This window comes from Nicotiana attenuata, unplaced genomic scaffold (genome assembly GCF_001879085.1).
Source record: "Nicotiana attenuata strain UT unplaced genomic scaffold, NIATTr2, whole genome shotgun sequence".
Lineage (NCBI taxonomy): Eukaryota > Viridiplantae > Streptophyta > Magnoliopsida > Solanales > Solanaceae > Nicotiana > Nicotiana attenuata.
Genome location: NW_017670953.1, coordinates 5,310 through 77,398, shown reverse-complemented (window position 1 = coordinate 77,398; position 72,089 = coordinate 5,310). Strand labels below are relative to the sequence as shown.

At 36.0% G+C, this 72,089-nt stretch overlaps 6 protein-coding genes and 1 pseudogene across 6 annotated transcripts; 3 read left to right on the top strand and 4 right to left on the bottom strand.

Annotated features, from left to right (window-relative positions):
• Nucleotides 1-16,875: 16,875 nt before the first annotated feature.
• On the bottom strand, nt 16,876-17,739 carry LOC109244761. The gene has a single exon (XM_019411901.1). The coding sequence runs from the start codon at nt 17,541-17,543 to the stop codon at nt 17,034-17,036; it is 510 nt and encodes a 169-aa protein (XP_019267446.1). The 5' UTR covers nt 17,544-17,739; the 3' UTR covers nt 16,876-17,033.
• Nucleotides 17,740-20,939: 3,200 nt separating this feature from the next.
• On the top strand, nt 20,940-27,588 carry LOC109244760 (proline--tRNA ligase, cytoplasmic). The gene is made up of 13 exons (XM_019411900.1): nt 20,940-21,171; nt 21,704-21,788; nt 21,896-21,981; nt 22,362-22,454; nt 22,645-22,761; nt 23,220-23,407; nt 23,674-23,740; nt 25,118-25,240; nt 25,350-25,502; nt 25,595-25,879; nt 26,048-26,266; nt 27,065-27,158; nt 27,329-27,588. The coding sequence occupies exons 2-13, from the start codon at nt 21,767-21,769 to the stop codon at nt 27,391-27,393; spliced, it is 1,512 nt and encodes a 503-aa protein (XP_019267445.1). The 5' UTR covers nt 20,940-21,171; nt 21,704-21,766; the 3' UTR covers nt 27,394-27,588.
• Nucleotides 27,589-28,089: 501 nt separating this feature from the next.
• Nucleotides 28,090-29,124, bottom strand: LOC109244756. Its single transcript, XM_019411896.1, has one exon. The coding sequence runs from the start codon at nt 28,932-28,934 to the stop codon at nt 28,356-28,358; it is 579 nt and encodes a 192-aa protein (XP_019267441.1). The 5' UTR covers nt 28,935-29,124; the 3' UTR covers nt 28,090-28,355.
• A 3,809-nt stretch (nt 29,125-32,933) lies between these two features.
• LOC109244755 (prostatic spermine-binding protein-like) lies at nt 32,934-34,672 on the top strand. The gene is made up of 3 exons (XM_019411895.1): nt 32,934-33,192; nt 33,877-33,923; nt 34,025-34,672. Exons 1-3 carry the CDS (start codon nt 33,085-33,087, stop codon nt 34,353-34,355), a joined length of 486 nt encoding a protein of 161 aa, XP_019267440.1. The 5' UTR covers nt 32,934-33,084; the 3' UTR covers nt 34,356-34,672.
• Nucleotides 34,673-35,111: 439 nt separating this feature from the next.
• Nucleotides 35,112-36,645, bottom strand: LOC109244759 (triphosphate tunel metalloenzyme 3-like). Its single transcript, XM_019411899.1, has one exon. It carries the CDS (start codon nt 36,549-36,551, stop codon nt 35,838-35,840), a length of 714 nt encoding a protein of 237 aa, XP_019267444.1. The 5' UTR covers nt 36,552-36,645; the 3' UTR covers nt 35,112-35,837.
• Nucleotides 36,646-39,051: 2,406 nt separating this feature from the next.
• Nucleotides 39,052-42,138, top strand: LOC109244758 (DEAD-box ATP-dependent RNA helicase 35-like). Its single transcript, XM_019411898.1, has 3 exons — nt 39,052-39,261; nt 39,637-40,538; nt 41,080-42,138. The coding sequence occupies exons 1-3, from the start codon at nt 39,241-39,243 to the stop codon at nt 41,942-41,944; spliced, it is 1,788 nt and encodes a 595-aa protein (XP_019267443.1). The 5' UTR covers nt 39,052-39,240; the 3' UTR covers nt 41,945-42,138.
• Nucleotides 42,139-42,877: 739 nt separating this feature from the next.
• LOC109244751 lies at nt 42,878-45,689 on the bottom strand (annotated as a pseudogene).
• Between the last annotated feature and the right edge of the window lie 26,400 nt (nt 45,690-72,089).

Genomic DNA, 72,089 nt, shown 5'->3' with positions numbered 1-72,089 from the left:
CCGTCTGCCTGGTTTCACTTCTGGGCTCGACCTTGAGCCCAGTTTTCTTTTAAATAGTTTTGGGCTTAAGCTCAAGCCAGATCTTTCTTAAAAAAAAATGGGGGCTCAACATCTTACTTTAGTTATTTACAAATCAGCAGTTGTACGTTAAATTCCGGGCTTAGTTTCAAAAGATGAATATCCTAGTTTTGCTTTAGGCACGTTTAATATACCATCGTGGTTGTGTACACTTTCGCGTGAGATAATTACGATCTTAAAAACAAAATCGGAGTATGCATTCGCACAACTTCGACTAAACTTTCTTAATATTAATAACAAGCATTATTAATTGCGGACACGTTTGCGTGACATGATTTTTGACGCGCCAAAGAAATGGGTACACGTACGCGTGACTCGTTTCAAGATAATTTCTTAATTAAAAAAGGAAAACACACATAGGTTCTAAAATAAGTAATCAGACAATTGATTAAGCCAAGTATGATCAAAGCGGCCGTGCTAAACCCACAGAACCCGGGAATGCCTAAAACCTTCTCCCGGGTTAACAGAATTCCTTATCCGGATTTCTGTGTTCGCCGACCATAAATTAAGAGTCAATTTCCTCGATTCGGGATTCTAAACCGGTGACTTGGACACCCTAAACTATCCCAAGTGGCAACTCTGAATTTAATATAAATAATTCCGTTTCGATTGTCACTTAAATTGGAAAAACTCCCTTATCCCCTTTCGGGGTAGAAAAAGGAGGTGTGACAACCACAAACGACCCTTTGCCTCTCGACTCGGCCTCAACTCGCGTTGAATCTATCCAAAATCAGAATCATAACATTAGAATATGCTAAGGAAACGAAGCCCATGCAAAAATAATCAAATTACATCAAGAAACCCGAAATTGACAAAACTCGGCCCCCGGACCCACGTCTCGGATTCCGATAAAATCACATCACTAAAATCCTTATCCTCCCACGAGTCTATACATATCAAATGCACCAAAATCCGACCACAAACGACCCCCCAAATCCCAAATCAAAGTCTCCAAATTTCAAGTCCTAAACCCCCAATTTTAGGCTTCAAATCCCACTAATTTCATGTTTAAACAAGCGATAATCAACATAGAATCGAGTTTTAGGTCCAAGAAACTCACCTCAATGAAAACCCCCATGATTCCCTCTTCAAAGTCGCCCACAAGCTCCAATCTCGGATATAAAAATGGTGAAGAACAACTCCAATTTCGTGAAGGCCATTATTTATATGATCTACCCAGCGATACTGCACCTGCAGCTTCTATCCTCGCATCTGCGGACCCGCACCTGCGGTCCCAGGTGCGCACCTAGGATTTCTCATTAACTTCTCCTTTTCCGCACCTGCGTCCAATTAGCTGCACATGCAGGCTCGCAGGTGCGGTAGCCCTTCCACATCTGCGAAGAACCTCAACCAGCCCAAACTTCGCACCTGCGACGGCCATTCGCTCCTGCGGTGACCGCACCTGCGGCCACCTGTCCGCATCTGCAGAAATCACAGAGCAGTAGCACACCAACATTCTCTATGTGCCAAAATCAATCTGTCAACCATCCAAACTCACCCGAGGCCCTCGGGACCTTGACCAAATACGCCAACAAGTCACATAACACTATTCAAACTTGTACCAACCCTCGGAACACTTAAAACAACATCAAATCATAAAAACAACCTCGGATTCAAGCCAACGATTTCCAAAACTTCCGAATTCTGCTTTTGATCAAAAGGTATATCAAACCTCGTCCGAATGACCTGGAGCAAACACATCCCAAATGACACAACAGACCTACTCCAATTTCCCTAATTCCATTTCGACCCCTATATTAAAATCTTTACTACCAACCGAGAAACCCCAAAAATTTCAATTTCGCCAATTCAAGCCAAAATCTACCACGGACCTCTAAAATACATTCCAACTACGCTCCTAAGTCACAAATCACATCACAAAGCTATCTGAATCATAAAAAACAAATTCCGAGATCGTTTACTCACAAGTCAACTCCTGGTTGACTTTTCCAACTAAATGGTCAACTTAAGAGACTAAGTGTCTCATTCTTCCACAAAACCACTCCAAACTCGAACCAACAAACCCCATACCACATAATGCAGCTGAACAAGACAAAAAGAAGCAGAAATGGGGAAACGAGGCTGAAATTCGTAAAACGACCGACCGGGTCGTTACACCAGGTTTCGCAGATGCGACTCCCTTTCCGCAGAAGCGGGACCGCAGGAGAGGGAGCCCGTCCGCAGAAGCAACCCCCAACCGGCCCAGTCAACTCCGCAGAAGCGGACCCACGTCCGCAGAAGCATGACCGCAGGTAAAAAATTGCTGGGCCAGTGCACTTCATTTAATATAAGACTTTGGCAGTTTTGACTCATTTCACTCCATTGTTGAGCGATTTTTGGAGCTTCTTGAGAGGGATTTTCATCTAGCTTTTGGAGGTAAGTAATTTCTACCATATGTGAGTTAAGTACTTAGATTATGGGTAGATTAACATGTATAAAATTGTGAAAATCATGGGTTTAGAGGAAAACCTAGGGGTTTGATAAAAATGAGATTCTACCACGAAAATAATTATGGAACTTAGTGAAAATCATATATTATGTTCCTTAGGTCATGGGTAACAACTTCCTTCATAAATTTCCGGAATCTGGGCACGTGAGCCAGGGGGTGAATTTTAGGAATCTTGCCTTTAGGGTTGGGTAATCACTTTAATAGTTAGAATATGAACTTTTTAACTTATAATGATTGGTTTTTACACTATTTGAATAGTTTTGGATTGTTCGGCTCCGATTTGAGGGTTTGAGCGCATTCTAGAGTTTGGAAGTAGGCTTTGAGGTGAGGTAAGTCTCTTTTGTAACCTTGTAATAGGGAAATTTTCGCATAGGTTAACTTAATTAATATGTGATTATTTGTGGGGGCGACGTACGCACGAAGTGACAGAGTCAGTACGTAGCTACTATTTCTGCGATGCCCGGGTAGTTTTAGGTTTACACCATGCTCTGTGGACACCATTATTTGATTATACGTGCTAATTGTAGCAAAAGGAATTAAGTTGGGGATTTCTAAGGATTTAAAGGCTTTAAGTTGAATTGTTTTCATTTTTAAAAGAATCAAGAAATGGTTATGATTTTAATGATAAAATTATACTTGACCGCGTCGCATGCATGATCCGCAAGCGGGGTAATTCCTTAAATTTATATTTGACCGTGTCGAATGTATGATTCGCGAGCGGGATGAATAGATGCATCTATAGTTCGTGCCGTTCGATCCTTGGCAGTGCAAAATTTACATTTATGTTGGATCGGGCCGAACATCCTCGGTGGTATTTGTGTGTGATAATAGAACTGGAGCTCTTTATAGTTTGTATAATTTGCTGGTTGAAAGGTCACTTGTTTGAAATGAAGAAAGTGCCTTGAATTCTTAAATATGATGGAAGGATTTTCCAGTTATTATTCTTGTTCTGAGCTTATTGTTATCTACATACATTATGATATAAATTTGGAACTTCATATTATTATATTGTTGGCCCTAGTAAGTGTCGGAGTCGGCCCCTCGTCACTACTTCTTCGAGGTTAGATGAGATACTTACTGGGTACATATTTTTATGTACTCACGCTACACTTCTGTACTTGATTGTACAGGATTTGAGGTATGTGTATCTGGTCACCAGTCCGGCGCATATATTGATTCCCCATCTTGAGACTTCCCGGTAAGCTGCCCTTTTGAGCCATCCTGTAGTAGCTGGAGCCTCTCATATGCTTTATTTTCTGTCTATTTCCTTTCAGATAGTAGGCTAGCATTTGTTTCTTTTTGTATATCCTACTAGATTGCCCACATACTTGTGACAGCAGGTCTTGGCACACACATTAGTAGACTTATGGTTTTGCTTTTGTTCACATGATTACGATTCTACTGATTGCTTCTATTTATTTATGTTAAAGCTTCAAACTCCTAAATCTTTTTTTAAATAAGGAAAAAGCTATTGTTTACAAATTTATCGAAAACGGAAAATCACTAGTTGATCAGTGTTGGCTTGCCTAAATGTGATGACCCAAAAGGTCATCTTTTGTTTTAGAATCCGTTTTCGTATTATGAGGCCTTGTATACCTCCTTTTACCTCTCCTCGATTTGCGTGCACAGCCCGGACGTGTTTCCGGAAAGACTTTATGTGAAATTTAAGAAAAATAGTGAATTTTGCCTTTAAAATTGATTAAAGTTGACTTCGGTCAACATTTTTGGTAAACTTTCTCGGACCCGTGATTTGACGGTCCCGTAGGGTCCGTAGTAAAATATGGGACTTGGGCGTATGCGCGGAATCGAATTCTGAGGTCCCTAGCCCGAGAAATGAATTTTTGAAGAAAATTGATAACTAAAAAATATGATGGTTTTTGTAAATTGAATAATGTATGATATTGTTGGCATCGGGACCGTATTTTGGTTCAGGAGTCCGGTACATGTCCGTTATAATATTTAAGCCTTATCTGTGATATTTGGTGAAAATCAAAAGTGATTTGACGTAATTTGGACCATCGATTGAGAAATTAGAAAGTTTGAACTATCTTGAAAATTTCATGAGTTTTGGTGTTGAATTCATAGTTCTAGGTGTTATTTGGGCAATTTGATCGCACGAGCAGGTTCATATGATGTTTTAATACTTGTGTGCATGTTTGGTTTGGAGCCCCGAGGGCTCGGGTGACTTTTGGATAGGCTACGGAGTGATTTTTGAACTTAGGGAATTGCTGGTATGCTTCAGCTGAGTTGCAGGCCTTTGATCTCGCAATTGCGAGATCAGGCTTCACATTTGCGAGGTTCACAGGCTTGTCAATTGCGAGACTTCAATCGCAAATGTGAAGGAAGTTGGGCCTGGGCATGTTCGCAATTGCGAACTATTATTCGCATTTGCGAAGAAATCGGGGTAGGGGAACTTCGCATTTGCGATTGCAACAGAAATGCGGAAGGTTCGCATTTGCGAGCTTCGCAAATGCGAAGCTCCAGTCGCAATTGCGACATCCGCAACAGTTAAGTTGGGACTTAGATGGAATTTTCACCCATTTTTCAATTCTCTTGAACCCTAAACCCCTATAGGCGATTTTCCAAAGACCCAAACTTCTCCAAATCATACGTAAGTGATTTCTAACTCATTTCTTTCAATCTATTTCATCTTTTGCATGATTTCATCTCAAAATCTAGGGTGTTTCATGGGAAATTGGATGTTCTTGGGTAGAATTTAGGAATTTCGAAATTTGGGGATTTGGACCTCAATTTGAGGTCAGATTCTGAAACCAATTGTATATCCGGGTTCGGAGGTGAATGGGCGATCGGGTTTTGGTCCGAACTTCGAGTTTTGACCAAGTAGGCCCGCGGTCGATTTTTTACTTTTTGGGAAAAATATTGGAAAATATTTGATTATGCATTGGAATTGGTTTCTTTAGCGTTTATTGATGTTATTAATTTAATTATGGCTAGATACGAGTGAATTGGTAGTTACTTGTAAAGCCTGTTTTCTTTCCTATTTCCCTATATCTTGCTTTCCTACCTTAATTGCTACTTGCTTATCGATGCTTCCATGTCTAATTGTTTTATGTTAACAGTTAATTTTCCTATTGAAGTATTATTTGTCTCATAGCTTCATTTTATTATCTTTTTGGATTATGTTGGTTATTGGTGCTTCACGGTACTCCTATGTTGGTCTCGGTGTATAGTTAAACTGGTGAAGTTTTACAGTTGTTGTGATATTCCATTGTGTTGGTTCAAGGAATGGGTGTTGTGGAGGATTTGAGTTGATTTGTAACACTTGTCTTTATCTTGTGATCGGTGCTGTTATGTATATGTGTGTGCGTATATATATATATATATATATCGGGCTGCACCCCGCAACAGGAGAAATAAGGGTGAATGTGATTGTCTGGTGGGATCGGGTTGCACGCAACAACAAGGAGTAATAAGGGTGGACAGGTGGGATCGGGTTGTGCACCGCAACAGGAGGAATAAGGGTGATATATTGAGGAGTAATAAGGGTGGACTGGTGGGATCAGGTTGCATGCCGCAACAAGGAGTAATAAGGGTGAATATTGATACTGTTATTGTTTATATGGTGGGATCGGGATGCACCCCGCATCAGTTATTGTTTTAAGTATTCATTTCTGCTGAAATTCATTACTGAGATGTTGAAACTCCCTAAGGATTGGTTATAGCTGATTATTGGTAGAACGACTTGTTTCCGTATTCATTAATGCTAGTTTCCGTTATATTACATTTTGTATTTCCTTTCTGTTTAGTATAAACCGTTGCAGGTTGTATATGTTGTATGCCCCGCCGTAGCCTCGTCACCACTTCATCGAGGTTAGGCTCGGCACTTACCAGTATATGGGGTTGGTTGTACTTATACTGCACTCTGCACTTTCTGTGCAAATTTTGGAGCTAGTGGCTGATCCTGAGATTGGTTGCTATCACTGCTTCCCGGAGACCCAGGGTAGTCCTGCAGGGATCCGTAGGCCCTGGCGTCCCCTTCTATCTTATTTTATTTCTGTTTTATCTACTTCCGAGACAGATGTAAACTTTTCGTTCAGACCATTATTTGTAGTATTCGTAGACTGCTCGTGAGTTGTGACACCAATATTGGGTGGAATTTATTACGGTTTTTGTTGTTAGTATAAAGATAATCTTTTAAAATATGTTTTTTCGCATTTATTTCCACTGATTTGTTTTTGTTAAGTTTTAATTATTAAATGATAAAATAAAAAGGTGAGATATTCTGTAACGTTGGCTTGCCTAGCGAGTACAATGTTAGGCGCTATCACGGTCCTGACAGTGGAAAATTCGGGTCGTGACACTAAAAACAGTGTTGGGCGCCATCACGGCCTATAATGGAATTGGGTCGTGACATATTCTATCACCTGAAGCTTCCCCATCACCTTCTAGTTTGTTCCCAGCATTGGCTACAACTAATTCCCGTTTTCCATCCTCTTGCACAGTAACACTTTGCTGAGTTTCACCAGCTTGCAGTTGTAATAACTTCTGCTGCCCAATGCTTTGATCTTGTACTGAAGCTTCTACCACTTGTTGGCCATCTCTCTTTGCATTTAAAAAAACCTTAGCATCCCCTTCTAATTGTTCTACACTAGCCATCTCGATAACAGGCAACAATTCTTGCACTGCCCCTTTTTCTTTCTTACTGCGATCACTTTCCTTAGCCTTAGCCATCATCAAACGACATGCAATTTCTTCATGTCCTTGATGTTTACAGTAGGTTCAGTTCTTTGGAAGATTGTCATACACCACCTCCTGATAATGCTCCACGAATTTCCCAGTACCTTTATCAACAATATGCAACTTGATTTTCTTAGGGTGTTTGTCTAAGAGATCAAGTAACACCTTCACCCTAGCAACACTTGGTCTTGTTCGATCCTGTGTAGCTTTATCTACTGCAAGAGGCTTTCCACATGCTGAGGCAATTGACAATAACAATTTTTTAGCAAAAAAGTTTATTGGCAGTTCGTGAAACGAAATCCACACGACTGCTTTTGACGTTTCTTCTCTAAGATTGAACCCCAGTGTCCATGGGGAGGTTCTAAAAAAATATTCATTCACCCTTAAACTTTACATAACCAGTAGACCTTGATATAACCCGAACTAAGTCTTCATAGAGATCGAACCTAACCAAAATATGGCGAAATTTAAGTTGTCCAATATTATGTCGACCTTTAACTTCTAACTTGACTGGGAGAATCCTCTGTAGCTCTTGTAACTCAGGTTTTCCATAGGAAAATTTCATAATCACAGCTTGATGCAAGCCTTCTTCCTTGGTGAATTCATTCACCTCCTCCATAGTAAATTCTACTGTTGGTTCTCCATGGACGAACTTCACTGGAACCAAATATATTTTGATAAAACACGGCTATTTTTGTGGATTGAAAACGAGCGGGATATGTTTTTGGAGTAGTAGGGTTAGGGTTTGGATTATTAGGGTTTTGATGTTGCTCTCCCACAGCCAAAGGCTTGGGAGAGATCGTGGCAGCCATGGCTGTGCTACTTCTCCATAAAATTACCCAAGGGATAGTAGAGAGGGGAGAGCGTTCAGTTTATAAAAAAACATAATATTAATATTTACACTGGTAAGAAAATTCAAGTTAATAAGATGTTAGCCACGTATTTACAATTCGTTACCTTGGATCTTATTGTAAAAAAACGTTATTTATCAATATGAATATTTGAGTATCTTAATTCAAAGTTCTAATATATTTCTATTGTTAAAAAATAGATAGTCTTTATTTCCACAACTAAAAATATTTTTGGGGCCCCAAAATTTAGGGGGCCTAAAGCAAAGGCTTAACTAGTCTCCCTCTTGAACCACCCAGCCCACAACGGTAGTCTGTGATGATTGGAACGTTTTTGTACCTGTCGCTGTAATGGGTCGTGAGTTTGTCCAGATTATCACACTGTTTATTATGGCAGTCTCATTGACAGGAGAAGGGCGGAATTACTCCGCGATCCCCTGACTCGTGAGCATATCAAGTGTACAATATGCGACGAACAGTCTGGACAAATTGATGACCCATTACCGCGATAGGCACAAAACATTCCAACCATCACAATCTATTGTTGTAGGGGATATGTGGAAACTATGAAACTAGCGCAGCCGATTTACAAACTCACAAAGCTTTCTTTGATCATGGCTATTAATGATAACGGATTTCGATTCGTTTGCATGTCTTTTTTTCTTTTGGTTGATTTTGGCTATATATGTAGATGTTTAAATTAGTCTTTTTGATTTTGCTTGTTGCGTCATTTTCTGTAATGTCCTTTGGTATTTTTTGCCCTAATTTTTTTTGCTCATTTTGAATTCGGTGTCTACTAATTTTCTTACGTTTTGCTTTTATCCCATCCGATTTTGTGGAGCTTGTTCACACTACTGTCATTTTCTATAAGTATTTTTATATTCTTGCCCTATATTTTTCAATATTGGCGTCGGCTAATTTTTCTTTTCTTTTGATTTTGGTTGATTTTATCGGTGAAGTAGGTCTTGCTTTCATCCAGTTAGTTGTTGTAGCTGTTTTCTCATATGAAATTGTTATGGAGTTTGATGTCGTTTTCTGTAAGGATTTTGACATTTCTTGACCTATATCTTTTTTCCCGAGTTTTGAATTTGGTGTCTGCTAATTTTTGTTTTTTGTTTTCTTTTGGTACCAGTAGGCAAAAACGTCTTAATAAAACTTGTGGGATAAAGCCAAATTTTAATAAGGGGCCTTAATTTTATTTTATTTTGTCTATAGTATAGTTATCTTGCAAAATATAGTATCAATATTACATTGATTCCTTTCTTTCTTTGTTTCTTTTTGTCTATAGTGTAGTTATCTTATAAAAATTAATTTTAATATTAATATTCACATTTGTAGGAAATCAAGTTAATAAGATGTTAGCCACGTATTTACAATTCGTTAACTTGGATCTTATTATAAAAAATGTTATTTATCAATATGAAGATTTGAGTATCTTAATTCAAATTTCTAAATTTTTTCTATTATTAAAAAATAGATAGTCTTTCTTTCCATGTTTATAAGGATTTAGTTTTTTTTTCTTTTTTCTATAAACTTTAATATAGTTTAAGAGAAAATAGGATAGTAAATTCACAACTTAAAATATTATTGAGGCCCCAAAATTTAGGGGGCTAAAGCAAAGGCTTTACTAGCCTCCCCCTTGAGCCACCCCTGTAGTACGATTTTTGTTGCTGAATATCCTTTTAGGGCTGTTTGAAAGAGTGACTCGTGCTGTTGCTGCTCTTCCGGACGCTATTGTGTTTCAACGACTTGAGGTTGTTTTTGATGTTCTAGTCATTTCTCTGTTACAAGGAGCGTGTCGTGCTTATTCTTCATTGGTATATTTTATAGCCTATATTTACGAATCATTTTTGTGTGATTTTTTATGCTTCTGCAAGCTTTATTTTGCTATAATTTCTTTCTACGAGCAAATTAGATTTAACATCATGAAGAAGAGCCTAATATATGAAACAAGAAATAGAAAATGTCAGTTTACTCCCAAACACTTTAATGTTTATACTGATAATTAGCTTAGGTTTATGAATAAAGAATTGCGTGATTAAGAGAACGTGTGTTTCTAGAGAACTTATGGTGGCTTTAAAAGATAAATTATGTGTAAGCAAAGTAGAATCTGGTAGACTATTGCAAGCAGAATTTGCTATGGTACAAAAGTATTGAGTAGTCTCAAGTTAATCTTCATAGCTAGTAGATGACTTTATCTGCCCCATCATCTTAATCTGGGAGTTGCAAAACGGGGAAGAAGCTAGAAGTCAATCCATCTTTGACCATCTAAAATAAACACTCTTTTGCTTAAGGGGCTGGATTTGATTTGTTTATATGGTAATGATTTTGCTGTAGTTTTGACGTGCCTCATGCATGATGCTTCTCCACCTTAGTTTCTCTCATGATATTTTCCCTATTAGTCATTTGCGCTCAAACCAGTTGTAATAAATAGACTAAAACGTTTAATGGATGATGTAGAATTTGAGAATAGCTCTTGCTTGGTCATTGTTCATTAAACTTGATCTATTGTTGCTTGATGAACCCTTCTGTATTATTTCTCTTTGAGGATGTACATATACATTTATTCATTCACACAAATTATGTAGTCTTTTGGGTAAAATATGGTCCACGTGAGTATTTTGGTCTAATATAAATATATTTTATTAAATTAATATTTGGATAAAATTAGGGGAAATTAATTATGGTCATAACTCCCCACTAACTCACTTTGATGGAAAGTGGGGGAAGTTAATTATGGTTATAACTCCCACTAACCTACTTTGATGGAAAGTGAGAATTAACTGATGGTCCCTCTCTCTGCCTATTAAAAGGAAGAATAACGTACTCCATCTATTCTATTCAGAAAAGAACATAGAAAAGGGAAAGAGAGAGAAATACTGATTTTCTCAAGAACAGCAACTCTGAAGAAGACTTCCGCTCAATTTAATTAAGAAAACATATCATGGATTCAGGTAAGTTTTCTTAATTGAAGTTATTGTATCTCTATTTTATGTGAAAATCATATAGTTCCACGGTTCTGAATAATTGAAAGGATTTATATAGATTGTTTATAAATCACAATCTAGAATTGAGAAAATCCTAACATGTGGTATCAAGAGCACAAGTTTAGGAACTAATGATTTTCCGCTAAAATTAACGTTTCCTTAATTTTGTGAATCCTAATTGTGTATTCAAGGAACTTCACAATTACTGTCAATAGTAATAGCGAAGCAGATATAAATTGATTTTTATGTGTTGATGACCAATAGTATATTTGATTATCATTTGATTTCATGATCCTGTTCGCTTTGTGGATTCGACAAGTAAAAGATTTGCTTCAAATACTTGACTTCATAATTAGTAAGTAAACGTGAAATTGTGAAAATAATATTGATCACGCTAGTTAGACACAGTAGAATACTTATGAATTTATTGGATTCGCCGATGTGGATTCAATGATAAAATCCAAACTTAAGAATTATATTTGGAAGAATACCGTTTCAAAATTTCATTGGAATTATAAACATGAGGTTCGTTAATCACCAAAGTGATCGAATCATTATGAATAATTAATTCCAAAATAATAATTTGTTATACCCAATTACCCATAAGTTTTGATGTTTATAAACGAAATGATGGATATTTTTTGTGGGTAAATTGAAGTTCTTGATTATAAGACATTTATGGATCGCCCAAAGGTTGACTGTTTGTTCTTATAATTACTGAACATTAAATCGATAATTTAAATGTATCGTTAGTTTTATTTATTTATCCAAAGATGGTAAATACTACTAACTTGTACGTTAAAATTATCGAATTATGTAAAATTTATTTTAAGCATCATTATGTTAAAAAAAATGTATTTTGCGTTACGCCCAAAGGTGGACATCAATATACATTTAAGAGTAAAACATAAACCATTCTAAATTTAATAATATATTTAATTTTAACTCAAAGCATTAATGAATGGGCATATTTTATTTGTAGCACTTGCTCTTCATTCGCACTCCGCTTCTGTTACGACCTTTAACGGACTCAACTTCTCAGATTGGCGCAAACAGATAAAATTCCATCTTGGAGTTTTAGATCTTGATATTGCACTTTATACTGAGAGACCAACAGCTATTACTGAAACTAGTAGTACTGAAGAAAGGTCCTACTTTAAGCACTGGGACAGGTCTAACAGATTAAGCCTAATGTTTATACGAATGAATATTGCGGGCAACACTAAGACTACTCTTCCCAAAACTGAAAGCGCGAAAGAACTTCTGAAACTTGTGGAAGAATGCTCTCAAACTGCTAATAAGTCTCTTGCTGGGACACTAATGGGTACTTTAACCACCATAAAATTTGATGGTTCGCGTACCATGCATGAGCATGTCATTGAAATGACAAATATAGCAGCAAGACTTAAGACTTTGGGAATGGAAGTGGATGAGAATCTCCTTGTTCAATTCATTATTAACTCATTACCATCTGAGTATGGCCCTTTCCAAATGAACTACAACACCATGAAAGACAAATGGAACGTGCATGAACTGCACTGTATGCTGGTTCATGAGGAAACAAGGTTGAAGAATCAAGGAACCCACTCCATTAATCTTGTAGGCCATCAAGGAGCTAGAAAGAAAGGAAAGAAACATGGAAAAGTTAAGCAGAGGCAACATAATGTCAATGAGTCCTCTTCTCAAGTACGTAAGAAGGAACACAAGAATGATAAGTGTCGTTTCTGTGGAAAACCTGGACACTTTCAGAAAGATTGCCTGAAATGTAATGCATGGTTCGAGAAGAAAGGTAAGCCTTGTGCTTTTACGTGTCTCGAATCAAATTTAACTGAAGTTCCTTATAATACTTGGTGGATTGACTCTGGTTCTACTGTTCATGTTTCTCATACGATGCAGGGATTCCTTACAACCCAGACCATAAATCGGAATGAATGATTTGTGTACATGGGGAATAGAGTGAAGGCTCCAGTTGAAGCTGTCGGGACTTATCGTTTAATCCTAGATACTGGGCGTCACTTAGACTTATTTGAAACTTTTTATGTACCTTCTCTTTCAAGAAATTTAATTTTCTTGTCTATGTTAGATAAAGCTGGATATTTTTTAAATTTTGGCAATGGATGTTTCAGTTTGTTTAAGCATAATCTATACAAATTGAACCTTGATAATCTGTATGCCGAAACCCTCCTAACTCTGCATCATAATGTTGGAACCAAACGTAGTTTGGTGAATGAACATTCAGCTTACTTGTGGCATAAACGTTTAGGTCACATATCTAAAGAAAGACTGGAAAGGCTAGTGAAGAATGAAATCCTTCCACATTTAGATTTTACGAACCTTAATATTTTTGTGGTTTGTATTAAAGGAAAACAAACAAAACACACAAAGAAAAGAGCCACAAGAAGCACTCAGCTTCTTGAAATTATACACACCGATATATGTGGTCCTTTTGATGTCACTTCTTTCAGTAAGGAAAGATATTTTATCACCTTTATTGATGACTTTTCACATTATGGATATGTCTATTTGTTGCATGAAAAATCTCAAGCAGTGAATGCCTTAGAGGTATTTATTAATGAGGTTGAAAGACAACTAGACAGAAAGGTGAAAATAATCAGGTCAGACGGAAGTGGTGAGTATTATGGAAGATATGACGAAACTGGACAACACCCTGGTCCATTTGCTAAATTCCTTGAAAAACGTGGTATATGTGCTCAATACTCAATGCCTGGCACTCCACAACAAAATGGTGTGGCTGAAAGGCGTAATCGTACATTAATGGACATGGTTAGGAGTATGTTGAGTCCGTGACGAGATAAAGTTTGGGACCTTGTTGAATTACCGGAAGGTTGCAAAAGAGTCGGGTGTAAATGGGTCTTTAAGACCAAACGCGACTCGAATGGCAACATTGAACGTCACAAGGCCAGACTTGTTGCCAAAGGTTTCACTCAGAAAGATGGCATTGACTATAAAGAGACATTTTCACCGGTCTCTAGAAAGGATTCACTCAGAATTATAATGGCTTTAGTAGCTCATTATGATTTAGAGCTACATCAAATGGATGTAAAAACCGCATTTTTAAATGGAAATTTAGAGGAAGAAGTTTATATGGATCAACTAGAGGGGTTTGCCATTAAAGGAAAGGAACACATGGTGTGTAAACTTAAGAAATCAATATACGGACTTAAACAAGCTTCCCGACAGTGGTATCTTAAATTTAACGAAACTGTTGTCACCTTTGGATTTAAAGAAAACATTGTTGATCGGTGTATATATCTGAAGGTCAGTGGGAGTAAGTTTATTATGTTAGTCTTGTATGTTGATGACATCTTGCTTGCTACTAATGATCTTGGTATGATGTATGACACCAAGAAATTCCATTCTAATAACTTTGAGATGAAAGATATGGGAGAGACATCCTATGTGATCGGGATAGAAATATTCCGAAATAGATCACTAGGATTATTGGGATTGTCTCAGAAAGCCTATATTAATAAAGTGTTAGAATGATTTAGAGTGGAAAAATGCTTATCAAGTCCGGTTTCAATTCAGAAAGGGGATAAATTTAGTCTCAATCAATGTCCAAAGAATGAATTGGAACATATTCAAATGAAAGATATTCATTATGCATCTATAGTTGGGAGCTTAATGTATGCCCAGACATGTACAAGACCAGACATCAGTTTTGCTGTTGGAATGCTGAGAAGATATCAAAGTAATCCAGGGATGGACCACTGGAATGCTGCAAAGAAAGTGTTGCGTTACTTGCAAGGAACAAAAGATTATATGCTCACTTATAGAAGATCTGATCATCTTGACGTGATTGGATATTCAGATTCAAATTATGCTGGTTGTATGGATACAAGAAAATCTACATTTGGTTATTTGTTCCTGTTAGCCGGAGGAGCAATATCATGGAAGAGTGCGAAGCAGTCTGTCATAGCTGCGTCCACTATGGAAGCTAAATTTGTGGCATGCTTTGAGGCTACAGTTCAGGCTAATTGGCTACGGAACTTTATTTCAGGACTTGGACTAGTCGACAATATTGCCAGGCCGCTGAAAATTTATTGTGATAATTCCGCAGCAGTCTTTTTCTCTAAGAACGACAAGTATTCAAAGGGTGCTAAGCATATGGAAGTGAAATACTTTGCCGTCAAAGAAGAAGTCCAGAAACATAAAGTGTCAATTGAAGATATTAGCACTAAACTTATGATTGCCGATCCTTTGACGAAAGGATTACCACCCAAAATATTTGTTGAACATGTTGAAAGAATGGGCATTCTTAATAACAATGTATGAATTTATCTAAAGACTTTATTATGTTTATGAAATTGACACTTTGAGCTCATTTAAACATATGTTTTTGGTATTCTATACCTGTTTTCTCTTGTATACATAATATTGAGAATAATGATGACAGGTTCAGGCTTAGATAAAGATATTCTAAGCATTAACATTGGACCAATTAAGTATTACTTTTACATGTTGTATTGGGTAATAGACTCATATTGTAGTACATGGAAGGGACTATATCGAGTAAGTGATGTACAACCGCCATGACTCATATAAGTTTACTTATTCAATAACAACGAGTGATGTTTTCAATGAATGAGAATTTAACATTTTATTGTGCACATAATGATTGAGATATTTATTAAACCATTAAGTGAGTAACATCACGTGCACCAAGTGGGAGAATGTAAAATATGGCCCACGTGAGTATTTTGGTTTAATATAAATATATTTTGTTAAATTAATATTTGGATAAAATTAGGGGAAGTTAATTATGGTCATAACTCCCCACTAACCCACTTTGATGGAAAGTGGGGGAAGTTAATTATGGTTATAACTCCTCACTAACCCACTTTGATGGAAAGTGGGAATTAACTGATGGTCCCTCTCTCTGCCTATTAAAAGGAAGAATAGCGTACTCCATCTATTCTATTCTGAAAAGAACATAGTCAAGGAAAAGAGAGAGAAGTACCGATTTTCTCAAGAACAACAACTCTGAAGAAGACTTCCGCTCAATTTTATTAAGAAAACACATCATGGATTCAGGTAAGTTTTCTTAATTGAAGTTATTGTATCTCTATTTTATGTGAAAATCATATAGTTCCACGGTTCTGAATAATTGAAAGGATTTATATAGATTGTTTATAAATCACAATCTAGAATTGAGAAAATCCTAACATGCGGTTGCGGGGCGGGCGGGGCAGGTTCAAAATTTAAATTAAAAAATCACGCAGGGCGGTGATTTAATTTTTTGAACTTTTTTTTTGGTTTCCCACCCGGTGTCCGGCACCCGCATTGGAGCCCGACTATATCCGGATTCGCGCCGCGTAGGGCCCCATTCGGGGGGAAGCGCTCTCTACCAAGGATTTTTCCATACCCAGGGCTCGAACTCGAGACCTCTGATTAAGGGAAGAGCAGTCCCATCCACTGCACCACATCCTTTGGTGGTTAATTTTTTGAACTATCTCCACAACCCAAAAGAGGCTCTTATTCCACGGCATGAAGCTTTATATAGGTGCAAAAATAAAGGCCATATATGCATTTTTGGCACCTAATTTGTATGGGATCCTGCAGATTTTGTCATACCTTTTTTTTTGGTAAGAAAAGGTGGGCATGAACCAAGGGAAACAAGACTAACACATGCAAGAGACTCCTATAGAATTAGTAGCGTACGCCTCCAATTGGCCCTACAATTTAATAGTATGCTGTATTTACTCCAAAGTATGCCTCTGTGCAACCACAGAGAGGGCAGACCAGTCCCAATAGTAAGGAATTTCAAAGCAGTAATTAGGACAAGCAGTTAATCCAGGATCAAATTTTGAGTAATTAATTAATACAGTTCAAGTAAATCTAAAGTGAAGAGTTCAATTAATACATACTCAAGTCGGTTTCAAGTCTTGAAACATTGCATCCCACTTAATCTCTCCATCAATCTCATCCAATATCTCTTCATTACAAAACCCCTCAAAAAGTAGAGCTTGAAAAACTGCTAATTAAGGCATCAGAAAAATCTCGAACCAAAAATGGACTACCATTTGTGAGCATCAATGTTCTTTGATCTGGTACAACAATAGGACTTTCCTGTTTAGCTGCTGTCGAACGCCTCTTATTCTTCTTCAACATGGCTTCCTTCCATCTTGAACTGTAATTTCTCAACCACACTAAGGCAAAAGTACTTGAATTTGATCGACTAGTCCACATTTTCATGCGCTTAGTGAAAAGTTTCTTTGTTTGCTTGATGGCTAAAATAAGCCATAATATATGATTTCTTGAGCTTCTACTCTTCTCCTTCTTAGCAAGTTTAAGTATTTCTAGCCTATGTTTGGCTACAGAAATGCCCATACTTTGCAGAAATTCATGGTTGAAGTAAGCTATGTCATCTTGTACAAGCTCATTGTGTGCAAAAATAAGGGCATATTCATATACAAGAGAAGGGTCGAGGTTAGTTTTGGAGAGCCATGAAAACCAGTCCATGACCACGTAGTAGCTAGTGATAAATGTTGGCCAAACACAATTTAAAGAAATGGATGGCCAAATTAAAGAGGAAGGATCGGTGAGATAGTTAAGACTCCAATTTATACTTTGCAATAATAGATCAGAATTTGATCAGATTATTTATACTTACAAAAATGAAGCCTAATAAAGAGTTTTCTTTTTCTGTGGGGTGAGGTGTAAGGGGTTGGGGGGGGGGGTGTGTGTGTGTGTGTGTGTGTCTTTGCCATCAGTCACGGCTTAAAGAAGGTTATGTTATGGACTTCTTGGTCAATGTAGCCGAAATTTTCTTGCATAACTGTTGTCATTTTCCAAATAAAACAAAAAGGAAAAGAATGAGAAATTAGGATAAAAGGTTTGGAAATGAATAATTCAATAGTCAACAACCATATATACTCATTTGTTAAACCAAATCCACATGATTTTGGTTGGAATGCTTTCCTATGCGATTCCTAACAACTTCAGAATTTTCCTCATCAGCCACCAGGGTTGCTGGATTTCGTTTAATTTTCATTGTTGATCATTCTTTATTACTTTTCTTCCTTTTCACTTTTTTTTTATGACTGATGAACAATTGTCATAGATGCTTACTCAACTTTTATTTTATTACACCAAAGTTATTAAACTATTTTTTGTAAAAAAAAAAATAAGATTATTTTACTGAAGTGTCAGAAAAGTCATTGAACAAATATAATGTTGTAACAAACAAAATTACTTAACTTTTCTAAGTATAATACAAAGTGCGTCGTTTATTTTCTCTTAGTTTTTAATACTTGCTTAAACATCCCTCAAAACCTAGTTCAAATACCTTCCGCCATATTTTGGAGGGTATTTCTGTAAACAACTTTTTTTTTTAGAAATTATGCAATCCTTTAATACACTAAACCAAACCGTGAATAAGAAATAATTTTAACATAACTAATACAAGCATAACTAATCCCAGCATTATTAATACTTGTATTACTAACCATATTCATCACTATCATTCTTTTGTTCATTATGAACACCTTAGCTTCATTTTATATGAAATGTAAAACAAGATAAAAAGTTTAAAGTAACAAAGACCTGTGGCTGTGATCATATAAAAAGTACCCATGAATTTATAGTATTAAATATGCTTAATATTTCCCTATTTCTAAAAATACTTTTGTTACCAATATTATAAATATGTTACAAAGGATTTAAAAAAAATTAGACTTTAAAATTTTTAAAATATTATAAAGTATTTCGGAACAGATTAAAAAGAAAATAACGCTTATCTATATATTATTAAAAGGAGAGGAAAACACACCCTCTCCTTAAGCCACATGGCAGCCTAGAAAAAAGCCACATTGCATAAGTAGTTAATAATTAGTTATTTGGTTAATAATTGTTATTGGTTATTGTTTTTGAATTTAAATATCTATACAATAATCAAATAAAATATTTCTTAATAAAAAATGAAAATTTAAAAAATTCCATTCAAATTGGAAGTAGTTTCAAGTTGGAGGTTTTAAATTATTTTATAATAAAAAACTAAAATTACAGAAAATTAAAAAACTGCCAATTCAAAATTTCTTTGTTTTTTTAATAATTTTTGTTTTTCTTTATACAAATAAAATTTTATTTACTCAGAAAATATTATTGCGAATAATAGAGTAAAATAAAAATAAAAAATATATATCTTCTATTATATTATAAAAAGAAATTAGCACACAAAATTTTAAATAAAGTAATATGCTAATAAAAGTTTCTATTGACAATGCAATAATACTAAATATTGGATAATATAATAAAGAAAATACAGAACAATAAAGTTAATTGATGTCTATAAAGTCTCTTTAATTTAATAGAGATTTTATTTATTAAATTTAGATAATATTATTGAAAAAAATAGGATAAAATGTAAAATAAAAAAATATCTCAAGAGTAATAAATTATATAGTTCTATTATATTATAAAAAGAAAGTAGCAGACAAAAATATTAAACAAAGTAATATGCTAATAAAAATTTCTATTAATAATGCAATAATACTAAATATTAGAAAATATAATAAAGAAAAACACAAAATAAAAAAGTTATTCAATGACTTTACAACTCTCTTTAATTTAATAGATTTTATTCATTATAATTCAGATAATGTTATTGAGAACAATAGAATCAAATTTAAAATAAATTTTTTTTGAAGAGTAATAATATATATATATATATATATATATATATATATATAGACTCCCTGCTCTCTTGGCCGACAGAAGACAAAACTAAACTGAATATGAAGTTCCGGTAAAGGAGAATGGTGTAACTTATGAGACTAGAAAAATGTACATAAATTCAGGAATATGAACTTCTCTTTATGTCTCGTTATCAAACACATGTAGTTATGGGATCATGCCAAAATGAAAGAAAGGTTTAGCCTTAACATAACTTAACTCCGTTGTGTCCTTAATACATTCCAAGCAATTCTTCAAACAACTCAACTCAATCTACCACATCATAAGGNATATATATATATATATATATATATATATATATATATATATATATATATATATATATATATATATATATATATATCTTCTATTACATTGCAAAAAGAAAGTAGTAGAGGGGTATATTAAACAAGGTAATATAATAATTTTATTTATTAACAATGTAAAAATACTAAATATTGGATAAGCATAATAAATCAAAATATAGAACAAAAAAGTTATTCAATGACCGTACAAGTATCTTTAATTTAATAGAGATTTTATTCATTAAAAGTCAGAGAATATTATTGAGAACATTAAGATAAAATTTAAAATAAAAAATATTTCAAGAGTAATAAATATATATCTTCTATTATATTACAAAAAAAGTAATAGACAAAGTATTAAACAAATTAATATGCTAATACAAAATTTCTTCTAACAATGCAATTATATTAAATATTGGATGGTATAATAAAGAAATATACATAACAAAAAAGTTATTCGATGACTATATAAGTCCCTTTAATTTAATAGAATTTTATTCATTAAAATACAGATAATATTATTGACAACAACAGAATAAAATAAAAAATAAAAAATATTACAAAATTAATAAAATATACATCTTCTCTTATATTACTAAAAGAAAACGAGCAGACAAAAATATTAAATAAAGTAATATGCTAATAAATTTATATTAACAATGTAAAATTACTAAATATTGGATAATAGAATAAAAAAAATAAAAGGAATAAAAAAATTATCCAATGACTATATAAATATCTTTAATTTAATAGAGTATTATATTGTTAAATAAGATGACAATTAAAATTTATTGAAAAAATAGGTTCTAATATGCTCGTACAAGCCCGATCACAGTTAATTTAATTGATATTTTTATTAGTATAAAATAGAACAAGCAGTAAGACAAGAAAAAGAGGAGATTCAACATGGTTACCGTCTGGTAGGGTGAATTCATTCTGTAATTCCAATAGAGGGGTGTATCTGAATTCTACTCACAAGTCAAACAGGATAAAGAGCAGTGTCTCATTTTCCTAGCGTTGACACTCTCCGTCTCCTTCCACAGCTGCGCCGGTTCCTTCATCCTCAAACCCTCCTCTTTCCGACGTCGTTTTCGCCTCTCTTCGTAGCCAAGGTCAGTCTAAAATTGTTAGCCCTATCTCTTTTTCCGATTAGATTGAATTTAATTTGATGTTGATGGGTGTTGTGTTACATTATATTAAGCCTTATTTTATGTCCCATTATAGCTATTCTTATCGAGTATACCAAAATATGCATATTTATCGTTCTTGTCATGATTTTTTAAAAGTCTCATACCTGTTTTAGAAGTTTAAACCTGATGAACTAACACCTTCTTCAAACTACTTTTCGGGCATATTGGCATTATTACAATTTAGATTATTGCAGCTAGCAGCTTCTGTTTTTCGTATGTGTATGCGAGTTCTATTGTAATTGAGTAATTCATAAATTTTATAGTGTTAAAATAGTTGGAAAGCAGATCCGGATGAAAATCTTGATAAGAGGAAAAAAGGGTGCAAAACTTCCATATTCTTGAATTGTATGATCAATGAAATTATGAATAACAAAAAATAGATGATAATGGCTACTTGCACAAGCTGATATTTGTTGAACTTGATCAATTGTTGCCCTTGTTTTGCTGTTAACAGTATCCTGGCTATTGGGAGGGAACATATTTAGCTATTGTTCGACAGTTTGAGGTGTTTGCTGCCATGGCTGGTAAAGATTCAAATAGTAAGTAATTCTCATTAGTTGACTGCTTTTTATGCAAACTTCCTTTTCTCACTCTTCAGAATTTTCAGTTTGCACTTTGTAATGTATCTGTCTTGCCCTTTGTTCAGAGGGAAAAAAGAAAGAAGTCAAGAAAGAGACAGGTCTTGGTCTCTCTTCCAAAAAAGATGAGAACTTCGGGGAGTGGTATTCTGAGGTAAGATTGGAATATTCAACTATTGGAGATGCTAAATGTGATATTCATGGGTGCTTCTGAGGTTATTTTGCTTTGTGAAAAAAAGAGTTGGAATATGAGTTTCCAGATACTTTTAGCAATCCATTTTTTTTTCAAAAGTTACATCCCCCCCCCCCCCCCCCCTAAAAAAAAAAAAAAAAACCTTACTATAAGTGAAGAGCTCAATCTCACATATGTCTTCAACAGCTACTTACTTTGGTATTTGTCATGCTCGTTTGCATGATGCATTTGTTAAGATTTCTGCTCTTTCTATGTACCTAATGTCTTATTGCATTTGTAAGTTCCTTTATATAAGTTATAACATATCATGATCCCTGACTTCTCCTAACTAATAAATGTAGGTTGTTGTCAGCGGTGAAATGATTGAGTACTATGACATTTCTGGCTGTTATATCTTACGGCCATGGGCAATGTCCATTTGGGAGATATTGCAAGTAAGTATATCCCTCAAAGTGATGTTGGTGCCAGCCTTATTTTGGATTGAGTTCTTTTTTGCATGTCAGCTATGCTAACAATTGTTTTGAAAAGGAGATGTTATCTACGTCTTCTTCTTGGACCAATTTCAGATCATTTCTCACCCCCTTTTTGTTGTATTTACAATGCATCTTAATTCTTTGTTTCCAGACCTTTTTTGATGCTGAAATTAAGAAGATGAAGATAAAGAACTCATACTTCCCTCTTTTTGTGTCTCCTGGTGTTCTTCAAAAGGAAAAGGACCACATAGAGGGATTTGCTCCTGAGGTGAGGCTTGGCTCTTGTTGGCAAACTCAAGTTTGTTTTCTTCCAGTCTGTGAAGCACTGAGAAGGCTTGTTGTTTCTTTTATACCTCAGTGTTTCCTTTCTGTTTCCTGTCCTTTCGTTTTCTTACATCTTGATTTGTGAAATTAGCTTATATCTTCCATTTATGTATATAAGTTGTAGCTGCTGCTCCTATTCTTCTTTCAACAAGGGATAATGGTAAAAATGGAAGGGATTTTCCATCTTTTTTCTTTTCTCCTTCAAACGCATCATATAGTTAGAAAGTTATCACAATTTGTGCGTTATATAATTCCTAGATGTAAGACACTTCCTTCAGTCGCGTTGTTAATTTCAATTACGGCAACTTCAATCATGGTCTTCAGTTAGTAGCATCCTCTTAAGCAATCTAAAATTATTTGTTCATCAACTTTATGCTATAACCGATTATCATCATTCTACAGGTTGCTTGGGTTACAAAATCTGGAGAGTCTGATCTTGAAGTGCCCATTGCAATTCGACCAACGAGTGAAACGGTGATGTATCCTTATTTCTCTAAGTGGATAAGGGGACATCGTGACTTGCCCTTGAGACTTAATCAGTGGTGCAACGTTGTGCGATGGGAGTTTAGCAACCCAACCCCCTTTATCAGGTTCACTTTCCGAGTTCATTTTTCACCTATCTCTCATCAGAAAGTTGATGAGCTCTGACTGCAACCATTTGTTTTGCATCTTTTTTAAGCTAAAAAGAATCCTACATTATATCTTTGTGGGGAGGAGGGACCTAGTTGTTATCTCCTTTCTGCTGCTACTCCTCGTGTTTATCTTATACAGTATAAAACATCAACCATTTATTCATTCTCTTTTCTTTTGAGATCTTAAAGCTGTGTGTAACACTTTTACATATGTCCTTACTCAGGAGCCGTGAGTTTCTCTGGCAAGAAGGACACACTGCTTTTGCAACTAAGGAGGAGGCAGATGCAGAGGTATCGGTTATATGTTAGAGTATGCAATTGAGTCATTTAACTTTTCAGACAAAAACTGAACCATTTCTTAAGCTTCATTAAAAATGCTATACGTAGTACATACTATGTAGCTCGAAAGCAGTGGATGTTAACTGAAAGTAATTAGTAAAATTATTTCTGTTTATTCCTACTCGTCCTTTGTCCTATGCTTCCATTTGTTAAATGATGCAAAATTAATTCTGGAGCTGTTTGCATCAACAACGAGGCTTATGGGCGTCATGTTTGGATATAGTGTCGAATGAGGTTTCATCTATTGTTAATACTAATCATTAAAAATTGGTATTTGCACATTCTCTTTGGGATGGTGTGGAGAAGTATGAGACCTTTTTTTAAGCTGAAGCAGCACTATGAGATACTTCACTTCTAGGACAAGCAAATCCTATTTTAGTGAACAATTAATCCGAATTGCATGGACCAGCCTGCTATCCTATCTTGACATGGGATGACATCTGCGAATCTCGTGACATGAGATGACACCGGTGCCCGCTACCTGTCTTGAAATGAAGATGATAATGATGTTGAAGCTAGGATGTAAATTTTTTGCTCTTGTTTCGGTTTCAAATGAGGGTTATACATTACCCTTTTCATTCAGGTTTTGAATTGGAGGAACAATTATACTGGAAGGAAAAGTAGACCCTTTTAACTTTTTGAGAAGATGGAAACTATGTTGGGATAATCCAAAAGGGAAATGTGAGCTGACAAGTTGTGGAGAAAACATATTTAACTTAATTGTATTATGGAAATTTGTCCCGATGTATATTACTGTAGAATTAGGGACGAATATCACGACATGCAAATAAGCCATTTTCATGTATCTGTATGGCCCCTCTGTCTATCAGAATTGGGGCTGTTATAGGATTTGTCTCATGGCCAAAATTGGGCTTGTGGGAAAATTTTGACTGCTGTTGTGCAAAATTGGGCTTCTGGCTGAAACTTTGGGAAATGTGAGTTCAACCATGAGGGAAACATGCCTTTTTGTAGGTGCATAGTTGTACAGTTCTTAGCTTCCAGGATTGTTCTCCTTATTAAGCATGGCTTACCTTTGAAACTTGGTGGTGCTACTACAGCAATTGAAGAGTACTTGGAGATTGTTATCATCTATCATGCTCCCAATGTCAATGAGAAGTCTTAATTGTTCCCTTTGACTTATGCATCCTTCACGGTGATTTTCTTTTCTTGTCTTAGCAAGTTTTACTGTATTAAAGAGCTTTTGAGAGAATTAGTTGCTTGAAACTGAGGTGCCCTTGATTTGTCCTAGAAAAGTATCAATTTTTAGATGTGTCAGCTTCTATCTTTACTAGTTTTTAATAAATGCTGATGTTCTGTCAATCTTTTCAGGTTCTTGATATCTTGGAGTTGTATAGACGTATATATGAAGAATTCTTAGCTGTTCCAGTGAGTAAGGGGAAGAAAAGTGAGCTTGAAAAGTTTGCTGGTGGACTCTATACGACTACAGTAGAGGTATACAAGTTACTTCTTTCAGAGACATTATTTTGGCAGTTCCTTTTACTGCTGGTGAACTTGTTCTTATCTATTATTCTTTTACATGGTTCATGGCTTTACTTGCTAGGCTTTTATCCCTAATACTGGTCGTGGTATCCAAGGTGCAACTTCACACTGCTTAGGCCAGAATTTTGCAAAAATGTTTGAGATAAACTTTGAAAACGAGAAGGGAGAGAAGGCTATGGTCTGGCAGAATTCCTGGGCCTATACTACCAGAACGGTGGGTATTCCCCATTGAGAAACTCTGTATTGTGCAGTTGGTAGTTCAGATGTCAATCTAACTCTCCCTTCTTTTATCTGGTACTGTGACAGATTGGTGTGATGATCATGGTTCATGGAGATGATAAAGGCCTGGTCTTACCACCTAAAGTTGCAGCAACACAAGTAATTGTTATTCCTGTGCCATACAAGGATGCTAATACTCAAGGCATCTTTGACGCCTGTGCTACCACTGTCAAAAACTTGAACGAATCAGGTATTCGTGCTGAGGCAGACTACAGAGACAACTACTCACCTGGCTGGAAATATTCTCACTGGGAAATGAAAGGGGTTCCTCTTAGGATTGAAATAGGACCAAAAGATCTTGCAAATAATCAGGTACGGATTATATTTTGCTCTCCGCTGAGTTAGTTGTTCATGAAAGGAAAAAGTAGAAATGTTGTGTGTTATGGTGTTAATTGCTTGTTTTCTGAAAGCAGCCAAGTAAAATGCGGTTTTTTATTTTATTGTTTTTTTTTATCCAAAGCTCTGAAATAACTTTCCCAGGTACGAGCTGTTCGACGTGACAATGGAGCCAAAACTGATATTCCTGTGGCCAATTTAGCCGAACAAGTAAAAGATGTGCTCGCCTCTATCCAACAAAATCTATTTGATGTTGCAAAACAAAAGCGGGATGCATGTGTTCAGGTTGTAAAGACCTGGGATGAATTTGCTGAAGCACTAAGCCAAAAGAAATTGATCTTAGCTCCTTGGTGCGATGAGGAGGTAAAATCCTATCAAACTTGTTGCATATAAGATGAATCTTTTAATTTCCTCTTCAAAGTTGGGCTGGGAAAACAGAGGGAGTTTCACGTGGTCAGTCTCTGCATCAGAAAAGTTTGATCTTGAACTGCGACATATTGGGCCGGGGAATCAGTGGATAATTGGTCATGATCGAACTCCATTGAACTTCTAGATAGATTATATCAAATTAAATCTAGAAATAACTTGAGATTCATGATCCCTGTCTGAAAGATATGGTAATAAACAGACTTAGTACCAATGCTTTATTGGTCAGATCTGATCACTAGTTTTCCTTATGCAGATGGTCTCAAGGGTTTAAAACTCATTAAGCTCTAACTAGAGTTACACCTTAACCATCTTCAAGAAACTCACTTCCATTTTCCAGAAAAATTAATGAAGCATAGATGTTCCTATGTCTGGTTTGGACAAATCATGTGCTCACTTTTATGAGAAAGGAAAAGATTGTATCCTAGTTGCAGTTAATGTTTTCCCTGAGCTAGTGAATAGACTATTTTGGCTACACTGTTAAAAATGCCACATCCTTTTCCCAGCCAAAAATCATGAAAATGAGAACAAACTTAAACTAAGAAATCCTTCCATAGCACTCTGTTTCATGGTGAGTGCAGGTTCTCCGTCTCTTGTGATAATAATATTAATTTGCATAGTGAGTTTGTTATTCCTAATGCACATTCCTCAAATTGAGGTGATCAATTTGTTCCCAGCTAGATAGTCATTTCCTGTTCGCATTCGTTTCACATGAACTCTGATATTTTCTAATAGGATGTCGAGAAAGATGTGAAGGCACGAACAAAAGGGGAGATGGGTGCAGCAAAGACTCTTTGTTCTCCATTTGACCAGCCTGAGCTGCCTGAAGGTACTATTTATCCTTGCAGTATGTGTAACTATTGCCTAAAACGCAGCTAAGTTAAAATAAGCGTCACCAATGTATACTTGTAGACTTAGCTGTTTTGGTGGTACTGTTAATTGAAAATTGAATTTTACTGCCATAATCTAATATTATCTTTTTCTCCTGCTACATCGTAGGTACATTGTGCTTTGCCTCGGGTAAACCTGCTAAGAAATGGACATACTGGGGCCGCAGCTATTGATGATTCATATTGATCTCTATTCCATTTTTGTGAGTTCGGGCGATTTAGACATCGTATTCCAGAATTGCTAATTGTAACCATGAGTTTCTTTCTTAACATATTTTCTGCTGGATAATTCACTGTCTTTTGTTTCCCCCTTTTTCCAATCTTATATTGAATTTTATAGTTCATAAATCAAAGAGATGTTCTTAAATATTTGCCCCTCGTCTTTCTTTAACTTATGATTTACTTTCAAAAGTGGTATACACTCTTATCACCGTAGTATTCAAGGTCCGTTCATTCTCATATATTTTTTAAATTAAATCACTATCTTACTTGTGAGGCAACTGCACGCAAGCGTCTTGAATTAGTAACCTGGAAAATAAAGTAAGTAGTTTTGTTACATTAATCTGAATTCTGAACTGCACTTATTTGTAAATATCTTTACATTGGCAATGCTTAAAAGTTAAAACTAAAGATCAATAACTACTGTACTATAATTCAAAGAAAAAATACAAATGTTATCTCAATCTAGATTTTAGAACTATTGATAAAGACAAAAGTAGGAAAACAATTGGGAAAAGGTTAAAGAGATCGACTATCGTATCTTATGATACTTTAAAATAATTTAAGTTCGTTATTTTATAGATAAAAACTGATTCCGTAATTATATAGTGTAATCACTATGCTTACAATAAACTAATGGATAAAACGAAATTTTCAGAATTAAACAATCTGCATATTTCACACATAACCATATGGTGACGATCTCATTAATGATACAGATCCTCATCAAATCAACACAATCAGTGGAATTCTGCTTATCCCCGCCACTAATACAAAAAACACTGACCAAAATTCCTAATTAGAACACCCAAACCAAAACCTGAGAAACTACAAAACAGAAAAAAGATTGGTGGGAGAATAAAAAATCCATCTCTCACCGTTCAAGTTTTTAAGTACATAAAACAAAACAAAAAAATTTAAGTAGGTTTGAGATTCTGAAACATTGAATCCCACCTGATTGAGGATGTCCAATAATCACCATAATCTAGCTCCATCTTCTCATCACTACGTAGATCATGAACCATTGGACTCGAAAAACTATTAATTCTTGAACTAGACATGAATAAAGGACTACCATTTGTAAGCAATAAAGTATTCTGCTTTGGTGCTGCTACAACACTACTCTTGTTTCTCTTCATCTTAAGCATTGTTCTCTTCCCTCTTGAACTGTAACTTCTTCTAGGCACAAGTGCAAGTGTTGATTCGTCGCGACGAAGAACCCATGTCCTAAAATACTTGGAAAACCGTTTCTTGGTACGTTTCATTACAAGGAGAAACTTTGACATGGAATTTGGAACAGCTCCTCTCTCTTTCTTGACAAGTTTGAGAATTTCTAGTCTGTGTTTGGCTATAGAAATTCCCATACTTTGGAGAAATTCATGGTTGAAGTAAGGAATGTCGTCTTGTTCTAGCTCGTTATGAGCAAATGCTAGGCCATATTCATAAACAAGTGATGGCTCTAGTTCTGTTTTGGACAGCCAAGAAAACCAATCCATGGCTAATTTGTTTTGTTGTGTTTTTTGAAAGGAAAATAGATGTGTTTTGGAAATATTTATAAAGCTGAAAGTTAAGAGATTGAAGGAAAAGAAAAGCTAAAGGCTAAAGAAATGATGAGAAATTGGACATTTGGAGTTTGCTTTTTCGTTAGTGTGTGGCTATTACTTTGTTGGGGTGGTAGTTGAAACTTGAGAATGACTAAAATAAAAAGGATGAAGATGTTGAATATGATTTGTGGGGTATTCACTATTTCAAGGCCATGTTCCCTCCAAAATTTGGCAAGTGTGAATAGGGACTTTTTCAAAGAGTGAGAAATAAGAAATGTTGGAGAGTTATATTGCCATCAATCACGGCGTGGAAAAAGCTTGGGTATATATTGGGGTTATTAGCCCTACTCTGCTTTTGCTTTTCTTTTGCCTTTGCTCAATGGATTAGTGATTAGCAGGGCCGGCTCTAATGCATAAGCCACTAAGGGAACCCCCCAATTTTGAGCCCCTCATATTTCAGTAATAGTTATTAATTGCAGGAATTTGATGTATGGGGATCGTTATACAAATAGTCAGTCAGATTCAATGTTTACCTTTTCTAGTTAATATACATAGATTATACATTGACAATACATAATTATACATATTATATATGAATCATATATATATTATACTTCCACCAGCTATTTTTAATTTAAGAGATTAAGTGGGTGGCTATTTGGGTTAATTCTTCTTCTTTTTTTCTTTAAAAATATATTGAATTAAGATAGAGACCTCATATTCATATTTGGTTTTAGGCCACAAAATATATTGAGCCGAACCTGGTGATTAGTCACTCCAAAATGCAAGGAGAACCTTTTCTAATAGTATCAGAGAGAAACCTAAACCTCTAAGGAACAACATGAGCCAAAATTTATTAGAATTAAAATAAATAGTAGAGATGAACCCATTGCTTTAAGATTATAATGGATTCAGTGATAAACTCAAAAGTTGAACCCATAGAATTTAGATCCCAAGGTTCGATGTGTGTGCAAACTCTAAGCTGAATTTGTGCATCAATTTTCTTGTTTAAAGACTTTGATTTCTTCTTTTATCTCGCTCTACACTAATTTGTGTGCTTGGAATACAGTGTGGGTATATGGAAAAAGCTTTTCCGGATCTTTGACCGAGAATCTGCTTTCTCCATAAGGTACAAAAGTGTAGGTTTGATTAATCATATATTATTGATAATGAGCTTTGACTCAAATTAATTTGCTAAATCAGGTTTTGCGTGCAATCGTCCTTACCAATTTCCAATATGTTAATAACATCAATGTGGATGTCTACAATACATACCTAAACAAAACTCCATCAACTAATTTTAATTTGTTATATATTCATGCTACGCAAGTATAATGGCACTCTGCATTTAACAACAACAGACTTAGTGAATTCTCATAACAAGAGTTTAGGAAGGATAGTATATACGCAGACCTTACCCATATGCGGGGAGGGCAGAGAGGTTGTGTCCTTGCAATGGCACTCTGCACTAACTGATTGAAAGACAAGATGTTTCTTAGGTTCTTAACGCACATAATATCCCTTTTTAACTTAATCAGAGCTTACGACTATTCCTATAATGTGATTTCTTGAAAGATCCCAAAAACAACAATGCTTTTCAGAGAGCACAACGTAATGATTTTGCAATGGTTTGTTCCTAAAGTTTACAACATTTGCATGCCTCTCATGATTCATCATTATTATTTGAGCTTGGAATTTGAGAAAATAGCTCATGTGAAAAAAGTAACCTTCGATTTGAATTTCTTTTCGCAAAAAAAAAAAAAAAAAAAGTCCGGTGCAGTAAGCTCCAGCTATGTGCGGAGTAAGGGAAATAGCCGTACTTTAATAAATACGATGTTTGTTTTGATTGTTACTTATATTTTTAAATTCGTCGTTACATAACGACGAAATGTACAACTTTATGTTACGACCGATTTGGTGTGGTCGCGTCGTTACCTTGTCTTTTTCTCTCAATCTCACTCTTCATTATTAGTAAATAATTTTATTTTATCATTTACCCTACCTTTTTATATAATAATTTTACCCTGTATCATAATTTTTCTTTATAATATTGCAAGTTTATTATTCATATTGCTGGTGCATGATATCATGAAACNTGGCTGGCCTTGTCTTCACGAGAGGCGCCATCACGACCGGATCGGGGTTTGGGTCGTGACATATATATATATATATATATATAGTATAGTATAATATATCGGATATAGCTTATATATATAAGCTATATTATATCGAATATAATACTATATTAAGATGTGTGTGTGTGTGTGTGTGTGTGTGTGTGTGTGTGTGTATATATATGTATATCAGCTTTATTCGATTAAATCTTACTATAACACATGTAACTGTTGTTGTTGATGCAACTTACAGCTTGTTTGGATGGTTGTTACCCATTTTATTATATCGTATTGTTACTTTAAATACGACGCTTGTTTTGATTGTTACTTAAATTTTATTGATCGTATCGTTAAATCCGTCGTTACATAACGACAAAATGTGCCAATTTATGTAACGACCGATTTGGTGTGGTCGCGTCGTTACCTTGTCTTTTTCTCTCAATCTCACCCTTCATTATTATTAAATAATTTTATTTTATCATTTACCCTACCTTTTTAATTATATAATAATTTTACCCTGTATCATAATTTTTCTTTATAATATTGCAAGTTTATTCTTCATATTGCTAGTGCATGATATCATGAAACGATGGCAAACGACACAATCTATCCAAACATTGTATTTATCAAACGATACAGTACGATACGATACATTATGAAACGATACGTAACAACCATCCAAACAAGCTGAAGGGTCTATTGTACGCAGTCTTACTCTGCATTTCTGCAAGAGCCTATTTTCACGGCTCAATCCCTCATAACCTCTTGGTCAACTTTGATAGAAAAGAAAAGCTTGTTTCATAATCCTCTTATTCATACATCAACCTTAATTTCCACGATGGCCCAGGGTTTACTCATAAGCGAAAGTAAAAGAACTTATTACTGAGGAAAATTGAAGTAAAGAATTTATCAAAATGGCTAGCATGAGCAACAAAGTAGAACAAGAGGAATGGAAACGGCTTTTGAGCTCTCAAAGAAGGCAAGTAAAAATGATCGTGCAATTGTGGGTATAGATTAGAGGTTAGAGGTGGATCTCGAAATCAATTGTTATGCAATCATTTGTTATATTTCTTTTAAAAAAGAATTTTATTAATGAAAACGAGATTCAGCCCTTCAAGGCTGAGAATCGCTCATGTGCAAGACACATGACTTTTCAATCCAAAATTAATGTCACTAAAGAGGAGGTTCCATTTTGCGAAGATAAAGTACTTTGTGCGCCTCTCAAAAATTTAGCAACAAAAAGACCTACCAACCCCATCCGCGGTTGCCGGTTAGAGTTAAACATGTATTAGTAATTTAGAGATTAGTTATTCATGGATTAGTTATGCAGAGTTTATTTATGTAAGAATTAGTTATGCAGGATTTTATTATGTATAGTTTAATTATGAAGGGATTAGTTATGTAAAAATTAGTAATGCATGAATTGTAATGTAAAGATTATTTTTGTTAAATGTTTACTTTATTTTAATTATAAAATGTGTAAATATGAGGGTTTTTTGGTCATTTGATTGATTAATACATGTATTAGTTATTTTTCATTCAACCTTGCACAAATTTGTTGTATAACTTATTCATATAATTACTTATACCCCCAATAGAAAAAGCAACCAAGCATATCCTTAGTTATGCCGGTTTTTGTACAAAGTAACTAAACGCTATCAAACATGATAGTACTCATTAGTTATGTTAACTTACCATGTAACCAGCTAACAAGTTTTTTTTTTTAATAAGTACAATTATAAAAATACAAAAAGTGGAATATATTTATTTTTATGGGATCCCTTGGGGCTTGAACAGTTGACAGGGCCGGGCAAGATTTGGTCATGTGTTGTGTTGTTTAATTTTGGACACAAAACCAGATATACGCCTTAAATGCCTAAAACCCTACCTCCTCAACTACCACTGACCCAATTGAGGAACCCCTTTGTACTGACAACCACTATTACTTCCCAAGACTGAATCTTTCTCCTCCTCACTTCAGCTATTCAATGGAGGTGGAGAGATTTCCCACCACCACCAATGTGGCTTTGCAGAGAATGATTTGCTCAGTGGTGCTTGAAACTGCTCAAAAATCTCTTCTTTCTCTTCTCTTCATGGTACATTGTTAGTCATAGACCTTTTCTCTTAATAGAAGTTTCAGTGATGGAAACTTGAAGTTCTTTTGTTGGTAGGGATGGCAATGGGGCGGTGCGGGTTTGAGAGTTTGCGGTTGCGGGGCGTGGCGGGCGGGTTTAAATTGTGCGGGTTCAAACAGAACCCGTCCCGCACTGCCTGCCATTCCTATTTCTTGGATTGTGTCGTTGGAGCTGTTTTCTATCCACATTAGACTGCCTGCTTTTGTTTCAAATATGATGTTACAACACTTTCTTTAGAAAAATGGTAGTATATGTTGTTGTCTAATGATTCTGCTTCGGATATCTCTGGGGATATAAATATTTGGAGTCAACTTGCTTTATGGTTTTGGTAGTTGCTGCTCCATGACTAGTTTGTAACACCAAGCAGAGCTAGAATTTAAAGTTTATAGGTTCCGACTTGCCACCGAATCCATAGCTTGTCTTAGTCATTGGATTCACAATTAAATATTTATACATATTAATATATTTCTTAACACAAATATAGGGTCTACGCAAAACTACTGGGTTCATCTGAATACGTACCTGATACTCTAGCTCCACCCTTGTCAATATACTAGTGTATGATCTTGTCCTGGTGTTTCTTGTTATTACTATTTTGCTTTCTTTCATAGATAAATAAGTGCTAAATCAGATGCCATTTTTCAGAGTGAGTTTCTATGTTTGTACTCGGACCTTCTTGGAGTGGAGAGGAGGTACTGAAAAATTCTGATCTTCCCTGCTCAATTTATGTTCCTTTTTTTCTATCTGTTTGAGAGTTTGAGAAGTGTTCATTTGATGCTCAATCACATTATAGGTTTCCTTTTGGTGAGCTTAAAAGAGCTATGGCACCAGATAATGAAACCAAGGATTCAAGTGAAACTGAGGATGATGATGATGATGAAGACGAAGATGATGAGAACACCGATGATGATGACGATGATGATGAGTATTCTGATGAAGGAAGTGATGACGATGAAGAGGCTTCAGATGGAGATGATGCTGGGGCAAATGGGAATGGAGGGCGTGATGATGATTCAGATAACGAAGATGATGATGATGAAAATGACGATGAGGACGATGAAGTGGATGATGATGATGATGACGAGGAAGACGAGAATCAACCACCATATAAGAAGAAAAAGTGAGATCATACTAGTACATTTTATATGATTCCTAGATTTATTTGGTGGGGAAAAAGATTCTAGTGAAATCTTTACCATGAAGTCAATGTCAATGGTTCTTATCTGTTTCGATGCTATTCAATTGCAAAGTTCTAGCTCTTGGAACTTGACCTAATTTCCAACTTAGTTCTCAGGTAACCCCAGAAAAAGAACTATGCTCGGTTGATAAGAATGACATACAATGGGTTACAACTTACAACAAAAGGTCCAAGTTGCTGCATTGGGAGTTCCTTTAGTTTAAGACTGGTTTTGAATGCTAAAACTTCTATCCTTTCTATTCATGTTGTTTTGCATATTCATCTTCATTCCACATTTTTTACCTAATAGGGCAGAAATGGTTATACCATTTGAATCGCACTAGAAATCTTAGTTTCACTGGTAAAGATCACATATATAATCAGTACAATAAAATTTGTATCATCACCTAGTATGCGTTAGGAGTTGCAGAATTCTTAATTACTACAGAATCTACATTAAAAATGGATACTCTTAACTAGTAAATGAAAAGGAAAAAGTACTGATGCTTAAGAATTTTCTTTTTAGTGTCCAAACCGATGCACCAGACTTGTGATCTCCTAATGGATAACTCTATCTATCAAGGCGCTAAGGAACAACAACAACAAACTTCAAGAAGGTAAAGAGGTTGTTTTCGAAAGACCCTCGGCGTAGGAAAGATAAAAGGAAGGGCAGCAGCTAGCACACCAATTAGAAAACCTAAGCAAAATATAAAGATACAAAACTAAAAATGAGTATTGTAATCAGAAGGTCGGAACGAAAGCAACAACAAGTAATCACAAAAGTCAAGGAATACGACAATACATAAATAACACTAATTCATGTACTAAAGCTACTGTTACAGACTAGGACAACGCTAGGCGACCTATCCTAACCCTTTACCTTTGTTCTCAACCTCCACATGGTTATGTCCTCGGTGAGCTGCAGCAATGGCATATCTTGCCTGATCACCTCTGCCCAATACTTCTTCGGCCTACCTCTACCTCTCCTTAGGCCCTCTAGAACTAACCTCTCACACCTCCTCATCGGTGCATCTGTGTCTCTCCTCCTCACATGTCTAAACCATCTAAGTCTCGCCTCCCGCATCTTGTCCTCCACAGGGGCCACGCCCACCTTGTCCCGAATAACTTCATTTCTAATTCTATCTAGCACGGTATGCCCGCACAAATCCCCTGGCGTTTTTTGATTATAGCATATTATCAGCCTTTGCACAATATCTCTTAAAGCCATCTAATTGTAATCTCACTAGGATAGTCCTAATTCCTAATATAACAATGATTCATGTGCTAATCATGGTCCATTAAAAAGGACTGAATAATCTTTCCAGAACTCTGAACCCATTAGGCTTTTGAGAAGTCCAAATTTTGCTATAAATTTACGTACATCAATCGCAATATAGAGTTTCTAAAGAAGCTAACATAATATTGAAACTTATTGAGGCAATTTTCCAGAGCGAAAAATGGCAAATTTAGAGACAGTAGAGTAGGAATACTCAATACCATGACTCTTCAAAAGCTCCTCTAGCAAATCCTTAGCTCTTTCCGGATCCGAACTCTCACACTCAATCTCATAATTGATTCCAAATTCATAATGCGTTTCGTCAAGCTCCAATTTCAATCCTTTCCACTCATACACCGCTCTCACATTCCTAAACCCACCCAAACAAACCAAACCCTTATCCCCAATTCCATACTTATCTCTCACCCTTTGAATCACCCGTGAAGAATCAATCAATAAAAGCCGCCATGGGTCTGAAACACACGCACGGCCAATGGAAGGGTCAAGTGGTTCTTCATCTTCCTCTATACGACTTATACCGTTTGAAATGACGGGTTTAGCCTTGAGGGAAACAATGCATTGGGCGTCGAGATCGTAGAAGCGGAGGCGGAGGACGGCGAGTTTGGAGGAGAGTTCGGAATTGGCTCCGTCGAAGAAGATGTTTTCCTGGGCGTGGGTTTTGAGGTGATAAGGTGAAAGAATTGAGGAGACGCGTTGGTGAGAAACGGCGTTTGGTAAACGGAGCTTGACTTCTACTTCCATGGAGGTTATGGGTTTATTATTAGGAGCTGTGGAAATGGCGGAATGTGGAGATCTGCAGAGTGATGGAAAGCTGAGGTTTTTAAGAAATCGTAATGCATTTGACATGAATTGGATAAAAGTTAAAAGCTTCAAATGAATGGGTGGTAGGATTCTGTTGGAAGGAGTCTTTCCTCCCTTTTTTCCTGTTTCTCCAAAACAAAACTGTTTCCTTCTCCTCAAAAATATATTTTTTATCTCTAAAAGTTTGACCAAACACTTGAACTTTGAAAGTTTGGAGAAGCTTGACCAAACAAACTATATAATCGAGTTGTTTGTACTTAAAAAAGGTGACAACATAAGTAATAAAGAAATAGAGAGATAAAAACAAGAAGAAAATAGCACGAACTATAATAATAATTTACATAAAAAAATCGATTCCAACTAATTTTGATTGAGACATAATTGTGTTGTACTAATACTGTTTTGTTAGATTGACACTTAGTTAAATTGACCCTCGAAAAAACGAACAGTGTTACGTATATTAAACATATGAAGTATTTGAGTTTCAGGTTAAATAAGAGGCATTATTATTTATAAAAATAAGTGACAAAGAGGCATTATAAACATTGAAGTGACAAAGAAGTGGTAAAGACTATTTTCCCTAGTTAGCTGAAAAAAAATTACCATACAGTATCTTTCTTTATACTTTCGCTTACCACCAATAGGTTTGTAATACATAGGAAAAAAATTACATGAATAGGTATTTAAAGTTTAAAGGTATAGCATGATAAAAAAAGGAATATGCTAAACCAATTTAAGAATTACACTAGGAAGGAAAAATATGTGAAAATTTCAAGAAAAAATAACTTCTAAGAAAAGGATCAATATGATGACATTTATAGTTTTGATTGTGGAAGTCTACTTCTTTGAAACACATCTTCGTTCTTAACCAGACAAACTATATTTTTAACGGAAAAGGTCCATTCATACCGGTGAACTATACGAAATTGTATATATTTGCCCATCGTTAAAAAGTGAACTCAATTCTGCCCTTATAATATGCGCATTTCATTGCATTAGCTCATCCGTATAATGCTACTCAAATTGCTCAATTATTCCTTGATCATGTCTGCAAATTACATGGAGTTCCGTCCTCAATTGTTTCTGACAGAGACCCAATTTTTGTGAGCCTATTTTGGCAAGAACTTTTCAAAAACCTGCAGGTTCAGTTGAAATTGAGCTCGTCATATCATCCCCAAACCGACGGTCAGACAGAAAGGTTGAATTGATGTTTGGAGTCTTACCTCCGATGCATGACTGGGCAAAGGCCTAAGGAATGGGGCAAATCGTTATCTATGGCAGAATTTTGGTACAACACGACTAATCAGTCTGCAATCAATATGACTCCTTTCAAGGCTCTATACGGGTATGATCCACCCCAGCCAACCTTCGAGCTGATTGCACAATCCAATGTTGAATCCGTGGATCAATTGCTGAAAGAAAGACAGATAATAAGCAAACAACTGAAGGAAAATCTGATTAAGGCTCAGGCACGAATGAAGCAATACGCTGATAGCAAAAGAAGTGAGCGCACCTTTGAAGTAGGCGATTTAGTCTTCATCAAATTACAGCCTTATCGCCATTCTTTAGTGGCTGTGAGAAAGAATCTAAAGTTGTCCTCCAAGTTTTTTGGTCCCTATCCGATTATCAAAAAGATTAGTTCTGTGGCGTATGAGCTCCAATTACCTGTCGAGTCTCGAATCCACCCAGTTTTTCATGTTTCTCAACTGAAGAAGAAATTGGGTCCAAAAGATTTTTCCATTAACGAAGCACCTTTTAGCACACCTGAAGGCTAGTTAGTGGCAGAACCAGTGGCTATACTTAACCGGAGAATGGTGAAGAAGAACAATCAAGCTGTTACGCAAATTTTGGTGCAATGGGCCAATCTGGCTCCAGAGGATGCAACTTGGGAGGATTATTCCTTTATCACTTCCCTGAATTTCAACCTTGAAGATCAAGGTTCTCGAAGGAAGGTGGGATGTTGTGGAACGGGATAGTTCAGAAAGTGAAATTGGAAAACTTGGTTACTGATTGGAAAGAGGCTAATTGCAAAATAATTTAGTATATTAGCACTTAAGTCCCTTGAGTTTTACTTGTTTAGAGTTTTATCCAAGTAGTGTAGCTTTTATCCTTGAAAGACACGTGTCCGTTCTTATCCCTTTGCATCCGTTAGCATAGTACCACCTCTGTTCATTTCTCGTTGGTTGTCTAGGTGGTCACAGCTGTATGACCCTTGCCTTATTTAGCCCAGCAGCATCCTTGTAAAGATCTATTGGAGAATGAAAAATGTTATTTAATCTTCTTACTTAAATTCTGCAAATTTTCCTTTTCTGTTCTTTCTTAGCTAAATCACTACATCTTCAGGCTAAATTTTCGAACTCGCAACTCTGAATTTAATTTTGAAGCGATTATACTAACAAAAATTTATAAACATTGGCTATACCTTAAATAGGGGTCCTCAAAAGTGGCTATTCGTGCACTTTGCCCAACTGTGGGTCATAATAGCCCAAACCAAAATAAGGTCGGCTTACTAGTCTTATTTATCTTTTGGTTCCTAAATTCAGTCACATACAATAATATGACCTATAAATACCTGGAATTCATCCATCCTCCATCGGAAATCAAATCATATAACGAATTCTTAAACACAGCAACAGACCAGTTGTCTCCGTCCGGTCGCCGGAATTTAGTTCCCTGCAATTACCGAACCTGAAATAGTTTCTCTGCAGTTAGCCACTTTTTCGCTATTGCTCAGATGGCAGACCACTTAAATATGGTAAGCAGCTTCTTGCTTTCTCATCTTTTTAGTGAAAGATTGCATTTTTACCATTTGGGATACCTCAAATTTAGGGTTTTACTGAAAATTGGTTTCGATTGCTGTAAACGCTTTACGAGGTTTTGCAAATTGTATTCTGTATTAGAGTATAGATTATGTAATTTATTCTAATTTTGAGTCCTCTGCACATACTGTTTCTTTCATAGATTGCACTACTTTTTTGGCTTTTCAGACATTTTTCACGCTTTTCTGGTATCTGTGTATTACAAATTGCACCCATTTTGTTGCATCAGCTTTGGTGCTTTGTACTAAGAAACAAGATTTGATTATTTTTGTAATTTAAGATGTTCTTATTATACAGTATTGTGCTTGTAGGAGATGGAGGAGGAAGATGATTATGTTGAGTATATACCAGTTGCTAAGCGCAGGGCAATTGAGGCGCAAAAAATCTTTCAACGAAAGGGGAAATCTGAAGCATTTGAAGAGGAAGAGGAGAAAATAAAGCTCGTTGAGGCTAAGCCTAGTTTGCTTGTAAAGGCATCTCAGCTCAAGAAAGAACAACCTGAGATAAGTCATGCCGAACAAGTGTTTCAACAAGAGAAGGAGATGATTGAGCATTTATCTGATAAGAAGACGTTGATGTCCGTTAGGGAACTAGCCAAAGGCATTACTTATACGGAGCCTTTGCGGACAGGGTGGAAGCCACCATTAGCCATTAGGCGGAATTCAAAGAAAGCTTGTGATGCCATTCGTAAACAGTGGCATATCATCGTAGAGGGGGATGATGTTACCCCACCAATCAAGAACTTCAAGGACATGAGGTTCCCTGAACCAATTCTGAAGAAACTCAAAGCAAAGGGGATCGTTCAGCCAACACCGATCCAAGTGCAGGGGCTTCCAGTCATTTTATCAGGTCGGGATATGATAGGTATAGCTTTCACAGGATCAGGTAAGACATTAGTTTTTGTTTTGCCACTTATTATGGTGGCGTTGCAAGAAGAAATTATGATGCCAATTGCGCCTGGGGAAGGACCTTTTGGCTTGATTATTTGTCCATCTAGAGAGCTTGCTAGACAGACATATGAAGTTATAGAAGAGTTTATAGCACCTCTGAGGGAGAGTGGTTATCCGGAGTTGAGGCCTTTGCTATGTATTGGTGGAATTGATATGAAGTCCCAGGTTGATGTTGTGAAGAGGGGAGTTCATATAGTTGTTGCTACACCTGGAAGACTGAAAGATCTGCTAGCAAAGAAGAAAATGAACCTTGACAATTGCAGGTGAGGACCAACACCTCTAGTTGATATTTATCTGGAATGTCTCTCAAATTTTCTGTTTTAACTTTAACTACGAAAGAAATAGGGAGTGTTCATCTAGAGGGGACATCAGCTAAATAAAATCAGTGTCTGATGAAAAAACGAAAGGCAACTGTGAACTTTTGCCCCCATTCTAGCTGATGTAGTTGATTCTGTTGCTTAGAAAAGTCAATTCAAAATCAACTAGTTACTTTTACTGACTTCTGATTAATCCACCATTTGGAGTCATAGGCCTTCATTATTGGTTCTCGCATGTTTGTTTGCTGTTATGTTGGTGGGTGTTCCACATAATATGTTGTTCTATTCTGTGTCTACCTGTCGCTACAGTTACTTGGATTCACATATTTAGTGGAAAAGAAATGATATGTGTCACGAACATTTGTTCACAACAAATCTGCATTTTCCAGCCAAAAGTTATCTTGTACATGTGAAACATTTTATGATTCTTGCAGATTCTGTTTTATTTGAAAATTTTGTCTGCTTACCTACTTGTTGCTTCTTGCAGATACTTGACGTTAGATGAGGCAGACAGATTAGTCGATCTTGGTTTTGAAGATGATATTAGGGAGGTATTTGATCATTTCAAAGCCCAAAGACAAACTCTTCTATTTTCTGCTACAATGCCCACAAAGATTCAGAACTTTGCAAGAAATGCGCTTGTTAAACCAGTAATCGTGAATGTGGGCAGGGCTGGAGCAGCCAATCTTGATGTGATTCAAGAAGTGGAGTATGTGAAGCAGGAGGCCAAGATTGTTTACCTTCTTGAATGCTTGCAAAAAACACCGCCTCCTGTTTTAGTTTTCTGTGAGAATAAGGCTGATGTGGATGATATCCATGAGTATTTGCTCTTAAAAGGAGTTGAAGCTGTGGCTGTTCATGGAGGCAAGGATCAAGAAGAGAGAGAATATGCAATTGCGGCATTCAAAGCATGCAAGAAAGATGTCTTAGTTGCCACTGATGTTGCCTCAAAGGGGTTGGATTTTCCTGATATTCAGCATGTGATTAACTATGACATGCCTGCTGAAATTGAAAACTATGTGCACAGGATTGGACGAACAGGACGATGTGGAAAAACAGGAATTGCCACCACATTTATTAACAAGAACCAGAGCGAAACAACATTGCTTGATCTAAAACACTTGTTGCAAGAAGCGAAGCAGAGGATCCCTCCAGTCCTCGCAGAGCTCAATGATCCCATGGAAGATGTAGAAGAAATCACAAATGCAAGTGGAGTAAAGGGTTGTGCATACTGTGGTGGGCTGGGTCATCGTATCCGTGACTGTCCAAAGCTAGACCACCAAAGAAGCCAGCAAATTGCAAATTCAAGGAGGGACTACTTTGGGTCTGGAGGTTATCGTGGAGAAATATGATTCTAATTTTCATTTGTTTACTGTAACATGCAAAATGTATCTGCTTATCTGTACCTTATGAACAAATTCAGTAACTTTTCCATAAATGTAGTTCTACTTCGTACTCAACAGTCATTCCATATAGTTTTTATAATGTTCTTGAATGTAAGACATGGCATAGTATTTGCAGCATACATGTTAACTTTGTGCCGCAACTGTATCTACTAAACACTAAGCAGGTGGACACCGTGTTTAAATGACCAAAAATACCTTATTTGTGTTTGGATTTTCATTATCCGGTTGTGGATTGATCAAGGAAAATAAACATTCCTATTTGTCTGGATATTTTTTCACACGGGACTTGAGGTAGCAGAAGTGTACTACACATTTTATGCATTACCTTCGACTTGTAAATCTGGATTCAGTCTCCCAGAAAAGCTGCTCAAACCCTACTGGAAAGAAAGTAGTAGTCTCAAATATCAAATTCACGAGGCCTTTGAAGTTAAATCATCGCAGATGCATGCATAATAAGCACATCTAAAGGGGAAAAGAACACATAAGTATTACTAACATTTTCTTGTTTTCCTTCTTTGGTTTATCTCAATTTCCAAGCCCAAATATCTTTAACTACAGCATCATGAGTACATATTTTGCAACCCTACACAGGATAACTCACAAAATTGTCAAGTATCAGGAAAGCCCGGGCATCCGGATTCCAGCACTGCCTGTTTTCTTATGTTATCCTTTTCTTGTTCTTTCTTGTTGTATGTTGCCATCTCAAAGTTCTTGATTTCTCTTTAACAATTCCTTCTTCTTGGGGTTGTTTTCAGGTTTAGGACGTAGTACTAAACGCGAGTAATGACATTACAGACAAAACTGGAAAACTGAAAAATTGGAAACCTGTCTTTCATTACTTAACAAATGAAAGGCACAAAATTGGAAACCTGCCCTGTGTAGCAGAATAAAGGTAGAACATAGTACTAAACGTGAGCAATGACATTACAGGAAAAAACTGAAAAACTAGGCCTACTGATGTATGAGGAGAACTTAAAAACTTTCTATCTCAAGACTAGCACAAATTAACTAGTTGTGTTGTCGTCATCATCTTCTCATCAAAAATAAAACCTCTGACTAGCTAAGAACTAACTCAAAAATCCCATGCTAGGGGTAATCAGAGTAGAAAGGTTGGTGACAAAAGGAAATACTAATAGGGCTCCTAAGTCTCCCAACTCTCTCCTTAAAAAATCTTGAAAAGTAGACCACCATGAGTGGCAAAGAATGGAGCAAAGACAAGCGACTCTACTGCCATCAGCTTGATTAGGATATTGAGTGATGGACCTGAAGTGTCCTTCAAAGGGTCACCAATGGTGTCACCAATAACTGCAGCTTTGTGGGGTTCCGAACCCTTTGGGCCAAGGGTCCTTGCATGCTCCGAAGCACCAGCCTGGCACAGACTCAATAGTTAAAAGACTTTAGACTGTCTAACAAAAAATCAAAAAAATAAAATAAAATAATCAGCGCATAGATATGAACTCTTTACCTCAATATACTTCTTGGCATTGTCCCATGCACCACCGGTGTTTGATGCAGAAATGTTGAATAAACTTCCATTATCAGAATGCAAAAGATGAAATTCTAATCACAAATCCGATTAACGAAAAAGAAATCGAATACAACATGCATCATTGTGACAAGATTCTGATTTCCAGATAAATTTATTGCCACGCTTTTGCGTAAATATGGACAAGCAACATGTGTAGGAAGGAGAGCAAAACAAATAAAAAAGATACAAACCTTTCCAATAGCAGCAGTGGTGTTTCCAGCTGCATCAAGAGCATCAGTTCTTTCACGGATCCGGTGGCTCATGCCAGCCATCTCAGCTATACCTCCAGCATTATCACTGATAGATCCATATGCATCATTGCCCAATCCAGTAGCAATGGTGCTTAACATTCCAAGACCAGCAACAGCGAAACAATACATAGCAGCAAAAGTAAAACTGACAAAGATAGCTATTGCAATGGCAAAGATAGGAATGATGACAGACTTGTAGCCAAGAGCAAGACCAAAAATAACATTGGTTGCAGCTCCAGTCCTGCAGGAGTCAGCTACATCTTGGACGGGGCTGCAATAGAAACAACGGGAAAAAAAACATAAGACGAAGCGATCAATAAAGTACATCTTCGAAACAAGAATAGAAAATCACAGTATGAAGACAAACTACTAATTTTCACCCGTAAGCATTGCTAGTGTAGTACTCTGTGACAAATCCAATGGTAAGTCCAGCCCAAAGACCAATAGCCACGCATAGAAACAGTTGCCTGGGCAATAACAACATACGATAATTGTTCAATACTGATTCTACTGAAAAAAGACAACCATACTGCGCAAATTCAGAAACCAAATGAAAAAAGGTCAAAACATAAGGCGAAAAAATGGAAATTGAAATACATAACATAACAAGATTGATTAGAAAATGCCAGGCCTGATCCAGCCACATTGGGAGATTGGTGTCCAATCAAAAAGCTAAAAAGTTTCAAAAGAAGAACTTGATACTTACCAGTTCTTTACAACCTTTTGAGTCCCAAAACTGAAGATGGTAAAGGAAGATGGAAGGCAAGTCCAGGTAACAATTGCAATTCCTACCGTCATAAGAGCAGTTGAGATAATAAGCTGGTTCTTCAAGGCTGGTTCAATTTCCTTGACAGCCTTAATTTCAAAGAAGTCAGAGCCAAAAGGGTGGTTATCAAGCAAACAAGAATTCCCATAGAACTTATGAGCAGGGGATAACACATTGCAGTGAATTCATGATTAATTCCAAAAGACGAGATGGAAGCGACAACAAGAGCAGCAGAAGATGATTCCGCATACGAGCCAAAAAGATCAGAACCCATTCCAGCAATGTCCCCAACATTATCGCCAACATCGTCAGCAATCACCTGCAAAGACATGAAGGATAAAATTATCAGACAAGTTCTCTTCTGGATATCAGAGTTTACACATGAAGCAATCGTGTAGCCTACAGCAGGATTTCTGGGATGTTCCTTTCGACCTTCCCTACGAGGTAAGCACCAACATCAGCAGCCTTGGTGTAAATGCCACCACCAACTCTACCAAAAAGAGCCATGGAAGATCCACCAAGACCATAACCAGTAATTGCCTCAAAAAGGCCCTCCCAGTCATCACCATAGTATAGCTTAAAGAGATTAATTGTAATAAAAAGCACCAAGAGGCCATTGGCAGCAAGGAGAAACACATTACTGCACCAGATCTGAATGCAGTAATAAAAGCTTTACCAACACCTTTTCTCGCTTCCAAAGTTGTCCTTGAGTTTGCATACCTTGCTATTTTCATCCCAAGGAAACCAGAAACAACTGAAGTGACAGCACCAAGCAAGAAGGATATTGTGCTGAAGATGGCCGTTGCAAGGGCTGGCTTGCACATCTTCTCCTTGTTGTAAGTGCATGGCTCGCTCTTGGTACTGAAGCTTTCAACAGAGCCGAGGAAAAAGAAGATCAAGATTGCAAAAGCAACCATAAAGATACCCACATATTGATATTCAGTGAAAATAAAGGATGTTGCCCTGCCACAATTAGCAAATCACATTAGTATTAGATACTAGTAAACTCAAAAGATTTTATGTCCAAACAAGAGGATGTAGTCTATACCAATGCTTATATGTGTGAGTAAAGAGTGAAAACAGGAGATAAGGAAAGACATTGGAAACAGAAATATGATAAAGGCGAGTCAACAGTAAATGATACATAGAACACCCCCTAGGCTACATTACACATAGCACTAGCATGACATGTAACATTTTACTAGGTATATCGGTGGCCCAATAGGTTTAAGGCCCGTAATTAATATTTAATTAATGAGCAAATCTTATCCGTCCGATCGGTTACTTGATGGACGTACCGGATTAAGTGAGAACCTTTATACATTGGTCATCTCCCCACCACTAGGGTTACCGTATTTTTCTATTTTTCTTTCCCATCACTAAAGGCTAAAGCTAGGGCAAGGGGCGATAAACCAATTTCAATTAACGCTTCCGCTTCACGATAATAGCTTCTGCTTCAGGTATGTTTTTTGTAACAATTTTTGTGTAAGATTATCATGTTCAAGATCCCGGTGTAAATTAAAGTGTATGTTTACATGTGGTATCAGAGCGTGGATATTTGAATAGTTAATCTTCATAAAAGAATTTCGTATATTTCAATCCTCAATAGAACGATTAGAAAGATGGGTTCTGGTATTGTACGCCGACAAAGAGAACGGCTGCCTTTGAATTTGTGCATACCTTAGTGACGGCGGACTAGGCCTAAAATTATATTTGTGCTTAAAAAAAGGATTTTTTAAAGGACTTGAACCTAGTGGCATGGAAGCATATTATTATCGATATTTTCTAAAGGTAAGTCCCCGAATTTGTGAAAATCCTTTCAAGATTATTTTGGGTTAACCTTTTACAGCCACTAAGTGAACATATCTAGTTATACAATGTTTAAATCTGTAAAGGTGTTTAGCCCATTACGTTGAACAGTTCAGGTGATAAAGCTATTCTTTTAAGTAATTAGTGCTTTAAAAATAATTCAATCATTAAGGTAGTAAAGTTTTATCTCAAGTTTTCGACCATAATTTTGAAGATTATGTAATGATTGCCCTTACTTCCCACACTGTGCAATACCGAAAGATACTAACTGATGTATGTGTTTTTAAAGCAATATAGAATGTTTAAATTTACACATATATTAAATTCATGTTTATTTTATGCATGTATTGATTGATGTTTATATAATTTGTTAGTCACCAAAGTGATCAAACTAGAATGTTTTGAAATATTCACATGCATAAAATCTTTAGATATTTATTTTATGTGTGCATTTATGTTTATATAGTTTGTTAGTCGCCAAAGTGACCAAACTAGTATGTTTATGAAAAATATGCATACATAAAATTGTAGTTTATCCATGAAACTAATAGAATGCCTATTATTGAAAAATAAATGGATAAATTAATTTTCACTATTGCTAGAAGTTAAGGATTTACCCAAAGGTGGATCAATTATTCTATGAATAGTGAGTATGATGGGGGAAATTAATATTCTTTAGTCAAATATATATTGTCTGTCCAAAGATGTCATATATGTTTGGTTAAAAATATTTAATTACCTATTAAAGACTAAATGACATTTAAATTATGATAGCGTGTCGTAGTATTTACCCAAAGGAGAATTGTGATATGCTTTAATTGTTTTACTGAATCCATATTGATTTGCGAGCATGTATTATCTATTTTGCAGCTATTCCTCTTCATTCGCATGCTTCGTCTGTTATTGTGTTCAATGGATTGAACTTCTCTGAATAACAAGTCTAGTTCCACTTAGGTATAATGGATGTTGACTTGGCTCTGCTGAATGATAAGCCCGCTGCGCCATTACTGATATGAGCAGTGCGGATGAGAAGTCTTTGCATAAAGCATGGGAACGCTCTAACATGCCGAGCCTTATGTTTATGCGAATGAGTATTGCCAACAATATTAAGAGTACTATTACACAAACAGAAAGTGCCTGGGAATACCTGAAGTTTGTGGAAGAACGTTTTCGTTCTGCAGATAAGTCTCTAGCTGGTACACTAATGGTTGAACTCACGACCATGAAGTTTGATGGGTCGCGTAGTATGCAAAATCGTATCATCGAGATGACTAACATTGCAGCAAGACTTCAGACCTTGGGGATGAAAGTTGATGACTCCTTGGTTCAATTTATTCTGAACTCGTTGCCTCCTGACTATGGACCTTTTCAAATTAACTATAACACTATTAAGGATAAGTGGAATGTTAGTGAATTGTCCAATATGCTTACTCAAGAGGAGTCAAGACTTAAGAAACAAAGGAGTCATTCAATTAACCTCATGGGTCAAGGAGCTGGTAAAGGACTTACAGTGAAGGCCAACAAGTTCAAGAAGAAGAAAGCACCTGCTAAAGCTCCACAGGATGCTAACAAGGAACATAAGTCAGATACGTGTCATTTCTGTAACAAGGAAGGGCACTATCAGAAAGATGCCTGAAACGTAAAGCTTGGTTCGAAAAGAAAGGTACCGTTAGTGCTTTTGTATGTTTCGAATCAAATTTAGTAGAAGTTCCTAATAATACTTGGTGGCTTGATTTTGGTGCAACTGCTCATGTATCTACTACGTTGCAGGGATTCCTTACGATCCAAACTACAAATCCAAATAAGAATTTCTTGTTCATGGAAAATCGTATGAAGGCTCCAATTGAAGGCATAGGGACTTATCGTTTGATCATGGAGACTGGATGTCACCTTGATCTATTACAGACTCTTTATGTACCTTCAGTATTGAGGAATTTGATTTCTCCTTCAAGACTTGATGTTTCTGGATTTGATTTAAAGTTTGGAAATGGATGTTTTAATTTATATAAGAATGTTGTTTTTTATGGTTCTAGTATTCTTAGTGATGGTTTATATAAATTGAAACTCGATATTGATTTTTCTGAATCCCTTCTTACTGTTCAACATAATGTTGGAATTAAACGTAGTTCATCAGATGAAAGTTCTGCTTATTTGTGGCATAGACGTTTGGGTCATATATCCAAAGAAAGGTTAGAAAGATTAGTAAAGAATGAGATTCTTCCGAATCTAAATTTTACTGATCTTAATATATGTTTGGATTGTATTAAGGGAAAGCAAACCAAGCATAGTAAGAAAGGTGCCACAAGAAGCACCCATCTTCTTGAAATTATACACACTGATATTTGTGGACCTTTTGATGTTCCATCTTTTGGCGGAGAAAATATTTTATCACTTTTATCGATGACTTTTCACGTTATGGATACATCTATTTGCTGAAAGAAAAATCTCAAGCAACAGATGCTCTCAAAGTATTTGTTAATGAGTTTGAAAGGCAATCTATACTATACTAAAAGCACGAAGGCCCTTAGCGAAACGTCGTTCGCCTTTTTTACCCTTTAAAAATAAATTTCAAACTAGATGAACTTGTAATTTCATTATTTCCCTAATATTTAGGGATTTGAAATCAACTAAAATTTAGTTGTTACATCTTTTTTTATTTGGAATATTTTTGAACTATATAGTAAGTTCTAATACGTAGGACTTTAAAATTAATTACTAGAATATTTCCTTATATAAATCCAGGGTAAAAAGAATAAAACACTAATATATAAGTTAATAGAACACGAGTACTCAATTCTTTGTCTTTGGAACTCTTCTGCTATGGTTACGGTTTTTCTTTTTTCCGCCATTTTTCTCGACTAGGTATGTTTTGTCTCTTTTTCTAATATTCGTTGTTTATACTTTATTTGGATAAATTTTTTCAAGATATAGTGCATCTTCTGCTATAACTTAATTAATTTATAACTGGTACATCTTATTGAAAAGTCACATTATTCTGTTGGTTATTGACTATCTTTGATAGTTTGAAAATATTATTTTATTTTATTATCTTGGTGATTAACTCTTCTTAATTGAGTTTGAAAAACTATTGTGAGGTTGGGAGATAGAACAATGGACACTTGAGTACTACTTAAAGTTGTGGAATTCAAACCCGATAGGAACTATGATAGATAGATAGTGGTATTCCAATGGAAGAGATCAACAAGAATGTGAGTGGCTTCTCGGGAATATCAGGATGACATGAGCAGTAATGTTGCAGAAATTTATCAGCCAACCCAGTAGCTAGAATCAGGCTTAATTTCGTATGTGTTTTTTTTTTTACTATAAGTAGCTCTGCCGCTAATTTTTTTTGTTCATATATCATTATGTAATTTTTAAAAAGTTCATCCTAATGATATTTAGTTGGGTAAATTGATTTGAGATTCTTGACCCAGCAGAAACTAAGTTATTATCCTTAATTGTTAGGGCGTCTCTTTTGTCTTACTATTTTTAATTGAGTTACTCTACTCACTCTACAATCTATATCCGAAGAAGAGGGCGAGGACATCGAAAATTTCTAAAAAGAAGGACTCTGGTAAGGGATGCAGCATGCTGTTTGATACATAATTGATACATATATAAAATACGTTGTCTGCACCTTAATGCTCTATAATGATTTTTTCAATTGGATATAAAACTTAACCTAATTGACAATGTTCGCCACCCTCGTTTCTCTAACATATAGCTTATTTGGCCAAATTCTCAACAAAAAAAAAAATAAAAAAAAATCATTGAGTTGTTTATAATTTCTATAATATTAGTTATTGAACAAAGAAATAGAACAATTTAATTTTTGCTTGCGAGAACAGAAGATTTCTTGATTTTGTTTGTATCTTCTAAAATGAACTTAAGATTAAAGATTGAGGGCTTATATTATTATTGTTCCTTTATTGAGTTAGCTAAATAAAATTAACAATCACTATTTTTAGCAACTAATATTTTTCAACTTCTATTCTATAACAAACACAATTTGTTAATATAATATTTATGTAATTTTTTTAAAATTATCCATTTACTAAGACGGAGATACACGCGCAACGCGCGTATACGAAAACTAGTTAGATAAAAAGGTGAAAATCATTAGGTCAGATAGAGGTGGTGAATATTATGGAAAATATAATGAATCAGGACAATGTCCAGGTCCATTTGCAAAGTTCCTCGAGGAACATGGCATATGTGCACAGTATACTATGCCAGGAACACCTCAATAAAATGGTGTTGCAGAAAGGCGTAATTGAACACTTATGGATATGGTTAGGAGCATGATGAGTAATTCCTCATTACCCAAATCATTGTGGACGTATACTCTTAAAACCGTTGTATATTTATTAAACAGGTTTCCTAGTAAGGTAGTTCCAAAGACTCCTTTTGAGCTGTGGACAGGAAGGAAACCTAGTTTAAGGCACCTGCATGTTTGGAGTTGCCCAGCGGAAGCTAGAGTTTATAATCCACAAGAAAAGAAATTAGATTCTCGATCAGTAAGTGGTTACTTTATTGGTTACCCGGAGAAATCTAAAGGGTATGTGTTTTACTGTCCAAACCATAGTTTGAGAATTATTGAAACCGATAATGCAAGATCCATTGAGAATGGTAAAGTTAGTGGGAGTGTTGAAAAACAAAGTGTGGAAACAAAAGAGGTGAGGGGCCATGTTCCATTACCACGAATGTGCCTACTTCCACACAAATACCAAATATTGTTCCAGTTGTTGAAGAACACTTTGACAACACCGAGCAACATTTGGATGAAACACTTCATGAAGAAACTAACTTACAAATATCTGACACAAATGAACCACAAGAAATGACATTAAGAAAATCTCAAAGAGTTGGAAAATTGGTTATTTCGGATGATTACATGGTTTATTTGCAAGAGTCAAATTTTGACATTGGTCTTAATAAGGATCCGATTTCATTTTCACAAGCCATAGAAAGTAATGAGTCTGACAAATAGATTGATGCCATGAAGGAAGAGTTAAAATCCATGGAATATAATAAAGTCTGCGATCTCGTTGAATTCCCAGAAAGTTCTAAAAGAATCGGGTATAGATTGGTCTTTAAGACCAAACGCGATTCAAATGGCAATATTGAACGATATAAAGCCATACTTGTTGCAGAGGGTTACTCAAAAGGAGGCATTGATTATAAAAGAGACCCTTTCACCGGTATCAAAGAAAGACTCATTGAGAATTATTATGGCTTTGGTGGCTCATTATGATTTAGAGTTACCCCAAATTGATGTGAAAACTGTTTTTCTTAATGGAGACCTCGAGTAGGAAGTTTATATGGACCATCCAGAGGGTTTCGAAACTAAAGGAAAATGTCAAATGGTGTGTAAACTAAAGAAGTCAATATATGGACTCAAACAAGTCTCACGACAATGGTATATAAAGTTTAATGATACCATAACATCTTTTGGATTTGTGGAAAATACCGTTGATCGGTGTATATACCAAAAGATCAGTGGGAGCAAGTTTATATTTTTAGTCCTATATGTTGACGATATTCTACTTGCTGCTAATGATTTAGGCATATCGCGTGAGACTAAAGATTTTCTCTCTAAGAATTTTGAAATGAAAGATATGGGTGAGACATCCTCTGTGATATGAATAGAAATATTCCGTGATAGATCACTAGGATTATTAGGATTGTCTCAGAAAGGCTATATCGAAAGAATTCTAGAGAGATTTAACATGAACAATTGTTTGGCAAGAATTGTTCCAATTCAAAATGGGGACAAATTTAGTCTCGTGCAATGCCCTAAGAATGATGTAGAACGAAAAGAAATTGAATCAATTCCTTACTTTTCTATTGTTGGTAGTCTGATGTATGCTCAGACTTGCAAAAGACTGGATATTAGTTTTGCGGTCGGAATGTTGGGAAGATATCAGAGTAACCCAGGAATTGGTCACTGGAAAGCTGCAAAGAAAGTCTTGAGGTACCTGAAAGGAACAAAGGATTACATGCTCATGTATAGGAGATCCAAGCATTTGGGAGTTGTTGGATACTCGGATTCAGATTTCGCTTGATGTATTGACACTAGAAAGTCTACGTTTGGTTATTTGTTCCAATTAGCTGAAGGAGCAATATCGTGGAAGAGTGCCAAACAGTCTGTCATTGCTATATCACGATGGAAGTAGAATTTGTGGCATGTTTTGAAGCCACAATTCATACATTATGGCTGCGAAACTTTATTTCAGGACTTGGGGTTGTCGACACCATTACCAAGCCGCTGAAAATTTATTGTGATAATTCTGCAACGGTATTCTTCTCCAAGAACGATAAGTACTCCAAAGGTGCCAAATATATGGAATTAAAGTACTTTACCGTCAAGGAGGAAGTTCAGAAATAAAGAGTGTCACTTGAGCATATTAGAACTGATCTCATGATTGCAGATCCATTAACGAAAGGTTTACAGCCAAAGATATTTAAAGAACATTTACATAGAATGGGTCTTGGCTGTATTTATGATTGATGTATTTATGATATTTTGACACTCTGAGCTCATTTATGTGATACATTAATAATTTCTTGTTTCTCATAATGGTGTACACATTATTGTTTTGAGATATTACGGGATGTCTCAATGAGACATTATTGCGGATCATAATATTTTATAGCTTATGGACATGTTATGATGAGTTTCTAATGTTGTAGTATATGGAAGGGAGTATGTAGAGAAATTATATATAACCGCCATAACTCACATTTAGTATATCGTATTATAGTATTTATGATGGACATTATAGAAGAGATTTATTTATGCGCAACTAATGTTCTTATATTATTAAATATTAATATTATGTGATTATTGGGCCAAGTGGGAGAATGTAAGATTTTCCTACGTATATTGGTGGCCCAATAGGTTTAAGGCCCGTAATTAATATTTAATTAATGAGCAAATCTCATCCGTCCGATCAGTTACTTGATGGACGTACCGGATTAAGTGAGAACCTTTATAAACTGGTCATCTTCCCACCCATTAGGGTTACCGTATTTTTCTATTCTTCTTTCCCATCACTAAAGGCGGGGGTAACGTAAAGCTAGGGCAAGGGGCGAGAAACTAATTTCAGTTAACGGTTCCACTTCACGATAATGGCTTCCGCTTCAGATATATTTTCTGTAACGATTTTTATGTAAGATTATCATGTTAAAGATCCTGGTGTAAATTAAAGTGTATGTTTACATGACAATCCCAGAAAATGCTTCTCCTCAGATGATCACATGGGTTTGCTTAATCAAAACAAGTATTATCGACCAGGGCACAAATATACTATAAGAACTGGCCATTTCATTTCTTTTACTTTTTAAAGTGGACGACTACAAATGACATGGAATTGCCAGGAAATCATTAATGCGAGTGGCAGCATATCATTAATTATTAACCACAGTCGTATAATATTTCATCATTATATTCACTTGTGTGATGGATACGCATAGCAGTACTGAGGCTGCAACAACAACAACGACCAAGTGAAATCCCACCGGTGAAATCCCAACCATAAAAAAAAAAAAAAAAATGAACTCTGCCTAAATTATGATCTAAACAAAAGATATGATAAAGGCATCTGATTTCAATCATACTGAAAGTCAGAGTCCTAAACTAAGACAAAAGGAGCACACGGAGAATATTTAGCACTTCCTTTTTCATTTTACTCCACTTTACCAGCTAACACGCTAAGCTCCATAAAAAAAACTACTGATTGAATAGGAAAGAGAAGCTATAGACAACAACTATGAGTACAACTAGGTCTTTCACGAATAAAAATTGATCTAAAAGAGAGTACATTTTCACCTTCGGAGATAGCGTTCTGTATGTCCGCGCACTTAACGACGACATTTTGGTCGTTGATACCTTCCTCTTCTTCAATCAAGCTGTCGTTGTATCCATTCTTCTTAGGTGAAGAACCTCCGTGTCCGGGCGACAGTTTCACGAGCGAGACGAGGGTTGTACTAGCGAAAACACAATTCCAATTACTGCGCAAATCGGAATTACGATCTCTGTACCGAGATCCGACAACAATGCCGACCCCATACTTAACACTAACAAACTCGCCGGAAACCACCGACAGAAAGATATAAATGGAAACTGAAGAACGAGTTTCACGGCGAGGAACAGAGTGGACAGTGAGTGAAGCTTTTATAGTGACGGGTAAGGGTGTCAATGGTTCCACCTGTTATTTTAAAAAACATATATACCATACCAATTTTTCTTATCCTATTATCTATAACCAAAATTAAACTTTTCGAAACCGTCCCAACCATATCGGTTTCTCTTCGGTATCAGTACGATTTAATTAATTTTCAATATTTTCTTAAATGTCATGTAAAAGTCACTAGTAGAAATAGAATGTAATAACATACGTACTTTTGAAGAACTTAGCAAAACTATCTAGAAACTTTTACTGTTTAAAAGATGATAAATTAAGAAAACATGAAAGATGGTCGAAATGTGATCCATCAACTATTCTATAGCAGCGTAAAAGAAATTAAGTAAAGACAAAGAAAATATAAATCATACTAGTAAAAAGATATTAATCAAGTTGGGACTCAAAAATAATGTCTATGAAAGATTAAATATTCAAAAAGATAAATCTAAATCATAAGAAAGGAAACATATACAATACACTGTAGTTTGCTACTCATAATCGCTAGAATACTTTGTGTCTTGCATAATTTAGTTTAAGTAGGAGTAGCATTAGAATTTTGAATTTAATTACTTGTTGGCTTGTAAATGTTTTCATAACTCCAATGTCCAAGGAAAAATTTAAAGCTTTATTATTTTTGAACTTCATACATAAATATATTTTTCATACGTAAATTTATTCGGTACGGTTCGATTTTTTTCGATTTATTTTCATGGAATAAAATTTTTACCTTAACTATATTATTGATTTATATAAAACCTACAACTTTATTAAAAAAAAAACCTAAAAATTGATACACCCCCAGTGACAGGAGACAGAGATTGCGGAGGAAAGTTAAAGATGTGACTTTCCTTATTATAGTTATTGTAGGGCTGCGATTTTTAAACCGTATATTTTAATCTAGATCGAGGGGATTATGAAAAGGTATTATAGTATATGCTTGAAGACGTATATTACTTTACTAGTTACTAGTTACTAGTATTAATAAGCGAGAATGTTGAGGAGCTTCCGGTCAAAGTGAACTGACAAAAAAACCAAGTCAATTCACTTTATTCCCTATAATACTCTTCCAGCTCAGTATGCTTGCTGGCATTCACAGGGTTAATATTGCCTTTTCAATCATTCAGCCGCAATTTTGTAAATCAAACTTCCATTCCAGAGATATTAGTAGTTCTGAGGAGTATAATCCAACGTTGGTCCCACCTAAACTTTGCCCACATTTCTCTTCAAAATCTTGTAATAGCCTCTGTTATGTGTGGATAAGCTTGCGAAAAAGTGGGCCCTCCATCTACATTTTGCGAGTCCGGAACTTTTTTATTGTCTTTTTGGATAAATGTAACGTTAGTAAGTGTAAAAAAAGAAAAGAAATACATTTTTATATATAACGCCGAAATTGAAAACGCTATACCTTAACGATAACTTTTACCGTTAGGGTATAGCGTAAAGAATAATCACGATATACCCTCTGACGATTTGGCTGTCAGGTTTAGCGTACAGAATTCATACGCTATACCTATGGCGTTAAGAATTCATACGCTATACCCCTCTTTTGATTACTTTATCTTGTTGTTTTTTTATTATATGCTACAGTGTTGATGGACTGTCCCAATTTGTTTCTCTTATGGCATTATTAGTTGGCCTTGGGACTTGAAATCACAGAGACCTAAACCTTATTAGAATAATGGAATCTCTTCCACACTTTGCTTTTAGAATATTTCTATACGCGTATAGAAATATTAATTATAGAGAAAATATTATTGTATAACCGTTCTTAAAATAATAGTCGAAAAATATATATTTTATATATATATATATATATATATATATATATATTATGTATGTTATATACAAAAATTATATGAATTTTATATACATTTTCAACTACCATATGTAAATAGTTTCTGACACGGGTTAAAAGTGAAAAAACCTAATAATATGAGATCTATTTTTTGAAAAAAAGGGAGAAGAAAATGAGTTATTTATATTTGTATATATATAGTTAATTGGCTCTCCATTTGATAACACCTAGAAAAACCAACCCAATCAATACAAATCATTTCACCTCTTACAGTGTCTCTTTTATTAATTTAAATAATGTTACTCTTGTTGCTTAAACATAGAGTACTAGGACTTTTTATAAAGCAAAGTGTGGAAGAGATTCCATTATTCTAATAAGGTTTAGGTCTCTGTGATTTCAAGTCCCAAGGCCAACTAATAATGCCATAAGAGAAAGAAAGAGGGACAGTCCATCAACACTGTAGCCTATTGTAAAAAAAACAAGAAGATAAAGTAACCAAAAGAACACTTTCAGGGGTATAGCGTATGAATTCTTTAACGCTATAGGTATAGCGTATGAATTATGTACGCTAAACCTGACAGTCAAATCGTCAGAGGGTATATCGTGATTATTCTTTACGCTATACCCTAACGGCAAAAGTTACCGTTAAGGTATAGCGTTTTAATTTCGGTGTTATATATAGAAATATATTTTTTTTTATACTTATTAACGTTACATTTGTCCAAAAAGACAATAAAAAGGTTCCGGACTCTACATTTTGCATGATTTACCGTGTAAGATTTTCGGTTCTCGAAAAAAGTGGGCCCCGATTTAATTGAATTGTTAATTGTATAATAAAAGATTAAATTAGTCAATAAAATTTCTCCACGAAATTTTATTAAACTACGTTTTTAGAAAAAAGTTACTCTTTGAATTGGAAAATAAGCCTCAAACTCGAAATTAATTTTATCGTAAAATTTATCTCATCAAAGTTAAACGCCACATTTCAATAGAATTTATTTATTCATGTATTTGTTATTCCTATGATATTATATTTAGTTTGAATAAAAGTAATTATTGTTAATGCAATTTATAGATCATGCGGTGGTAATTCAACAAATTTTTTTGGGCTTTTTTTACTTAAACCTGCGCCAGAAACTATTTTATATTCGCTAGCCGAAAAAGTGTATAAAATTTATATAATTTTTGTGCATAACAAACATAAAATATATATATATATATATATATATACAAAAAATATATAAAATTTATATATAATCACTTTATAATCCATATATATCTGTTATAAAAAATAAATAGTGAATCTATCCGATTATCTGTGAAAATATCCCTATATCTATTTATGTAAGTACCTATTTAGAATAGTAACATACAAGGCCATTCAATTGTCAACATAGGTAGCATTTCGATTTGATGGTGGTTTAATTTTGTAAAAGCGTATTTGGAATAGCTTAGGTTCTGAACCTGATTTTCTGAACTTTCTTTTAACCAACGGACATTCAGACAATATTTTGAAAAAAAATTCTGAGAAATATTTACAGAAAGATAAAATGTTTGGTTGATTGTTTCTCTAAAAATTCTATTTGTTTTAGAAGTACGATGTGTTTATGGTAGTGGTCACAAAGTTTGGCCAGTTCTATGGATACCTGTAAGGAACTTAAGGCTTTTATTTGGTTTAATATGAAAAAAAGTTCAATAGAAAATCACAGAAGGAAATGTTACACTTGATTATTAGAAAAATGTCTTATATTCGTTTGTTTCAACTCATTTATCACATTATATCGACAACTCCATAAGCTTACTTTATAATTTAAAAGAAAAAAAGATAAATGAATTGTTAAAAGAAGCCTCAAAGATGCTACAATTTGCTTAACTTATATTGGCCGAAGACCTGAAATTAATTTTTTAGCACTAGATATAATTGATCATTATGCAGGAAAAATAATTTTGAATAAAATTTAACTTATACATTGACTAATCTGTCTGTAACAAGAAAAATTCAACGTAAAAATTGGGCCCAGACGCAGCACGGGCCAAACGTAACTAGTAGGTATAGAGGGGGAATTCTTACACGATAATAATAACAATAAATAAAAGAAAAGTACGTTTTATCCCAGCATCTTGGAATCAATCTTTTTCTATTTTACCTTTCTTAATATGATGATTATTGACTTTTTATCTTGGATATGGAATTTATTTCCATTCGTCTTGGCTATTATTGAATTAAAAGACACTATGGCATTGTACCTAAGTGTGGCAAGTGGGCCGGTCAGGGCCCAGTACCGGCTCGGGATCGCGGGCCAAGTGGGGTAAGTGGGCTGGGACCGGTAGGACCGCTAGAGGTGGGCCTGGGCCGGTCTCGTGGGCTGGTTCTTGCCCTTGAATCGTTAGGACCGGGACCGTTTGGCCCAACGATTAATTTTTTTTATAAAAAAATAGCCTTTTGGCTATTTAAAAAAACAGTCATTGGCTATTTAGAAAATAGCCATTTAACCCCTCCCCTCCCCCCAACTTTATTTTAACCCCAAATTTTTATAATTACACTTTTTCCCTATTTTTAACTATAAATACCCACTCATTCTTTTATTTTTCTTACAAAATCAATATCAATCTGTCACAATCTCTCTCTAATTTTCTTCTATACTTGCTACTATTGCTTACTTTTTTCCAAAAAATAGTAAAAAAAATATTGAGGTTGTTAAAATTTGTGAAAAAATTATGAAGTTGGTGAATTGAAGTCTTAAAGTTTTCAACGATAATCAATTTTCAACAAGTTGTTCGTCAATTCGGTAAACTCGTTCCAACTCTTAAGTCTTAATATTATAGTTTTGTTTGTTTTATTTATTTGCTATTACTTGATTCCGAGGGTCTTCCGGAAACAGCCTCTCTACTCCTTCGGGGTAGGGGTGAGGTCTGCGTACACACTACCCTCCCTAGACCCCACTAATGGAATTTTACTGGGTTGTTGTTGTTGTTGTTGTACTTGATTAATTAAGATGGCTTCCTTAAAAAAATATTTTTGGTAAAAATAAGAATAAGGAAAAATCCAAGAGTGGCGAATCTAGTGGTCATGTTGTTCCTCCTCCTCTGTCCCGGCTCCCCGAACCAAACCCCATATCCATCCTACACCTACTATTCTTGATAGCGATAATAGTTTATTACAATTTACCGAGAGTCAATTTTGTCATAATATTGCAGCCTAAGAAAGATATTGCCATGTTTTTTTAATGCTATAATAAAATTACAAGGCATTGCTTTGAATATCTCTTTACAATATTTTCGTCTTTAAATTTGAACTAAAAAATTTAGGTCACAATTCTATAATAAATTTACAAGGCATTGCCTTAAATATTTTTTAATCCTTTTGCTCTAATTTCTATTTAATTTTTTTTAAAAATAAATCAATATTTTAGCCGTTGGGCCCATTTAGCCCACTTAGCCCACGGGCCCTGCCTGTTTAGCCCGGGACCATGAGTTCGTGTGCCCGCAGGGGCGGCCCTTCCATCAGTCAAGTAAAGTAATCGCTTTAGGCCCCACATTTATGGGGGCCCCATTTTTTGTTACGCCTAATAGGCTATGTATAAGTTTAAAAAAAGGTTTTGTGAAGTGAAAAAGTGTGATTTATTTTTTTAACAAGTATAGAGAAGAAGGATTTGCAACTGCTATGATTTCTGCCAAGAAAATTGCACTTGGAATGAATATCCAACTTGAATTTCATAAGAAACATGTGATATATAGGAAGTAACAATTTGATGAGAATGTTGATAATAAAATCTCAAAATCTTTCGAAGAATCCTTTGGAGTTGATTACTTTATACATAGTAGACAAAGCTATTTTTTCCACTTCAAAATAGATTTGAACAATTCGAAGCATATGAAAATATTTTTGATTTTCTATTTAGCGGTAAAATTAAGATCACTACATGATCGAAATTGAAAAGATAATGCCTTAATCTTAAGTGTTCCTTAAAGCATAATAATCAATTCGATATTGATGGTTTAGATTTATTTTTGGAATTAAAAGTATTAAGAAATATAGTGCAGTTAGAAGATAGCGGTTCAATTGATACGCTCGGTCAAATAAAAAGATTTGATTCTTTTTCGAATGCCTATATTGCTTATGGAATAATGTTAATAACTCTTGTTACCGTCACTTTAGCGGAAATAAGTTTTCAAAATTAAAATTGATAAAATCTTACCCAAGATCATCAATGTGTCAAGAAAGGTTAAATAGATTAGCTATATACAATTAATAAAGACTTATTAGGAGTTATTGATTATAAGAAAATTATTAATAACTTCGTATCTAAGAAACACTAGAAAAATATACTTCAAATAAATAAATAATTCTTAAAAATAAAAAAAAGTTAAGGCCCCTCACAAAATTTGGTTTCAGGCCACAAAATTTGTTGGGCCGCCCCTGTGTGCCCGGTCCCGGGCCGGTTCCTACAAAAAGACTGTTTAGCCCTGGACCGGTAGGCCCGTTTATTTAGGGACAGGCCCGGGACCGGGACCGTTTAAACCAGCCCACTTGGCCCGTTTAGGGCCCGAACCGGCCCACATGCCAGCCTTAATTGTATTATACAAAGTTGCATTTTAGTTTAAATAGCTTTATTTATTTAATGTAACGACTCCAAATAAATACTCCCTCCGTTTCAATTTATGTGAACCTATTTCCTTTTTAGTCCGTGCCAAAAAGAATGACCTCTTTCCCTATTTGAAAACAATTTACCTTTATGCAATAAATGTAACACGGAGAAATGTTTTCTTTCCGATTTTAGAGGCTTCTCTTTCACCATATCTCAAAATGTCAAGAATTCCTTGCAGCACTTCAATTCTAAATAAATTCTGATTAAATGTGAAAAAGTCTAATCTTTGTGTTTCAAGCTTTATATATACGTCTACTATAAATTGTTGAAATATTCTTCTATAATGTACTACTTCGTTTGTTTCATTATCTCTTATTTAAAATTTGTAACAGTAATACTCTCGACAGGATACTGTATCTCTTTTTCGTTTTCCTTTTTGCAGCGATTCTGCTTCCATGTTGAGAAATCCGTCAACTGAACATATATTTTCTATGCTGGGCAGCTGTTCATGTTCACAGTGAGCTCTATTCCTTGTCAGATTATTCATGTGAGTAATTTTTTTTATTCCACAATGCCATCCATTTTCACCATACGGAAACAATAAGGGATACTGCAAAGGATCATAACAGCCGTAGTAATAATTTACTAATTGAGCTCTATTACTATGGGTATAAATTCGTATATGTGGTGCAGAAATAGTATTTCCAGAATTTTCTTCCCATATTGCTGCAATCTCTGATGCACTGGGTAAGTTATATGTTCGTTGGTCTAAGGCTGAGTCACATCTGAGTGCAATATAGAAATCTGCTAACTTCGGAACATTTAAGAGAGATCGCAGGAAAATAGTATATGGATTGACTTTTAATATCCATCAACTTTTGCACTATCGATTCGTTAACTCTTGTTGAACAAGCCATTCTGTTGGCTAGTTCGTTGTCACGATCATAAAAGTATAATTGTAAATTCTTTGGTTTTTCGTTAGAAGGAACCAAATCATCTATGAAATGATACATCTGTCCCTGGACTCTAAATGTGTAAATACCACAATTTCTTTTCACCAACTCTTTATCGTAGTTTACACCAAGAGAAGTAAATGCAAACATATTATTGTACGTTCTAATGTAAGTTCGAAAATGTTCGGATTCTTCCGTGTTTTCAAAGTATAGCTTTGATAATTCATTTGGCATTTTATGTGCGGTTAGCCTTATTGAACCACTGCCACAACAAAATGTTGGAGGTTCGTATTCAAACCTTTTTGCAGCACAATATTGGCAGTTTGCAACTTTTTTCAGAGAAACATACGCATGTCGTTGCTCCCTAGTGGCAAGACAGAATTTATTGGCGCATGTATGACCTGAATGTTGAAGAACTACCATTAGAAGAAAAGGGAGTTGTAAGGCACACTAATTGTAGAAATTATTTATAAGACGTAGTTTGTGCAAACCTTTAGTTGGAACTGTGCTTAAGGTCGAAACACAGTGGTCAGATGTACCCGATGTGCATCCTTATATGCAAACAGTCAGAGATAACAGTAATGTGCAACCATTATGGCACGCTGCGGAGGAAAAAATATGAAGGGTAAGCTTACCTGTTTCGTGAATGACAAGAGGATTGCATATCTCTTTTCCTTTTTCCATATTATCACGGGCACAAAGTTGATGGCTAGCAGCTGTTAAGGCAAGAGCTTAAATGTGTACACTAAAGCTTTAATTACAGAAAAATAGAGCGTAAGAGCACAGAATATTATCAATGTTTTATTTATACACACATGTAAGACAACTAAGGTGTCAAACACATTCTACCAAGGAAAAAAGAAAGACTACTTTATCAATATGTATGGTACAATGAGTACAACATTATAACCTTTTTCAAGAAGAGCATGAGGGTTCTTGTAAGGTAATAAGCGCAGTTTGTTTTGGGAATCCTACTTTGTATAAAGATGATGTTGCTTGCTCCGAGACAGCAACACTTGCATTTTCAGCAAGGTTATGTTGTCTTGTTTTCTCATACGCCGTGATAACAATAACGCATCCCTTCTAGCAGGAGATATTTGGTTGTAAGTATCGCGACGTTTGAGTTGCATTGCAGCCTTCCTTTTTTCTCCGTCTAGACAGTTATCCGTTTTTTTGGAATCCATCAGTTATGCAAGTTTAAGTTCCTTTTATACCTGTAGATATCTGCAGCAGCAGTATACTTCATGAAATGTTTGGAAAACACATATTATATTTTATGGTTAAAAAAGTGACAAAAGATGCAAATGTAATTTCATGAGCAAGATTAAATGTTAACCTTTATCATGAGTACTCTATTATAAAAATTTTAAAAAACAATTTCACATGTAATAGCTATCAACAGTTATAGTAGCTAAAATCACAGAAAAAACGTGCTTAAACTTGTATCATATAAGCATATCTCTTGTTGAGGAGAATGGCTAAAGACTCATTCAGCCAAAAAGGGAATTTCTAGAACAAAGCTGGGAATTATCTCATGGGTACAATTTTCAGAAGTGGTTATACCCAAAAAAATTGTCCCGGCCAAGAATCCTTGGTTATCCTATTTTCCTCTACCCAGTATTTGGTTGGAATACTCCATCTTTCGCTTGTTCAATTCAACACTAATTGCCAAATGAAAACAATGGTATTATCCAAAATAACTTTAGAGTTAGCAAACAGTTTCACCGAATACTTAGAGAAATATTATTCGTGCTTAATCACTTGCTTATCCCCATCATTACCTCTGTATCCCGATCCGTAAAATCGTAAAATAGATAAAAAATATACCACCGCAGATCCTGAAGGGAAAAATGAAAAGAACACAATATAAACTGAACTCACCCAAAAGTGGTCAGCTGGAAATATGGCAACAGCAAGAAAAACCAAGAGCCAAAGTATACATTCAGAGTTCAAGGACAGATGTATCATTTGATAGATGATTTATATCCCAGAGAAAGACGGCCAAGAAATTTGCAACTGTACTTTTATGATAATGCAAATGAGCTTGGAAATAGAATAGCTTGTTCAAACAAATTAAATGAATCATTAGTGAAAAAATTAATGGACATTCTAAAGGATAATCCATATTCAATATTTCTACGATCGTTAACAAATATGTCGAACTTACAAAACTTTCACATAGCATTAAAAAGTGATGTTGGATTAGATCAACGTGTATATAATCTGCCTACTACTACTGAAATTGCAGCAATATGGGTTGATGAAAATGATAGTTCTGCTACTCATGCGCCGCATCTTCAAATTTATACTCACAGCGACATGACACAAAGAGTTAATTATTATTTTGGATGCTATGACCCATTACAGTACCCGTTGTTATTTCCATATGGTCAAGGCGGGTGGCACTGTGGTATTAAAAAGTTGCCCAAAGCAAAAAAAAATCTTAGAAGCCACACTGTGGTTGAATTTGAACAATTGCCGAGTATAAAAAATTTCACATCTGTTGATGGATATCCTAACATGTATTTAAAACTTATCCAAAATTATTCAAAATAACTGAAAATTAACATTTATCAACTGTATAGGGTCAAATTTGACCCTCAGTATCTCTACGCCAGTGGGTACGCCCAGTGAGTGTACGCCGACTAACGTAGCGGGTACGACTCGAACGTGGGGACAAAAGCGACATCGTTTAGGACTCAGTGTCTTCACTAGGGAGACGTTACCTGTCTTTGTAACTTTTTGATTCTTTCGAGGAAGGTCTCTTATTATATAAAGGAGACCTTCACATTGTAAAAAGGGGATTCTGATCTAATACAACTCTCTCATTTTCTGGCTCTCTCTCTCTCTATCTCTACCTCAAACGAACATATCTTATTGAGTTCATATTATCACTTTGCAATACTAAATCTACAACAATAATATCATCTTTGCATCTCTAGGTTTATTATATTTGATTACGATTTACCCTTTTCTTATTTTTGATTGTTTTCTAGCTTACAAAGTATATTGTTAACTTTTGAGCCAAACAATTTGGCGCCGTCTGTGGGGATTTCGAGAATCAAAACCATAGTATCCACCTAGAGATCAACCAACTACCGCTCTCTACACCACACAAAAACAGAAAATGGTCGAAGATAACACAAGATCGAAAGCGATATTGGGTGTCACTACTAATCTCCTTGGCCCTCTCAACGAGGCCAGTGACGATGGCATCCCGAATGCAACCCCTAGCATCACACCGGGTGTAGAGATCTCACCTTCCCCATCCGAAGGTCTGACGATCTTGCACGAAAAAGGAGCTTCCATATCTGCGGCTACGGAAGCACCCTCAGCGGTCAAGGAGCTACTGGAAAGATGGCTAACAAGCACTCTAAGCGGCTTGGTTGAGAGGTCACCACAAAGTAACATCGGGTGTACACCAACGGTAGGTACCACTGCCGTGGGTGAACCGGAAGTTGCACTAGCGAATGACAAACCCATCGAGACACAGACCAACGATAGCATGCTAACAGCCATCCTAAAGAAGATGGAAGAAATGGAAAATGAAAACAAGGCGCTCCGCAATCAGATGAAGGAACATCAGGAGAGGGTCGACAAGATCTCCGGTGCTCCCAAGTTGCTACCAAAGCGCGACGTGGGAAGGTTCGTTGAACAACCATACGCTGAAGAAGCTGCCCCTCACTCCACCCCAAAAACCTTCAAGATGCCACCCTACTTGAGGGTATATGACGGAACCACAGATCCCGAGGATCATCTGATCCACTACGTCACCGCTGTGAAGGGCAACGACCTATCGAAAGAACAGGTACCGTCGGTACTGCTGAAGAAGTTTAGCGAGACGTTGACAGGAGGGGCCTTAACATGGTACTCTCAGCTACCGGCTAAGGCAATATCAACGTTCGAGGAAATGGCGGATAAGTTCGTCACAGCCCATGCAGGCGCGAAGAAAGCGGAGGCCAGGGTCAACGACATCTTCGCCGTCAGGCAAACCACAGGAGAGGGACTCAGGGACTTCCTGGTAAGGTTTAACAGGGTAAGGATGAGTCTACCAAACGTCTCGGAAGGTATGGCAGTCGCCGCTTTCCAGAACGGGCTGAGCAGGGATGGTTCGAGGGCAACCAAGAAGTTGCTGAGCCGCCTCATGAAATATCCNTAAAAACCCCAAAATACACTCTCTTAAAGTGTAGGAGAAAACCCCAAATTTTCTTTTCCCATTTAAGTTTTAGGTGTAGAAATCCATGGGTAACCAATATATTAAACCAAATGCAAGAATCACATACCTCCAAGGTAGTAGTGAAATTGATCTTCAAAATCTCCTCTTCTCGAAGTCTAAGGCTCAAAATATAAAACAATGGCTTAGTGCTCGAAAATGGCAGCCTAAATACACTGCCCAGTAGTACACTACACGAATGCAACCAGCCCCATATCCGCGAAGAACCGAAACACAGTGACTAAAAAGCCTTCATCGCGAATGCGAAATGCACCATGCAAACTCAAGGCCAACTTGTAACGACCCGACCAGTAATTTTTAGTATTTCTTTTTCGTTCGATGGTTTGAGGTATTGAGTAGCTTCATATGAGGTATTATAAGTTGAGTGTATGGTTGGTTTGAATTTCGAGTAGTTCGGGATTGATTCGGAATAATGACTCTTATTTGGAAACTTTGAGTTAGAAGAGTTGACCGAGTTAGACTTTTGTGTATTTGACCTCGGATCAGAGTTTCTATGGTTCTATTAGTTCCAAAAGATGATTTTGGACTTGGGTGTATGCCTAGATTTGCATTCGGATGTTCCTAGAAGGTTTTTGCTCTATTTGGCAAAAGTTGGCAATTTGAAGCTTTGGAAGTTTATAGGTTTGATCAAGAGTTGGCTAGGATGTTAGCGAGTTTAGATTATTATTTCGGGAGTTGGAACAAGTTCGATGTGTCATTCGGTACTTATATGAGAATTTGGGTTCATTCCAGATTAGTTAGGCTTGAATTGGATGCTTGGTTCAATTTTTGAAGTTTATGAATGTAAGAGATTAATCTTGATCGATAATTTGTGGTTTTGATGTTATTTTGTATGATTTGAGGCCTCGAGTAGGTCCGTGCTATGTCTTGGGACATATTGTTATGTTCATACGGGGTCCCGAGGGGCTCGGGCTCTGTTTTTCTGGTGTTGTTTTTCCTTTTTCATGATCATGAGTGGAAGATCGCGATCGCGCTATGTAAAGTTAGAGCCGAGTACATTTACCCTACGTGTTCGTGGCTGGAAGATCGCATTCACAGAGCATGAGTGGTTTGCCTATTGCGGTCGCATGAGTGAGTTCATGTTCATGAAGCAACATGGGTGTTGGGCAAATTGTCTTCGTGTTCATGTGTAGTTGGGCACGTTTGTGTGGTTCTGTTCATGTGGTCACCGCGTTGCGTGGGCTGTGTCACAAATGCGATGTGTATTTTGGGTAGTTCCATTTTTCTTCTATGAAATTGCGAGGGGTATTCCGCGTTCACGATGAATGTAGCTGGCAGTGTTATGAAGTACTCTATTTTAGACCTTGAGCTCATTTTATCATATTTCAAGTTGGGGAGCTCAGACTTGAGCTATTTTGGAGAGGATCTTTCATCATGTGGATAGGGGTAAATAATTTTTACTCGTATTTAATTTATTACATGATTCTATCTTCGATTTTGGTATTTTGATTATGAATCTAAAAGAGAATTGGGAGTTTTTGTTTAAACTTTTCTAAAGTGAATACTTGTGTTTTGAACCTCGATTTGGAGTCGGAATTGGATGAAATTGGTGTCGTCAGACTCGTATTCGAATGGGTTATCGGAATTGGTGAGTTTCATTTGATTCCGAGGTGCGAGCCAGGGTTGACTTTTTGGTTGACTTGGAGTATTACCTAAAAGATTCGACCTTTATCGTTTGGGTTTGTTTCATATGGCATTATTTGATATTTTTAAGTTGCTTTGGCTAGCTTCAAGTCATTCAGAGGTCGGTTCGCACGGGATGACGTTTCTAGAGTGTTTGGATTACTCAATATTGGTTTGGCTTGTTCGAGGTAAGTATCATATCTAAGCTTGGATTTGAGGGTAATTATCTCCGAAGAATATGATATTTGAAATGTGTTGGGATAACGCACGTGCTTGGTGACGGGCATGTGTGCGTGCACAGGGGTATTCATGATTTGGATAGTTCTTAGGCTATTATATGCCTTGTTTTGTCCTTATGCTTCTTTGATATCATGTTTTCTCCAATTATATGACTACGTGAGTAATATTCATGCTAGAAATCATGTCTAGTATATCTGCTTTATTGTTGAGACATGATAGGGCTTTTTTGCCATGTCAAGATACTTACCTTAGTCGTAGTCATACTGTTCAGTCATGATAGTTATATCCACATGTCATATCTATGCCTCTATGTATTTTTGATATGTTATATTGCATGTTATTGGTGTCCTTGTATGTGACACGTATTTGAGCTAAATTTGTGGCATATTGTGATATCCTATGATGTATTATTGACTATGTTGCCATGAGATATTGGCATATGGATACTCGAGCAGATTGATGATTGATGTGGGACATAGAGTCGTGTTGTGAGTGATATATGGATAGGGTTTCATGCCGCAATGGTTATTTATATTTATGTGACGCGTACATCAGACCCCACATTAGGATAAATGGTACCGATTTTGAGGCTACACGTACATCAGGCCCCGCAATTGGGCAATGTGATACTGATTAGTGCTTGGGCCAGGATTCGCCCCTCTAGAGTCTGATACTATAGTGAGCGTAGGAACAATGATTTATATGTGCTTTGGTGAGGGGCATCTATGCTAGGTACCCGTACAGTGTTGAGTGATTGTGTGTGATGGTCAGGGGCTTTGGGGTAGGTACACAGACAATGATGTGTGATTGTGTGTGTTATGGAGCGAGAGCATTTGAGCCAGGCACCTTGAGTATGTTGAGAGTGAGTGTACTTAATGATATCATTGTGAAATTATTTACTTGACATGTAGGCATAGAGATGTATTATGCTCATGCTAGACGCTGTGGTGACATTTGATTACATGACATGTATATTTACATGTAGGCATAGAGATGTATTTTCCTTTTTCTAACTGGTAAACGAACAGTCTTATCTGATGTTGTGAATTGGTGAGCATAATATCTTTAAAGTTATTTACTCTACTTGTCTTCATTATATTATTATTAAGAAATAGGGTCGGTTGTACTCACACTACACTTCTGCACCTTGCGTGCAGATCTTGGAGCTGATGCTGCTGTGTATGGCGAGAGCTAGCATTGAGGATGTAATTGCATTTCAGATATAGGCACCACTTGTCCTTGGTAGTTTTATATTTGGGTTATGTTTATGTACATTCCCAACAGATATTGTATTTGTTTCATACTAGCTTTGAAAATTTATGTCTTAGTGGCTCATGACTCGTACTACTAGTTATTGGGTTATTGTATAAAATTTTAATTAATTCATTATTGATTTCTTATTATTCTCATTCAAATTGTGTTGATTGTTAGTTCTATTACCTAGCAGGTTGGGTTAGGTGCCATCCCAACTAGATGGATTTTGGGTCGTCACAAGTTGGTATCATAGCCCAAGGTTCATAGGTTCTACGAGTCATGAGCATGTGTTTAGTGCAGTCTCACGGATCGGTATGATGACGTCCACACCTATCTTCGAGAGGCTACAAGACATATAGGAAACTTCCCATCTTTCCTTCTTTATTGTGTGGCATTGATTCAGTGCGAAGCGTATATCTTTGATTTCATTCCATCCACTAGTGTGATATGTAATCACTCGGTATCAATTGTGCATCAATGGCTTGTGATTTCATAGATGAGGTTCCAGATGTGTTCTCTATGTTGTGGAGTTAGGCTAGTCTGGAGGACTTGAGGCTGGGTTCAGACTACAGCTTGGGCTCAGTGGTTTTAGTTGTGTGAGTGTGTGCTTATGGACTCATATGTCTGGTAGTGTCTTTGGGAGTGGGATTGATGGTTCAGTAAATGGTTGGATAGCTATATGATGAGTAGGATGCAATTGTGAAACGTGTTCAGATGGTGTGGATGTGGCGAGGAGAATTTTTCTTGGGATGTGGAAGAACTACGGGTGTTTAATTTTTTCTTGATGTGTTATACAACCTTGAGTTGTGAGTATGTTAGGGATCTTTCAGTTGTTCATTTGTGGAATGAAGCAGATTCTTATGTCTTGCTGACGAGTATAGCTTTGGAAAGATTTAGTGATTACATTGTGGTTGTGACCATGAGGCGTAGAGATATGCCAGTTTGAGGCTAAGCAGGTGGGTCATCTTCTGTGGAATATTCTAAGGTTGTGTGATCCCTATGAGGTTTCTGTGAAGAGTTTTCTTTATACCAGTAGGATGTGTATGTATTGTAATTAGAGTTCAAATCTCTTGAGGAAGTTCACAAAACTGTCGCGAGGATGGATATGCGCTTAGCAGATGATTTGGCGTACTTTATGATTAGTTCTACATGAACTTATGAAGGAATTAGTTGAATTACATCGCGGGGTTATGGCAGTAATGGAGAAAGGGTATTGTGCGTTATCGGATGCTATGTTCTATGGCTTTGAGCCAAGTGGAGGAGTCTGCTATCGACGATCTGATTGCATGGTTATGCGTTATATTAGTTTCGGTCTGAGTCATATTTGTTGATCAATTGTGACTTGAAGAGGTTGGTTTTGAGGATGGCTTGAGCAAAGGAATAGCTGGATGCATAATGTTATAAACTTTATGTGCATATTGGAAATAATAGATGATTCTGGTTGTTATTTGTGGTGGACGTAGTGTGCAAGGAGAAGGGAGTTGCTCGGTTGCACAAAGGCGGGGTTACATCTATGGGTATTTGTGTGTTAATGGAGAATAAGTTGATCAGCTCCTTTTGGGCAGTACATGGGAGATTTGAGCAGAGTAGATGACTCTCAAGAAAGTTCTAGTAAGTTCTACATTTATATGTGTTATTTAAGGATTTTACCGGGTTTTGTATATGGATAAGATCTGAGGTTTGTATCGGGTGCTGTCGAAACTTGCTTTATTTCTATATCATTATGGATTCTATATTTTAGTATCCGAGAGATTAAAGGAAACAACTTCAGATTCATAGAAGGTCCCTTCAGAAAGGGGTATCTTGGTTGCAGTATTTTGTATGCTTAATAGGGAATACATGGCTTATATCCTTAGGACAACGTGGTTTCATGATAGGATCACTTATGGTGAGCTTTGGGTTAAGGATCATAGTGTACTGGCAAGGAGAAGTGTTAATCGAGAGGGACTCGAAGAAATGCGTCATCTTGGTTGTGGTTTGGGTCGGCTTGGTAATAGAAAGGATCGGTTATTTTAATTCTTCTGGTGTGGCGAGGCTTTCTAGGTGTGATGTGGCAATACTCCTGGTTTGGAAGTCTGCATGACTTGGTTGAGTTAAAAAGGTTCAGTTTTGATGGCTTAGTTATGTGCAAATGGGTTTCGAATAGTTCTCGGTGGTTTCAACCCCGACTTGGGATAGATATTTTCGATGAGCATGTGGAGTGTGCTGTCTGTTGCGATTTTCTCTTGGATGGGAGTCAAGTAGGAAGTTTCTTGCTGATTGAATATGTATCCTACTTGTGAACCAGATTTGATAATGGGTTCCTCGTATTTTCATATGATTGCATGATGGATGCGGTGCAACGTGTAGGATTAAGGTTTGCATGTACGAGGTTGCAATTCTGTTTGAAGAGAAGTGTAATGGCCCGGTAAGTAGTTTTGAGTAATTTAGACACGTTTCCCTATATGATACTTCAATATATGTATTTGGGGTTTTTTATCTTGCCGGGGGTTTGTTTAGTTTTGGGGGAGTTTCGGAGTGAATAGGGACACTTAGTCCCTAGGTTGGAAGCTTAAGTTTAACGAGTTGACCGAACTTTGTCTTTTCTGTAAATGACTCTGGAATGGAGGTTTGGTGGTTCCATTAGTTCCGTATGGTGATTTTGGACTTAGGCGTATATCCAGATGTGGATTTTGAGATCTGTAGGTTGGTTTGGTGCTTTTCGGTGAAAGTTGGAAAGTTGAAGGATTAGAAGGGTGATAGGTTTTGACCGAGAGCTGACTTTGTTGATATTTGGGTATGGATTTTGTTTCGGAGAGTTGGAATAGGTCCGCTGTGTTATCTGGGACTTGCATGCAAAATTTGAGGTCATTCAGAGTTGATT

Excerpts from the sequence above, each read along its gene's own strand:
- LOC109244761 (XM_019411901.1), bottom strand. The coding sequence starts at position 17,543 with ATGGACTGGTTTTCATGGCTCTCCAAAACTAACCTCGACCCTTCTCTT.
- LOC109244760 (XM_019411900.1), top strand. The coding sequence starts at position 21,767 with ATGGCTGGTAAAGATTCAAATA. Across the intron at positions 25,241-25,349 it reads TCTATACGACTACAGTAGAG|GCTTTTATCCCTAATACTGG; the intron begins GTATACAAGTTA and ends TTTACTTGCTAG. Across the intron at positions 25,880-26,047 it reads AAGATCTTGCAAATAATCAG|GTACGAGCTGTTCGACGTGA; the intron begins GTACGGATTATA and ends TAACTTTCCCAG.
- LOC109244756 (XM_019411896.1), bottom strand. The coding sequence starts at position 28,934 with ATGGATTGGTTTTCTTGGCTGTCCAAAACAGAACTAGAGCCATCACTT.
- LOC109244755 (XM_019411895.1), top strand. The coding sequence starts at position 33,085 with ATGGAGGTGGAGAGATTTCCCACCACCACCAATGTGGCTTTGCAGAGA. Across the intron at positions 33,193-33,876 it reads TTCTTTCTCTTCTCTTCATG|AGTGAGTTTCTATGTTTGTA; the intron begins GTACATTGTTAG and ends GCCATTTTTCAG. Across the intron at positions 33,924-34,024 it reads CTTCTTGGAGTGGAGAGGAG|GTTTCCTTTTGGTGAGCTTA; the intron begins GTACTGAAAAAT and ends ATCACATTATAG.
- LOC109244759 (XM_019411899.1), bottom strand. The coding sequence starts at position 36,551 with ATGTCAAATGCATTACGATTTCTTAAAAACCTCAGCTTTCCATCACTC.
- LOC109244758 (XM_019411898.1), top strand. The coding sequence starts at position 39,241 with ATGGCAGACCACTTAAATATG. Across the intron at positions 39,262-39,636 it reads TGGCAGACCACTTAAATATG|GAGATGGAGGAGGAAGATGA; the intron begins GTAAGCAGCTTC and ends TTGTGCTTGTAG. Across the intron at positions 40,539-41,079 it reads ATGAACCTTGACAATTGCAG|ATACTTGACGTTAGATGAGG; the intron begins GTGAGGACCAAC and ends TGCTTCTTGCAG.